Below are 72,089 nucleotides of genomic sequence, written 5' to 3'. Positions count from 1 at the left end.
AGACGAGGGTTTCACACAGTGTCCCAATGCCCGATAACTGGCTCAAGCAGGGTAGTTATCCCTCTATCCGTGGTATTTCTACAACTGCTGTCCTCACCCCCCCCAGTCCCTGTCTCCTCCAGCCAACAGACGGTTTCACTCAGCCCATCAAATCTCTCCAGTGGTTGCTAAATCCTCCCTTTTTTGCTTTCTCTACTTCTCAGACTATGTTACTGTGGGTGGAAAATAATCTTTTACCTCCCCTTCTGCCCTCCCCAGTTGGATTTCTTTCCATTTACTCCTTTTGGTGGCCAAGTTGTGAGCCAGGGCTTATTAGCTCTCTCTCCTCTCCTCTCCTCTCCTCTCCTCTCCTCGCACCTGTCTGTTGAAGTACTTCATCTGGTTTAAACCATTCTTGAAGGTACTGATTTTGCCTGCAAAGAAGATGCCAAGTGAGACTTCTGCACAGCTTATGTCAGAATGTGATTTAAATAATGACTGCCTTTCCTTGGCACCAGGTAATGCTTCATGGGGCTGAGCTTTCAAATGCAGAGCTTGGAAGGATGAAATATAGCACTAACCTTTAAGGCTTCTCCAGAAACTCAAAACGTGGCACTGATCAAATGTCAAGAATGCTCATATATGAACTGAAAACCCAAGCACTTTGCTACATCTGTTAATTGACAATGTATCACTGAATCAAATCATTATGTAATGATTATTACTTATGCATTTTTCTTCTGATTCTCCATATGCATACTTTTAGGTGTTATCATTTTAAAATGAATGACATTGGTTTGAAAATATGATGAGGGATATGTGCATGCCTGTAGTATATGGCTTTGGACTCAGCCATTTGAGTGTGCATAAACAGAAAAATGGCAAAGCTTGATTTAAAAGTACTTTGAAATATTTCTTTTCTGACAAACCCTGAATCAGTCAAAGCAATCAAAGGGAACAGGAGGGACATTCAGCACCTGCTTCAAGAACTCCTCAAGACCTGGGTCAAAAGCCAGAACTCCTTTGGCACTGAGCTATACTGAGCTTGATAAGGTCAGGGAAGAGTTCATATGACACGCTGCTACTCTAGGAAAAATGAACTTGATGATCAGAAGGTGTCTGTGTTCCTGCATGTTTGTATCAAGTGTAGGGGAATAGACAGGGATCGGCGACCGGAAGATCACGGGATGTGACGGAAAGATAGACTCCTCCCCATAGGAGTGGCAGGAACAGGAAGCGCAAGAGCTATATAAGCGTGTGACGCAGCTAAATAAACGGACATTTTGTATCCATCATATTGATGTCTGTGCATCACTGTCCCCAGGGTGGGTAGAGCCCTGTGTCCCGGAGACATGCGGCCCAAGATAAGTTCTCCCGTAGAAGCGTACAGCTACAATCAGGTATGAGTGCATAATCAGATTATCAGCCCTTGTATGGTCCTAAACTAGCAGATCATATGTGTATGTGCTGATCTTAAGCCTGGGCAATTCTTTTGGTTTCAAGGGGCTACTTAGGTGCATGAAGTTAAGGAAACGTCTTCACAGGAGTTTTGGAAAGCCTTTGTCCAGTTGGGTTAATGCAAGTGGGTCCTTAAACCCCCATTAAAATGGAATCTTCAGCTGCTTCTTCATGTTCACACCTTTGTTGCACGAATTCTGCTGCTGCAATAAGTAAGAGCACTTTTCAGATGAGCAAAGTTAGGGACACATTTCACCTGGGAGAGTGTCAGGAATTGAAAAATATGTTTACCTTGATAACTCTACCTTCAAATCAACAGCAGTTGAGAATGAAACATTTTCTAAAAGGGTTCACTGTTGAATTTCTATGATATTTGCAAAACTGTGTTTTGATCCGCTACTGGATCCAATGGTCAACCTGGACTGCTGTGTAGGAGTCTGCTGTAATTTCTACCCTCCTCTTTTGGTCTCATTCTTGGACTTTGTAGATTAATTGCATCCAACAGCTCAAACTACAATTAGCACTGACTGTACCTTTTCTTGGTGTAGCACTGAGGCTTTTGGTGATCTCCTTAGGACCAAAGGGATGGCAAGGCTTTATCAGAAGTGAGCTGGGTTTATAGTAAGCATAAAGGATTTTCCAAGAGAGCTAAAAATTACCTGCATTTCAGTGAGTGTGCTTTATAGACACCCCAATAGTCCTTTAAAGCTCATCTCTTCAATACCAATGATGGGGTTGTAAGCAACTTTTATGAAGGAATTGATGGTAAAACTGCTACAGCACAGCTTTGAAGGAAGGCATCCAGCTGACAGGTCAACAGAGGAAAGGTAATTGAAAAAAGTTCACTACTGCCTTGTCATGTATTCAGCCTGTAACAACACCGATGCCTCTCGGATTGGCTGCTTCTCCCAAGAGTGCAGAGGCAGCAGAAGTAAATAGCCATATTAGAAGAAACACAGCAGGCAGCAGGGTGTGTGTATCATATCTATATGTGTGTGTGTCTGTGAATGCATTGTATATATAACAAAAATATACAATGCATACATAAACATAACAGATTCGGAAACACTGGAATGCAGCAAGCATTCTACTAGAGCCTTACTGCATGTCATTCATGCATGTGCTAAGCTTTATATACACACCTAGGTTTACCAAATCGATGCTAAGATAAATCGCCCAGCCTGTTTGCTCAGCTCCTCAGACTAGGATTGAAATCCTGCCCTACTCCTTTAGAGTAAGAGATGCTTATGACTCTGCAGTTCTTGAAGCAGAATTGGAATTGGCAGTAGTAAAAAGCAGTGCTCCTAACATATTCAAGTAAACATTTTACTTAAAACATTTGGAGGTCCGTCAGGCTTCTAAAAATAAAAGCAAAACAAAATCCCAAAAGAAACTAGTGTGGTTTCCTGTTGCCCTTTATGGCTGTGGCCTTTTCCCCTTTCTAACTACTGGGAAGAAAATATCGGGAAATGTTTCTAAGTAAACCCAAGAAAACCTCTCTGGTAGTCCCCAAGATTTCTGCTTCCATGTGGATGAATCGATCTGATCACAGCATGTTGTTTGAAAAGACATTCTTGAGATTTGTCTTCAACAGTTATGGCTGCTTCTGTGTTTCACATTCATCAAATTCTGCTCTGAATGCCATGTAAACACCCTTTTCAAATGGTTTTTAAAATAAGTTTGGGGAAAGTTTTCCTAAGACAATCTTCTCCCTCACCTTTCTCTTCTCCATAAGAGTGGAGCACATTTTTTGTGATGGTTAAACTGATTTGCGGAGATGACAGGCTCATCTCCGCATAACATGTAAGCTGTAATAGCCAACATTTAATTTCCTGGTGGAACCATTTCTCATGAAAAGCTGGCAATGCTTTGGCAGATTTTTGGGAAGAGGATGGAGCAGGGATGGAAGTGAACAGAAGGTAAAAAGGGAGGGATTTTATTTAATAGTGCTGGCAGTAAATGTGTGCATCCAGTTTCACTTAATCATGTTATTTTTTATTGTCCTCCACTGGGCTTTCTCTCAGCCAGATTATGGAGATCCAAAATATACCTGGTGGTCTACAGTGACTGTACAGGATAGCTACTACCCCAGCAGTCTCAGACCAGATATTAATGAAGCATTCTCCTCTGCAGAACACATGCCAACTTGTATTTGCTCACTTTGTCTTTACCTCTCTTAAATGCAGGTGTTGAATGAAGGTCCTTGATTACCAAACACTGGTGGTAGTATTCTGGCAGTTCTGTGTCCTCTCAGAGAAAAACTGCTGACAACATGCAGTAAGCACAGCCAGCATCATTGAGATGATGGGCAGGAGAAGCTTTAAAAACTTTGTTAAGGAACAGAAACCATATGAAATAAAGGTGATTTTCCACATATACCCAACGCAATAGCTCAGAAGAGGTCAGGAATGAACCTAACTGGCCATTTTTTAATTGCCAGGACTAGTACTGATTGCCACAATACCTTAATGCTTCACCTTCCCAAGGACACCAAGCCTGAAGGCTCTCAAAATTTACTGTTTTATTGTTGAGTATGAACATAAGCAGCAACCCAAAAGCAGCTGACACACTACAAAGGCCCTCCATGTTCATGTAACAATAAGCTATCCTGTACATCCAAGACATTCCCATGAAATGCTGGTTTCATAACGTACCCTGCCATTCATGAGATGTCCATCAGCAAATCCCTGGAGGTGACCCACTGACTTGGGAAGCCACAGGAGGAGAAATTTAACAGAAAGATCACTTTTCCTGTAGATGGAAATCAGGAGAAAACCATTAAGAAAGTGGCAGTGTGTAGACCCCATCATTGTGCTCCTACGTGTCCATTCAGTTACCCCCCCTGCAATGGCCTCCGGATACAGCTCTCAGACTGGTCCATGGGAAAACAAGACCAAGAAAACCCAGCCCCCTTTATGCAAAATCAGCTTTTCCCAGAGAAACCCATGAGTTACATTTTATCCTATTTTCTCCAAAGCTTTTACAAGGAGATGTCCTGAAGGAAGAGCTATCCCTTACATCAGCTCTCAAACGTCTGCTCCCTGTCTTATCAGCTATAAAGCTATTCTAAAACACAATTCAGCAATTATTTTATAATGGAAACAATACAGGGTTTTTTCATCCTTCTTTACATCTTGCTAGGAAACACTTTTTTTTTCTCACTTAAGCTGACTTCTAGGCAGAGTTTGAGTACCGCTGTCGAAACTTATACCTCCTCAGCTGCCTGAGGTTTTATTTGCTGCACCCTAACAACCATAACAGGTTTTTTTAATCTCAGACTCTCATCCCACGGTGCTCCTCATTATTGTTTCAGTAAATACTTTTTCACAACCGTTATGGAGGGCCAGGATCTTGGCTTTCACTGTTCTTCCAAAAGAGATTTATCTGTCATGACCAGGAAGCCAACAGCAGCAGCAATGAAACAATCCAGGTCCTCCATGTTCTACCTACCAAGCCATAGGAGCAGTCTTGGTTTCCAGCAGGCCCATCCCCCATTCTGTACCTGTCACAAATGTTTGGTACTGAGAGTTTCAGGTACCCAACACCCCTCTACTAGTTTGCCAAATCCTTCTTCCAAGCAATGCGTGGAGTGAGGTAGGCAACCCAACAGCAGCAATCAGATACGATCACATTACAAAAGTTTATTAGAGTGAGTCCACACATAGTCTGAAATAACTCTGGGCTTTTGCAGACATGGTCTGCAGGAGAGCAGTCCCCAGCAGGAGACGGTACTGGGACGTGACTTGTGGGTTATGCCGCAGCCTCGTTCCACACAAGTCTCTGTGATTAGGGAATTTGGAGTTTAATCTCTAGCCTCAGGAAATTCAGTTTGTGTTTAGAGGCTTATACTCCAGCTCACAGTCTGCAGCACGTAACCTGCAGTGAATATAGTGTAATACAAATGCATGCAAAGAAGTAAGGGAGCACTGAGAGGACAGTATTACAGGGGAAGCTCTCATACCTTTTCTGGGAAACTAGCAGGACCAAGTGCCTGTCTGAGGTGCCCGTATACTGACATATGTGGCATGGGGAACACGCAGGAGGAATTACGAGGTCTGTGATCCAGCTGGGATCGTGGAGACATGATGTGCCAGCTCACCAACTGAAGTGCTGCCATGGATGGATAGATGGATACTGGCTCTCCAGGAAGGACAAGAGAGCAAGTCATATGGGGAGAGGTTGAGGGAACTGGGGTTGTTTAGCCTGGAGAAGAGGAGGCTGAGGGGAGACCTTATCGCTCTCTACAACTACCTGAAAGGAGGTTGTAGCGAGGTGGGTGTTGGTCTCTTCTGCCAGGTCACTAGCGATAGAACAAGAGGAAATATCTTCAAGCTGCATCAGGGGAGGTTTAGATTTGATATTAGGAAAAATTTCTTTACTGAAAGAGTGGTCAGGCATTGGAACAGGCTGCCCAGAGAGGTGGTAGAGTCACCATCCCTGGAGGTATTTGAAAGAAGGGTAGATGTGGCACTTCAGAGCATGGTTTATGAGACATGTTAGTGTTGGGTTGACAGTTGGACTTGATCCTAGTGGTCTTTTCCAACCTTAACGATTCTATGGTTCTATGACAGGCTGGGAAAGTGAGGAGGGGCTTTATGTGCCAGAGCAGGAGAATGTATGGAACTCTGCCTGGGGTGGACAATGAGCCAGCTGAGACCTTATGGATTAGGGTTACAGCACCGACAAATGTGGGCAATGTTGTGGTGGGTGTCTGCTACAGCCCACCTGGTCAAGAAGAGCATTTCCCAGTGGTCTCAGGGGCCTGTGATTCTTAAAGGCAAATCTCACCAGTAAGACCAAGGTGAAGTGGACATCATTTATCTTGATGTTATTATGGTTTTAGATGCTGTCTCCTAAAACATTCTTATAGACAAACCAATGAAGTACAGACTAGATAAATCCACAGTGAGGTGTGGATCAGTGGCACAAAGTCCAGACAGAGGCCATTCACTAGTGGAGTACCCTGGGGTTGATACTGTGGCTAATACTGTTTAACATCTTCATTAATGACCTGGATGATGGGAGAGAGTGCCCTTTTAGCATTCTGGTTGACAGTATAAAACTGGGAGAAGTGGCTGATGCCCCAGAGAGTTTTGCTGCCGTTCAGAGAGATCTGCACAGGCTGGAGAAACAGGTGGACAGGAACCTCATGAAGCTCAACACAGGGAAACACCAAGTCCGTCACCTGGGCGGGAATAACTTCAGGCACCAGAGCAGGATGGAATTGGCAGGTCAATTGGTTGGAAAACAGCTTTGCAGAAAAGGACTGGGGGTCCTGCTGGACAAGCTGGCCATGAGCCAGCAGTATGCTCTTGCAGCAAAGGAAGTCACCAACCTCCTGGCTACATTAGGCAGAGCATCACCTGCAGGTCGAGGGAGGTGATCCTTCCCCTCTGCTCAGCAGCGGTGTCTTACATCTCATTCTGGGCTCTCTGGTACAAGACAGGCATGGATGTACTGGAGTGAGTCCAAAAAAGGGCCATGAAAATGGTTAAGGGACTGGAGGATCTGACACACAAGAAGAGACTGAGAGAGTTGGTACTGTTCAGCCTGGGAAGAGAAGGCTCAGGGAGATCTTATCAGTGTGTATAAAAAAATACTTGATGGGGGGAGTAAACAAGACAGAGACTGGCTTCTCTGTGGTGCCCAGTGACAGAAGAGGAAATGGGTACAAACTGCAACACAGAAAATTACACTTGAACATAAAAAAAATCCAACACTTTTTCACTGTGAAGATGGTCTGACAACAGTGCAGGTTGCCCAAAGAGCGCATGGGTTTTCCATTGTTATAGATTTTCAGAAGTGCACTGGACACAGCCCTGAGCAGCCTGCTGTAGCTGACCCTGCTCTGAGCAGGGGGTCTGGACTAGATAATCTCCAGAGGTCCCTTCAAAACTCATCCTTGCCATGACCTTGCATTCCTACAGTATCTCTTGTAGTGGCCTGCTCTGATCCTCAGCTCCTGGCCCATGGCACAGGTAATCAAAGAGCAGCCTGTCCCCTCTTTAATTAACCTGAGCTTCCATCAGTGCCAGTGGCACCACTCACACTGATACACAGATAGGGTGGCTGAGGATCTCAATGCACAGCTTCTTCTGCTGCCCTTACTCAGGGACAGGGCTCTCCACAGGGCTAGAGCAGTAACCCTCTGAATTGCTCCAGCCCAAACGCTCAAGAGTATGTCAGAGCATTTGTCTGTTTTGGACTGATGCAAAAAGAATGGTTTTGCATAATACACCGATAGAAAGAAAAATAGTTCTTTATCCTTTTAGCCAAGCTCTCGTTCAGCCATTGAGATAAGATGGACCAAATCCAGAGGAACTGTGAGTTTTCTTTCATTAGTGATAAAATCTAGGCTGTTGTTAGAAACATCAGGGGGATTTAATAGGCTTAACAGAGACTCCTAAATTTCTCAGGAGGCCTGTGAATTTGGAGTCCAAATCTGTGAGAGCTAGGAAGCACTTGGCACCTTATCAGCAGTCAGCTCAGCAGCCTTTTGAGAATGAAAATCACCTTTTTGTTCAACTTCCCTTGGTAGCTTGCCAACCTTCTTGTTACTCACTAAGACAACTGTCTCTAGAAAATATGCTTTCTGGTCTAAGCCACAGGGTTCAAAACACAGCTTAATAAGTACTCAGCAAGTTGATGGGAATTATATCATAACACCTCCTCAACAGGCAGAGGCAGTTCAGCTCCTTGACTGCACAATATCCTAGCTAGTCAATGGGTATTGCTCAGTGGTGCCATTACATTGCAAGCACAGAAGCCTCCCCATGAAGCTGTCTGGCCTCTTTCCTTCTGGAAAGAAGTGGGCAGGCAGGCACGCAGAGAGGTAGTATGGAGGAAAGGACCGAGGAGAGAAAAGCCAAATAAAAGCAGTAGGTGGATGAGCAGCTGGTAAACAACCCCAGAGCCGTGAAACTTCCTTAGCAGTCTTCTCAGAGGGTTTGAAGCATCCCCCCCAAATTAGCATCATTGTGACCCTTGGTGTTTCTGTTCACATAGCTGAAGTTTGATAAAGTTTTCTTCTGATAAGGTAATTTTAATAAACACAAATATTCTGTGTGTACAGCTACAACTAGTACGATCTAAAGAGACATAGGATAAAAAGCTCTTTCACCATTAACTAGGAATACTGAATTATAAACACAGCCATCATTAGTGTCCCTCCTTCTCCTTCAGAAAATCCCAAATCTACATTTATTCTATTGGCATCCATGCCCATCACTGGAGAAGATGTTCCATAATCAGAGGTGCTAAAGCCCAGGGCCAGCCAATGATGCCTATGGCACACACCACAAGGGATGGGATTAAAAAGAAATACAAGGGCAAAGGAAGGGATGTTCCCAAATACATTGCTTCCTCTGAAATGTTAAATATTTTGCAGTTGCCTTGACCATTTGTGGAGTGCTCTCCATTAAATATTCATCATTTACTAGCCCATTATTCATGGCAAGTGAATCAGTAAATAGTCATGATGAATGTAAGATATGTGTCAGCAAACACTGATAATTTTTTTCTAAACAAAACTCTGTCTAGCTCTAGAGGAAACACTCCAAAAAAAAGTCTGCTTGCTCACAGATCTAAGTAAAATATGCGCGAGAATTCAGGACTTGGCTGGTTCTCCCATGTCTGGGAATTTGGGTGATTTGCGATGCTTCTCTCTTTTAATTTCAAGTAGCAATGCGAGTTTGCTTGTTCTGCAGCAAAGAATGTATTGGTGGTGTCATTTCCCTTGAATAGCCCTTTCCTCTGAAATGCAGCCTGCCCGTGTTCCCTTCAGCATGATAGATAACACCCTTCATCTCCCCCCGGAGCCTGGAAAATCTGAGATTGGCACTGCAATATAAGGAGAGATACCCTCAAAAGAGAGGCAATGGAGGCAAAACCATTTGGTCTGAGTGGAAATAATCACTGGCACTTCCAGCCACAAACAGTCCTCTGATTTCAAGCTGTATTTCAATGTAAAATAGCTTTCTCTCATCATGTTTGTACAGCACCTAGCACAATTGCATCCTAATCTTGCCTATGGGTTTCTGTCACTGCAGTAAAACTGACACTGAGCTTACAAAAAAATACACAATCACATGTGTTCTTGCTTGAGCCACCCATGCCCTCAGCATAAACTAAATCCAGGTGTGGATCTTTGTACCACTTCAACTTTGGGCATTAAAAAAATAACTTTGTGTCCAGAGGAAAACTTTTCTCATCTAACCCTGCATTTTGGAGCTAGCCAAGTTGGGATAAAACACACAGGTGGTCTGCCATTTGCTGTGGGTACATAAAAAGAGTATTAAACAGATAGCAAAGGAGAAATGGATGGATCTGGCAGGCGGTATCATGTTCAGGGTTAGCCAAATCCCCTCTCAGGCACAGAAGCCCAGATGGCCAAGCAGAAACACTTTCTACCACAAGCCCTTTGCATGCCTTTGTGGCATCTCTGTGCTGGGAGGGGAAGTGTGTCAATTCACAGTCTTGCTGCAATAAGATATAACTGGATGTATCTTGGCAAATATGTTCATTCTCAGGCCCTCCTTGGCCCCCAGATCTTCCTCCCCTCATCTGAGCCTCTACCTGGTTGGAGTGCTAATCATGGCTCCTGCATGCTGTAAAAGATGGTTATCACTGATTTTGAAAGCTGGGCTTGCAAAAAGGGACAAAAAATCCCTCCTGGCAGGTTTCTGCCCATGCATCTCTCAAATCAGTAAGGTCTCTCTGAGAAGCTGAGACAGTGGGGACTGGGTGGATGCAGCTGCTAAAGGAACCCAGAAAGGGTGACTGGCACTGATGGAAATGTTTTGCAAAATGCTCAATGTTTCCCATTTGTCTTGACATTGCTTTTCAGCTTGTGAGATTTCAAAAAATCTGCTTTGCTCTAACCCACTGGAGGTCGGAAGCACATGGTTATCCAATAAATTCTCACTGCTTATCTCATAAATGACATCACAGGACATTCAAGGTGTCAAAACCTTGCAACCAACTCCTACCTGCTGCTTTACATGCTCAGCCCAAGTTGCCACACACTTGTCTCCACAAACTTGAAGGCACCCCAGGAAGTCCCAACTGGGGGCCATTGCACAGGCATGGTGACCTTCCAGTCCTGTGTGTCCTCTTCCAGAGCATTGTGATGTCATGTCCAGTGCTGGCACATACACTGGCCATGATTAGCCCAACAGTGAAATAAGGCTTGGGAAGATTTTAGTGAGGGTTACAGACCCCACACTTGCCAACATATCCCCAAGCTGCTCCTGCCTGATGCATTTGGTAAATGCTCAATGTATGCAGAAAGAGTGCACAGGGACTGGATGAGGGGGGATGGAAGAGGAGGAAGAAAAGTAAAAAATGGGAGAAAGAAGTGGGGCAAGACAGGGAGGGGAGAAGCAGGGCTTGGCTCAGAGATGAGGGGAGGAAGCATCATATGAGTTAGTAATTCATATTTGATGAATCAGTAATTATAGTCAATCTCCCCTTCTCTTTTGCCTTTCCTGAAACCTGACATTGCCTCCATACCATCCCATCCTGCTCAGACACCCTCAACAACTTGCACAAGCCTGCTCCCTCACACAGGCTTTCCTTTTCTCCTCCTCTTGTCTCCAGTCCTTCCTCCTGACCGCCAGAGCCTGTGGCTGCTCCCTTGGTGCCTGCTGTGGCCCCAGCTGAGGGAGCCTGGCTGTGAAGTCACTTGAGCCAGGATATTGCCATCATCATGCCCTCCTCTATGCATGCATCCTCATGTGATTCCCTAAATGCCTGTAAAAATCCAACAGTTCCTATTCAGGACAATTCCTCCTTTATCGTGACAGCCCTCAGCTCCAGCAAATCCTTCCTCTTCCTCCCTGGAAAACTGTAAATCATTTGCCTTGTGCACACATTTATTCCAGGAAACAGCTCCTCTACTGTTCCTGCTGTGGTTTATGGGCAGCAGTGATGCTAAGCCAGTTTTCCCCTGGCTGTCAGGCCAGCTGGGCCAGCAGGTGCCATGCTACAGCCTGCACAGCTGAGCACGGGGGGAGCACCCCATCACGCACACCACTTCCTTTTAAGCCAGAGCAGGCTTCTCCATGTGAGACCTGAGGCTTAATCTACAACAAAGAGCAAATTGGAGCCAGAACTGAGGCCTGAGCATCAGCTCGTGATCATCAATTAGATAGTCAGAAAGGTCTTTGGCGCAGGTGAGGTCTTGGCAAGGTGCAGGCTGGCATGAGCCTGTGTCCTTGCAGGCTGTTTGGATGCAGCCATCTGTTTTGGTGATCAGAGAGTTTGGCTGTATGGACACAAACTGAACCATACCAGGGAGCCTCCAGGCCAGAGAATAGGGTTTCATTTTCTAGCACGAACACTTTCGTCAGCATCAGGAAAGCCTTCAGTGTAGCCTACAAACTCTGCGAAGCAAGAAACACACAACAGCCTCTTCAGCAAAGTGCAATGGATATAATATAAGTTTACTTTTTGCAGATTACAAGCAACTTTATTCCATGATTGAGTCAAGGTAGTCTAAATGCTCTCCTAAAAACTCAGTAAGTGATTGTTGCATGCCCAGATTTCATATTCAGGATTCTGTTACTTTGGGACAAGCAGTTTCCATGCCACGGAAGGGAATTCTGCACCTCCATAATGCCAAGCAATGACTTTGCTCACATCATGTCAAACTACTGTTGCTGCTCCTTGTTCTGCCACCTCCATTTCTGCACCTCTTCCCATATTGTACACAGTCCCAGGTCAGACTGTCAAGACTCTGGCAGATCCTAATAGATCCTGACTGCCAGGTATGTCAGGTTTAAGTCTGACTTTATGGTTTAGGTTGCTGAGACAGTAAAATGCTGAATGGAAAGTTCATTTTGTCTCTGAGAGGGTGGACTTTGAAAGGGCATCTCTCAAGACGTGGAGTGAAAGTCAGCTGGATTCCTGCTGATGTGCTGAGCTCGGCTTGGGGGGATTTCTTGAATAACAGGAGGCACTCAGAAACTCAGTGTGGCTAAACCCGGTGCCTGTGCTTGAAATGGAACCCTGACAAGGAAACGGGATTACATTAAATCAACATTTTTTTTTTTCACATATCACCTGGAGGCAAATATTCATTCTCACTTAAAAGTTGTCTGCCAGTATGTAGATAGTGCAGAAAAAACCTAGTATTTGACTACAGGTGGGAAAATCCCTCTCTGCACGATATTTATTCTGCAACAAGCTTGTCTTTCCCTCTCTGAGCACAGCACAGCCCACTGTGTCTGAGCGGGGCTGCAAAGCAGGCAGCACCCTTTTACTCCCCAAAGTCCCTCTCCCTTCCTGGTAGGAACATGCAGCAGCTGCACCACTTCAGCTTGGTTTGGTGGAGGATATTATGAACGGCAAAGTGGCAAAGGCTGCTCGTGGTCAGGGGCTCCATGACTGCATGGTTCAGACAGCCTGGGCAGGCTCTAGACAGCCAGAAGCACATATGGGGAAGGAGGATGGCAGCTCGCACCCCTCTGTTTCCTAGATGATGGCAGGAGCAGTATTAGCTTGAAGACTACGTATCTGGGAGAGCCAGGGAGCAAGCCTGGAGCCTGGTCTCATGCAAGGACATGTATTAAAAAGAGAAGCCCCTATTTTACTCTTGAAGTACCTAACTGAACCAGGTGGCACATGAACCTCAATGGGATGTTGATAAACGGCAGGTTATTGTAAAGGAGAGGCAGTAAGTGTTTTCTAGGTTGATGGGATGAATAAAAACAATTCCTAATTTACTCCCATCTTTGAGACTCAAGGGCCTGTGTGTAACCTTTATGAGGTCTTAAAACGGACTGTGATTTCCCAGGGCTTCACAAGAGGACACAGTATCCCTCACTGGCAGTCCAACAAGCAGCCACGGAATACCACCAAGCCAGCATGGTGCCTGGCTGCTCCCCCCAAGCCCTTTCATGATCCTGCCTCCTGTCAGGGCAGGTCAGCCGATGCTGAGCTCCACGCTGCCCATATCCGTTGACCGAAAGCCCATGCCTCAGCACAACACTGCCACCATCATTCCTGTGCTGCTGCAGCATGGGTTGGCCCTGATTCCTGTTTACTTGTAAGGATGAGAAAGGGAGAGGGTACTGCTGTATTTTACAAAAAAAAAAAAAAAAAGAAATTGGTTTCTTCCATGCCATTTCATTGTTCCAGCTCCTGATTCAGTTCCAGGAGCTTGTCATCCCTCAGCATGGATGGCCCTGTGACAGAAACAGTGTCTCTTTGTTTTCTGTGGGTCCCTGGGACCTCCTGGGACCCATCTCCCACTGAACTGCTTCAAATGCTTTTTCCTGCAGTAAGCTTTGAGGTGGTTCCATTTCATCCCACTTCCTCAGGGAGTTATCCTGCATAAAAATGCTGTAGCTCTTTCCCTGACAGGTCCTTAAGATATATTATAACTATATTTCATACAGATGCAAAGAGGCTGGCAGCATTAAATTCAGATGGAGCCATTCGTCACCGGAGGTTAGCAAGGATGAACATAATTTAATAGCATGACAAAATTCCTGTTCTGTTTTTGCTGGAACCCCAAAGCTGTGGGCAAGAACATTGCAGGCCTGCAATCCAGGCGTTGTCATTCCTGAGTAATAGTGGGCACAGCCCTGGGGGCATTGCTGGAAAGAAAGACTGACATATGATGCTAGTCTGACAATTCTGGGGGTAGCCGTTATTTTCTGAAATTTTTGCATCTATTTTATATTATGTGGATCAGGAAAGCTCTGAGCTGAGACCAGATGGTATTGATTTGCTCAGGGTTATTGCTGGTTGAAACTAAACAGTGCTGTGCTCCATTCCCACAGACAGCTACTAAACTGGAGGTGATTATTATTTATTCATCGGTATTTCAGCAGTGTTCAGTTGGGAGTGACACCACACTCAGCTGGGCACTATTCACTGACACACATAGGGTGTTACAGTTCTTTCACAACATAAACCTGAAGTGAAAGCCCCAGATGCAGAGTGCCCTGACCTCAGGCTGTTATCAGATACTTCTCTCTACTATTTCAAAACCCGTTTCTCAGAAATATGGTTTCCTCTTTTTTTGTCCCCAACTTGATGACACTAGATGTTGTATTACAGCAAGAGCTGACTGGACTGGCTGAGAAAACACCTTTCAAGGAAATGCTGAGACTGCTGCAGCTCTACTACTGGGATTGCTGGGAGTGGCTGCTTCTCTTTTCTGCATCAAAACATCCTCTGCCACGTTAACATCCAATCTAGGCCTCCTGCACCCATTTGAGAGCTACTTGATTTGGTAAAACAAAGGCTAAACTGCCTGTGGACATTGTCTTGGAGGTGTGATCCTTGGGCAGCTTCTTTCAACTTGTTGAGGGAAAGGGAGACTGCATGAGGTACTGTTGGTAACTGAAATATTTCTCTGAAGCAATTCTTGACAAATCCACTACCCTTCTCAAAGTATGTATTAAAACTGCTGATTCTGAACACTATGGTCTAGCAGAGCTCAAAGGACCTCAGCAGCTCAGTGTCCCACATGGTAGGTTTGGGGCAGGCCTGGACAGTTCTTAGGGATGGGGGAAAATGGTAGTTCAGAAAGACAAAGTGTCTCTGAGGACCTAGAGACCAGAAGAAACAGAGCCACAATGCAACCCCCATTTACCTTTGCAAAATAAATCAGCAGAGTGTAATCTCAAGTTTTGTGAGGCCACCTTGCTTTCTCTGTTAGCCTTGACTGCTTAATGAATGTACCTGTTGTGCTCCAGTGCATGACAACATGCAAATAGTGAAATCAACTAATGGCAAATATCAAGATGAAGAAAAGCTTAAAGTTAATGTAACAGTTGCCATAATAATTTACACCCAATTACAACTCATTATAAGGTTGTCTTGCTACAAATGTGACAGAGGTCAATGATTCCCTTAAAATGGCAGAGCTAAGTCATAAGTTTGGTTAAATAAAAGCTTATCTGCAACAGTGATTGATTGCTTTGGACAATATTACTATTTTTCCTGGGAAGTTTTATGATCCAGAATGAATCGGAAGTGTGTTCAATTTGAATAAATTATTTCGATCAATAACCCAAGAACAAAGATTTCCAAATTCTGAAGGCCAAGAAAGTATCTTGGAGTGGCAGGAGCTGTCAGGTTTAAGTTCTAAGTATGAAACTCAAGTCTGTCCCATATTTATAACTGTGGTGAAGCTGGGTATCAGGGCTATGCCTCTCTCTGTACCTTGTGCACTTAAGTCATTAATTTCTTCAGTGGTCCAGGAACACTCCAGCTTGTCAGCAGCACAGAAGAGATAGTAGGGCTGAATTGAAAAAACACACTGCCTTGAAAGCAGGTATGAACTCGTCACCACCTCCATAATTAAGTAATTGACACGCAGGAGCTCTCCAAATAGGGATTTTGGACAGTTCTACATATTCCCCCAGGTAGCTCCTGCTGTAGCTCATCTCCTTGTATGCCTAAAGGTGTATGTGTCAATTAACATCCTGAGTGGAGCGTCCCTGGGATTCTCACACAGTTCTGTTGCTTCAGCAGTTGCAGAAGGGATGAATTTGTACATAGATAAGACATTTGCAAACAGTCAGTACAAACTGTTCCCGCAGATGCAAAAATACTAATGGAGGACAGTCTTTTGTACACAGTTAAGATATTTAAACCAGTTTTGTATGTAGCTTTCATGAACAAAACAGTCCAAAGTTGGGAAATTTTACTTGAGTTAATTTATTGCCGGGCCACGCAAGCTTCTGATCTCTGATTTGGATATCGAGGGAAAGAAGCACACCAACATCTAGACAAACACAAAACTCCATCCTCCCTCCTTCCCAGCCTCAACTTCCCTTATTTTTGATGCAGTTACAACCAGTGCATCAAAACTCCTGTGGTAATGGGATGGGTGGCATAGGAAGTGGAAGTAGTGCATGTGATGGGTCCTTGTGGCCCTGCAAGTAACTGTTTCTGCCGGGCTGCACTTCGTGACTCCTGTCACGTGACTCCTATGTGTAATGGTTTCTGCCATGCTGCACGTCATAGCTTCTGCTGCTCTCTTCCTCAGTCTCCCCACTCTGGCATGGGTCACCCATGGGTGTTGTCATGGTTTAGCGGCAGCTCAGCCCCACACAGTCGCTCGCTCACTCCCCACCGGTAGATGGGGGAGAGAATCAGAAGGGTAACGCTCGTGGGTTGGGATAAGAACAGTTTAATAATTAAAATTAAAAGAAACAACAACAGAAATGCAATGCAAAGGAGAACAACGAGAGGCGCAAAGCCCCGGGGGGGGGGGGGGGGAAGGGAGGGGAGAGGGGGAACGAACCGCCGGAACAAACTGCCCGCGCCGCAGCCGCTCGCCGCCCGCCGACTCGACGCCGCGCCGCCTCTGCGCTGCCACCGCCCCCCCTCAATATATTGGTCATGGTGTCACATGGTATGGAATGAACCTGCCATTGGCCAGTCGGGGTCAGCCGCCCCCACCATGGCCCTGCCCCTCCCAGCCCCCCCTCGCCACACGGCAGAGCGCGGGAAGCTGGAGAGGTAGCTGACCCCCACAGTGAGGAGAATGAACCCCTTCTCAGCCAAAACCAGCACAGGTGTGTTTTTCCACTGTATGGTTTTCAGTAACTTCAGGGCAGGCTGGAACCATTTTCGGCAAATGGCAGGTCATAGGCTCACCCCGGGCAGGTCACCACTGCAAAGCGATGCTACCTACAGCCTGCAACATCTGCCCATTGCAGCAGGTATGGTAACAGAGATGGATTCTGTGCGGTCATGCAGGACAGCAGGATGGCTTGCAACCAAGAACTTCTATGACCATTGCAGTGGGGACTCCTGTTGGCATGGGACAGTGTGCAACCATTCTGAGAGATTTGATTCTTCATGTGAGAGTTACCTTATGATAAGATTAAAAAAAATAGTTTTTATTTTAAACAAACACTGTCATTGAGTGTCTATGCAACACTAGTGTGCATGAGAAATGGTTATTAAAATATCTTTATAGCACTCTCTTTGGAAGATGCACAGCTCAGTTATCTCCAAAAGCATGAACATAAGGGTTAACTCTGTCTATCAGCAGTTGGCTCACTTCAGTTAGAATCTGTAGTAATCATCTTAGAAGTAGAGCCAAAGATTATCAGAGCTGAGTTTTTTGTTTATGCTGCCAAATGAAGGGAGTCTGAAAAGTAGCTGCCTGTCCATGTCTCAGGAAGCATTGCAAAGAAAGAAACCTGACAGCCTGATGTCTGCTGAGACTCTGCCGAGTAGTGTTCCTCCTTTAGAATGGGTTTCAGTCCTATAATTGCCATGTGCATGTGTGTGTACATTTGTGTAACAGGGAATCTGCTGAGATTGCAGAATGGAAGTCAAAGCCCTACCCACAGTCACACTGCATCTTGCTACCACTCTGTACATTTTAAATAGAGAATTGGGACCACTGAGGCTTACATAAAGTGTCTCAGACAATTCCTCTGTGTACTTATACTCTGAGCTGGGAAAACAGTCTCCTCATATCATGTAAGAACTGCACAGGCCTGCTCCAGCTGTGCCCATTTTGGGAAAGGATTAAGAGAGGTTTAAGTGTTGTGGAGACAGGCTGCAGAGTTGGTGCATTTAGACGGACTCCATCCTTCTCGCTTCTGCTGGCTGGCTTGGAGTTTTCAGGCTTGATTGTTTTTCACACCAATGCTGAAGGTACAATGATTGCTATAATTCAATCACTTCATTGATCTAAATAATTTCTGACAGCTTTATTTGTGCTTAGCTAAATTTATAAAGAACAATGTCAACTCTCATAGCAATTATAAAGTCCTCAAATACCCTCGGATATTGCTGTCCGTAATGAGTGCACTGTGAAATCTAAAGACTCTTTTCAGAATATACTTTTAAATGAAGAAAGCCATGGAGGCTTCTCGGGGAATGCTGTTTGCAGTGGCCAGGGAATTCATTTTAATGCTGATCCTACTTCGACTAAGTCAAAAGTGGAAATAAAGTTGTCGTATTACACAATTGCCAAGGCAGTCAATTCTGCTGTCAGCAGATGAGGTGGCTAAAGATCCCCTTAAATACAGACACAGGATGTGTGAGTGATACACCCCTGGATAAAAGAACAAATACCAATGTGAAAGTGAAACATGGCAAATATTTTGCGTAAAACCCAAGTCATGCAGAGTCCAAGAGGGTCTGAGTCATAGATACATTATACTGTAATATTAGATGTTGCAGACTGTTAAAACATAATCATTAGTACAAGTTCTGCCCCCTCATCAGGCAGAAATAATATATATAGGTCAGTTAACCTGCCACATACTTCATTTTTTTACTATTATGGCAACAGTATCTCCACTGAATTCCTATGTGTAATTTTTCTAAGGAATAGGTAGATGAATAAAAATGTATTTATTGAAAAAAAATTAAAATCTGTATTTAAAAATATATTTATATATATATATATGTATATGGATCCTGTTACTCTGGACAGTTGCAAACTTTTATACTCACAATTTACTGATGTTTATCCCAGGGTAATTACTGTCTTTCCAGGTATATCTTCCATCTGTCCGATATAGTAAATTGTGATACAGTCTGCCAAATGATGAATTCCTGTTTTCTCAAATTCCGTTAAAGATGCTCAGCCTTTAACTGTTCTTAGACATCAGATGAGAGCGGCATTCAGCCATTCAACAACTGAGTTTTGCTACATATATTCTCCCAAGGCCAAGAGAAATTCCTTGAGGATATATGAAGGTGATCTCTGACAATGCCTTCTCAGCTGTCAGGTACTTCAGCACATAATAAATAGCTGGAATCAATCCAACTATTTTGGGGGGGCTTGTAAAAAGACGAATCTAATTCAGAATTCCTGTGCAAATGTTGATAGGTAAAATGGCATAAGATAATTTAAAATACAGGCTGCCTTCCTCATTCCTTCTGCACTGCCTTTATTTTATTTTTTTTCCTTAAATTTTCTTTTGGCTTTGAAGTCCCCAATCACATTTTCATTGCACTTGATTATATATGTAAAAACCTGGAAACTGAAGGGTTGTTTAATTTCTGCGTATGCATATGGGCTATGCTAAAGTCCATGTGAGTTACTGTATTCCTCCTGAAAGCCTTGGAAACAGCAAAGGGCAACACGTTACTGCAACTTGTGAAAGGCTGCAGCTGTCTATTTAATTAGTCTGAGATTGCATTTTTCCAGAGTCAGTTGAGTTAAGAAGCTGTGAGCTGTGGACTGCTAGCTGATGTGGCTGTCATACCATGGGTCCAAGGGATTTGAACCTCTGCATTCACAGAGGAAGAGAAGCATTTTCAAGGCTGCATATGAGCAAAGCCCTGGTATAAAAGAACATTTAACAGTAGTGTAGGTGGAGCCCTTATCTCTACCATCCCCAACAAAACCTGGTTTTCTTTAAGAGATTGAGTGTCTAACCTTATTTAGATACTTCTCTGCTTATTACATGATGAATACAAGTACTATGTATAGATTGATTGCACTCCTGTTATTGCATGTGCTGCAAAAGATTTGACTAATTTCCCCATTACAGAGTTATCTGTAGTTCAAAGTAGGTTTCAGGCAATGTCAGGTCTCTCAGTGTTATGGAAAACAAATGTTCAACTAAGCATACATCTCTCTCCGGGGATGTCTGCAGTATGCATTTACTACATGTTCTGGAGTGAACTACTGGGCCCAAACTTCTGCTGTCAAATTGCTATGTCCCACTAGCAGTTAGTGGGAGATTGAGGATTGTTATTTTGGTCTATCCAGATCACGCATGTCTCCACTGCAGTGGTTCAGGAGCCCTTCCATGCGCATTGCACACAAATGGTGTGGACACCTCTAATACACCCCACAAACATCATCTATCTGCTGCACAAGGGTCTTATCAATGTCTTTAGTGGCATAGGGTCTAGAAGTTGCGGTGGGGTCCCTATGGAATAAATGACTTCTCCAGGACAAAAAGTGACACTGGGGTCTGTGGAGCAGAAGTCTGAGGAAAGTGTTCTTCTAATGGCAGAAAACTCATTAGCTCTGATGTTTCCTCCACAGAAAAAGGAAACAGGGGCTGAAGGGTCACAAAGCATGCTCTTGAATTGTCTTAAAGGATTTATCAATCCTGTTCCCTGTCTTTGGACTGCTGGTGCTACCAGCATGGCATGGATGCTTCGCTACCCAGTTCATATACAGTCAACAGGCACACTCTTAGTGGAAGTGGTGCTCCCACGGCAGACCAGGTGCAAGTCAACAGACCAGTTCTGATTCAGGGTCCCTGACAGGATAGGGTCACCTGTCTCCATCTATCTCTAGGCCATGGGCAGAAGGACCAGTCAAGGCAGCATGACAGCACCCAGTGCCCCTCCATCTGAGAACCTTGTGGAGAGAACATGTGTATCGAAACCCACAATACCGCTCTTATCTGCTCCCTACAGTGCCCTCAACGCTGGGGTCTACATTTTCAGCAGTGAAGTAAGAAGCCTCAGAGAGACTTTTTTATTTGCCACCTGTGTTGTAAGAGGATTAGGCCACTGAGTGGCAAGGCTCTTTGCAACACTTTCAGCTCAGCAGCAGCCTACGCATCAGATCAGAGAGAGGAGTTGAGCAAGTACAGGCAAGGCGAGAGAAAAGAAGAGTCAGTATATGAAGGACACCATGGTAAAGGCCCTTCTCTGCTGGGACTTTATAACTAGCTCTAATTACTGAGTCAACTGAGCACCTCTTTCTGATTCACGTAGTCTTCTAGGAGAGTGGACGATGCCTTTGAGTACAGAGACCAAGCCCTTCCTACACTTGCTGTTCACCTGCTGTATGCTATGCTGTGGCCCATCCACACCGAGAAGCGGTCTTATCCAGTATGCTTCCGAACACTGTAACCAACCCTTTTTGGCAGTCAATTGGGGATTTGGCTTTTACCAAGATGGGATGTTATCTGAGGATTGAAGACTGTGGGGGAATGACAGGACACACCCCATGAAGTAGGGCAAGAGCATCTTTGTCAAAAGGCTAGCCATCCCAATAAGAAGGGTTATAAACCAGAAAGATTGGGAAATGGAGGTTATGACCCACAATTAGATGAGAAAACAGAGGTTGGTAGTGGAAAGCAAAAGATGTAAGTGGGTCGGGACAAGAGAGATGTCATGAATGACAAGATAGGGCAAAAGGACACCCATCTCATATCTATGTCCACAGTTTGCAAAACAAACACGAAGACCTGGAACACTACAGGTAGGACTGCAACATCACTTGAACAACCGAGATATGGTGGGACAGCTTATATGACAGCAGTAATGTGAGGAATGGATAGAAGCTCTTCAGGAATGAGAGGAGGGAAGAGGACAAGAGAGTTGTCCTCTATATGAAGAGGCAGCTTGGACATATGGAGCTCTCCTATGGGTTAGATGACATGCTGATTGAGAACTTGTGGGTCAGGATCAGAAGACATGCCAATAAAGATCATACTTTGGATGGGACTTTGTAACAGACCACCCAATCAAGGTGAGAAAGTGGATGAAGTCTTCCTCTACCATGGAAGTCTCTGGATCACAGACTTCTCAGTACTTTTGGGGGGATTCAACCTCTCTGACTTCTGCTGTAAGGGCCACACAGTGGGATGTAAGCAATACAGGAGAATTTTGGAGGATGTCAAGGATAAATTCTTTACACAGCAGCTGAATGGGCCAAACAAGTGTAACATACAGCTGGATCTGACGTTCACAAAGAAGGAAGAATTAATTGGGGATGTGGTTATCAGTGGCAGCTTTGGCTGTAGTGACCATGAATTAGTGGAGTTTGAGGTTCTGAGGGGAGTAAGGGAGGTAAGTAGGACAGTACAGACCCTGGATGTTAAGAGAGTTTTTTCAGGCAACTCACTGGTAGAATCCCATGGGAAGCGGCGCTGAAGTGTAAAGTAGCTCAGGAAAGCTGCCAAGGCCTTAAGTACAGCATCCTCCAAGCACAAGTGCAACATGCAGGATGTCAAGTAGACTTATCAGGAGGCAGGATAGTGTAAATAGGGAACTCACGACTGAGTCCTAGCTCAGTAAACGGCATGCAGGAGGTGGGAGCAGGGGTAGGCAACAAATGAGGAATTTAGAGAGATTGTGCAGGCACACAGGGATGGGGTTAGGAAAGACAAGTTCAAGCAGAGTTGAAACTTGCAGAATATGTGAAGGGTAATAAGGAGAGCTTCTATCACTACATTAGTAGTAGAGGGCTGAACAAAAAAAAAAAGGGACCATTGCTGAGTGCGGCAGGCTATTTAGTGACAGTAGACCAAGAAAAAGCTGAGGTACACACTGCCTTTTTTGCCTCAGCCTTTGATTACAAGGTCTTTTGGGCATCTGGGTTGAAAAGCAGGGTTCAAGGAGGAGAACTACCAGCAATCAAGTCAGGGATGACTTGCTAGAGTTCAATTCATCCAAGTCCATGGGACCTGACAGGCTGCACCCTTATAGTGCTGAGAGAACTGGCCAATATTGTAGTCTGGGCACTGTAATTTTTGAAAGGTTGGGGAAAATCCCCAATGAGTAAAGAAAGGCAAATGTTACACCCATCTTCAAAAACGGCATGGTCAGCCTCACCACAATCCCTTGAGAAGTCATGGAGCGAGGCGTCTTGGAGCACATATCTGGGCACATGAAGGAGAAGATGGTGACTGGGAAGAGTCAGCATGGTTTTTACAAAGGGAAAATCGTGTCTAATGAATCTGATTGTCTTGTATGATAAAATGACTAGATGTGTGGTGGGGGGAGAGAAGTGGATGCCCTTCACTTTGAGTTTAGAAATGTTTTTGACATGCTGTCTCACAATAATCTTGTATACAAGTTGGGATGTTACAATCTGGATAGCCAGACAACTAGATGGAAAAGGCTGGTTGGACGGTTCGGTTAAATGGTTAATGGGTAATACTATACCTGGAGGCAAGTAACAAGTGGAGTACTGCAGGGGTCTATCATTGGGTCTACCCCGTTCATTAACTTTCCCAGTCACCTGAAGGAGGCACTGTCATAGAGTTTGCAGATGACTCCAAATTGACAGGGCAGGAAGGAGAACCAGACAGTATGCTCAAGGGTACAGCAGCCATTCGGAGGGACCTAAGCAGCTTAGAGGAATGGAACAGCAAAAACCTTCTGAAATTCCACAAGGACACATGCAAAGTCTTGCACCTGCAACAGTAGAACCCCCTGCAACTATACAGATTGTCCAGAGAAGCTGCAGAGTCTCCATCCCCTGAGGATTTCAAGACCCAGCTGGATAAAGCCCTGAGTGACACAGTCTGATCCCACTGATGAGTCTATCTCCTGAGGCCCTTTCTAACCTGAATTATTCTATGATTCTATAAACTTCATGGAGTTCTCATTGTTGTTAGAGTTTGCCTATATGCCCCCTTCTCAGTGGGTTTGGTGACACACCATGGATTCTGTGTTCAGGTAGCGACTGGAAGGGTAAGTTCTAATGCTTTTAGAGGAAGATGTCTCCAACATGCACTGTCTCATGTTGACTTATAATTGTCTGTGCATCTTCAGGCCCATCTATGTGAAGAATTAAGAGGTTCCTATCTTGCTTTGTTTTACCAGAAAGTACCTATTTCTTCCAGCCTTTCTCCTTTCACCCACCATATCGCTGGAATAGTTCAGCTCATGACTGCTTGGACTCTTGGGAATGTCAGTGTGGCCTGACAACAGGTAGACATCTTCCAAGGCTAATGAAAGGTGGAGAAGGGGACACTATAACCAAGGAAGTTCTGGAAAAGGAAAAAGGGGGTGGGGGAATAGAGTGCTGCACTTATTTTTCCCATGTAAGGTGAATAAATGTAACTGCAATAGCACTTTGACAGTAACACCATGACACCAGGCCAATGGCAGGAAATTAAAGCAGATGCTGTTCAAAGCAATTTTTCCTCACAGAACTGCAATCACGATGTACACAACTGACACAATAGTTGCAGCATGATCTTAACAGAGTGACTAATAGGATGTAGCTGGCTTCTGCACAGAAATCCTCTCTAGCTGATGCCAAACAAGGGAAACTCCTGTTTACAAACCCAGTACACTATACTGTCTGTAGGTGGCCTACAGCAGGGAGAATGGCTGGGACAGCTTTGGAAAATGTTTGCATTCACAGTCCATTGCCCTCATGATTCCATTGGATGGACTTCACCTAGATCACTGTTCTTGACCTTGGATGGGAACGACAAGCCAGTGTCCCAGGTTTCCTCTACCATGACAGGCCTTCCATGGAGGCCAAACTACATGCAGCACCATGATGAACTCTTAGTCAAAGCTTTCAACCTGATCATCTTAAGTGAATTAACTTTTGACAAGCCCTTGACCATACACTTACTGCCCTAATTCTTGGATCAATATGCTGCTACAACCACCCCCTTCTAGCACTACTGCTAGGAAATCCTCCTGGCAGCAAAACCTGACCCTGGTCTTCCAGCATAGACTCACATGAACAAAATAATCTCTAGACCCCACGTCTTTCTTCTGTAGGAGGATGAAGTCTGGGATATCTACCTTTGTTTAAGGAGGAAGAAGCAAAAAGCAAAAAGTAAAACCCTAAATATAAACTGGATAAAGAAAAGAAATAGCCAAGGAAGGAGGATAGCAGAAAGAACAGCACAAAAAACCCTAACAGGAATAACAGCAAAAAACAGCAAAATGCAGTGCCCATGCCAGTGGGCCCTGGCAGCAAGCTGCTGAGTGAAGGGCTTCTTTGAGTTACAATACAGGTCATGGATGAACATAAAGTGATCAGAGAATGAGGTACACACAATGACCAAAGCACCACAAAAAATGCTAACCCTTCCACATGACTACATGGAATTGAAAATTCAAGGGCTAAACGTAATGAATGCTGTTCTGTAAACTGTTCTGAACCCAGAGCCTGTCACAAAATCTTTGTCCAAGAACACCCCAGTGGACATATAAAAAAATGGTTACAAATTTGTATGCCTTAATTTCCCCATTTATTAAATGAAAATAATGTTACCTACCTGATGTATTTTATAGCCTTCATTCCTTTGATGTTCTAAGGGCTCTAAGATCTTAGGAGGGTAGACTGATATAGAAGTACAAAACATATTCTTTTTGATTACCATCTGATTGATCAAAATCTCTCATATATTTCTCTCCCTGAAATGAAGTGACTTTTCAAAACCACACAGCAGTGTTTGACTACCTGTGAAAAATAACCTGAAGACCCTTGTCCCAATTAAGCTGAAGACATGGGAAATTTATTCAGAATGCTGGTTAATATTCTTACTTAAAAAAAAAATCGGTAAGGTTCTGTAAGATGATAAGCCCACAAAAAAACACAGAGTATAAATTCTTCAAATCTTTTTGGGCTTCTGCAGCAGGAGACAGAAAAATGTAAATTTCAGTTCTTGGGGAAATAACCTAATAAAAAAATCAGTGTGATGTCCATAAAAAGTAATTTACTACAGAACGTGTATGTAATCAACCTTCCACTAAAGAAAGATATGTTTTCAAAATCTAGCTGCATTGATGGCATTAGCAAAACCTTCCAACAATTTAGCGATAGGGACACTTTTCATTTCGTTCTATAATGCAAGACTTCAGCTAATGGCATAACAGTAACTGATACTTGTAAAGCAAAAATGCAGTCCACTTTAGTAAGAGAATATACCTTTCACCTTGTTCACTGGCTAGTCCATAGAAGGTAAGAATCAACTACTGCTCATAACGGTGCTTTTAATACTGAGAAACCCAGCCCTTGTGAACTTGATCAGATTAAATTTAACAGGCTTGATACTGATACGATATAGAGTCACACTAATGTGACATACAGCAGTTTTATTCATTATTTGAAAATCTGTTATATCCGATATGTTAAAAAAATATGCTAATGGTACAGGTCTTTATTGATCTTGATTTAATTGTTACAATTTAACCAAACTGGACATGGATCAGAAAAAAAGACATTTTGAAGTGCTGCCCTAATGAAGACTTTTGCCTTTGTTGAATCAGAGCTCACATCTGATAATCCATTTTACTTAAACCAGAAGAGGGGAAAAATTCAGCTTAAATTTGCCTAATTCTGTAATCATTACATCTGTTTTATATAGCAATAACTACTACTTGTTTCAATATGTTTATGCCTATTTTATATCAATGTAACAGAGAATTAAACAAGGCCGATGTATTTTAGTTTGACTCTTCTTAACCTTCCCTATTCACACAGCTAAGTTGTATGTAATTAGTATGTATGAAAGGAATAAAAGTTTATGCTGCAGCAGTGCCCTCCAAAACTGGAGTATCTGTAACTTGTATGATTGCCACTAAGTGCCAGGTAGACTCGCACAGACCTGAGCTGTAGAAGACCAAAGCATTTCAATCTCACCGCTTCTGTTAAGTTCTAGCTGTTGCTCAGAAAACGTTACATGAAGTCCAGGTTTTCCCTAGGCACATATAATCAAGAGCATTAAATCTATGCAGGAATTCACTATGATCTTCTAGATAACTCAACTGAAGATCAGAAATTTCATAGAAGATAAAATACAACATAGTCTTTTATACATTAATAAATTAGTAGTATTCACAGAAGTATTCGCAGGAGTATTGGAAGGTATTGGCTCCTTATGACGAATTTACAGACTGTAAAATCTTTCTCAAAAGATATACAGAAATATCTATATGGAGAAAGATTTCAGTGTGTATTACTTACACAGACTTGTCCCACCATCATGAGCTCCCCTTCTGAACCATAACCATTCTGAATCACTTCCACCTTAAGTCAACAATCAGAGGAAACAGTGACTACAGCAATTGCTCAAAGGTATTTACATTGTTTGTAGTGTCCTTCAAGGGGCACTTCTGTTGCATGCTGCATTCTCTAGTCTGATGGGTCTTCCAGTCAGCTCACTTGAAGAAAAGTGTCATCAAAAAAAGTAAGCTATCTTCATTAAGAGGTTACTGCCTGTGCACAGTAAAAGGGGTACAGCTTATTCATGTACCACACTGTAGCCACCTTCCTTCACTGTTGGCATAACATTCAGGGTCTTCCGTAATCTCTGGTTATGATGATGGACCAACGTTTCTTGCGTTCTCAATAGCCTGCATTACCAGAGCACCAGTGCTGCATTATCTGAGCAAGCAGGTGGGGAAGCTTCTAACTTAACAGGTAGGAAATACTGAGTAGCTAGAACTAACACATCTCATGAATACATATAGGCTTTAAAGAGTTTCTTATTAAAAAAGAGAAGTTCAAATAAAATCTTATCTTGGTTGTTTCCAACCCTTTTATTAGGTTAGAGCATGCTCGGGCTTCCAGGAAACCCCAAAGGTATGGCTGACCCTGCTTTATTTAGCACTTGACAGAGTGAGGAGAGAAACCCTGCAACCATTGGGTCCAAAGCTTCCAGGTTCCTTCACTCTTCCCATGGCTTCCAGTCTCCCAGTTCCCTTCATCCTGCTGGGGCCCCAAGCAGAGAATCCAAGTTGTGCACAGCAGCAGGTGTCTTGAAGCTGAGCTCCCTGCCTCAATTTCACCATTTTCCAAGATTGTTTTTAACAAAACATTTGTATTTATCTTAAAACAATTATTAATAAATCCTTCCACATCAAATATTTACATTTCTACCTTTGTTTCTAACATAAAGAATTTTCCTCACACACACAAGTTTAGCACAAGGCAGATATTTCTGCTTTCAACCAGCTCTGTTTGTGATTTTGTAATATATTTATCGTTATAATATGCTGGTGAGACAGAAAAGTACAACCATCCTCATGTTACAAGGAAGGAATAGGCTTGCCAACTGGTAAAGAGGACTTCAAACAAGACACATTAAGGAACCGTGATAATAGCTTGCAGGTATGCAAGGGAGGTCAGGGTGGTTAAGTAAGTGAGACAAGGTGACAGGAGCGAGACCCCTTAGAAAGGATAAAATAAGTGTAAAGGGGCCTCCTCAAACGCCCATACATAGCCAGAGAAACAGGAGCAGCTAGAGCTCTGCATCTGGAAACAGAGCTATGACATCACTGGAGTCACTGAGACATTATGAGATCAGTCATACCAGCTGAGATCTGGGATGCTTGGATGGATGGACAAACAGATCGGACAGAAAAAGGCTCTCAAAGGAAATATTAAAACACTGCCCAGGCACTCAGGTAATGTCAGGAAAGCCAAAGCTCAGCTAGCTTGAAACTTGCAAAGGGCATCGGGGACAATAAGAGCTTCTACTGCTCCATTAGCATTAAAAGAATAAACAAAAATGGGCCTGCTGCTGAATGGGATGGGTGATTAGTGACAGTGGACAAAGATAAGGCTGAGGTACTCTATGCTTCCTTCAGCCTCAGACCTGACCAGCAAGGTCTCCTGAGCTGTTGTGCCCGCAGAGGGGGGTAAAGGAGAACTATCTTCTCCTTGGAAGAGGACTCAGGCAAGTATCTCTTGAGAAATCTTGACTCATCCAATGTGATCAGATCACACATGCCCTATGAGGTGAGGCTGAGCTGATCATAATTAAGCATTGGAACAAATTGTCCAGAGATCCTGAAGAACCTCTGTCCTTGGAAATTTTCAAGATTTAACACAAAGCCCTGAGCAAAATGGTCTGAATTTCCTTATTGACCTTTGAGCAGCAGGCCAGACTAGAGATCTTACAAAGTCTCTTCCAACCTAGACGGTTCTATGAATTATCAGAGAGAGTTTAAGTGACTTGCCTAAGATCCAACAAGAAATGGTGGGAAAAGAAATGGGCTCAGGACTTGCCAAGACTTCAGCTCACCTATTTCCCTCCTGACGCATCTCCTTTCTCACCAGCTCAAAATAACATAATGTTTTTAGAGACTACACATACACCGTTGCTTCCAGGAATGTCCTCTAATTGCCAGGTCTGAATTTGGAACCATACCACATCCTGACTGCATCTGGAGTTCTCACATCACCTTTGTGAGACTGGAACTTCATCGCCATCCTCCTTGCTCTGACCCTGCCTTGTGCACCATATGAAATAATCTCGGGTACATCTCTTGGAAAGCTGATATGCTAGAAAAGATGCTTAACTGTATAACCAGCAGCCAGAACACCAGAGTACCACAGTGTGACTCAACACATAAATCAGGACACAACTCCTCTGTTGATTTCCTGATCTAGTGGAACTCCTGAGAACCTCCCCATAGCCATGACTCATAGGGAGGGTGAGGAAGATTACTCCAGCACCGTTTGCATAAACAAGGATGATTGACCATTTCTTCTACATATATATTTTCACTGTTGTCTTCTGGACCATTTATTTTCAATTTTTAGTTTCACTCCCACTCTTTTCCATTGCTCCATGCTAGTTAATTGACCCACCTTGTCCTCGGAATATTTCCCTTTGGGAGGAAAAGTTTGGACTTGTTGGTATTTCAGCATTAACTAGAACACTGTTTCTTGAGAGTCACAGAATCACAGGTTGGAAGGGACCTCAGGGATCATCTAGTCCAACCTTTCTAGGTTGAGCTACACACACAGACATTCTCCCCTCAAATTTCCAGTGCTGCATTTGCATTCTCTCTGTAAAAGAAACCTTTGGGATTAACAAATATTGCACATTTATCAGTTAATTGTTATTTAAATCTTAAAAGTCTTCTAAATTTAAAACTTTTAATTAGAATCAAGTTGTCATCAAATGGCAGACCTTTGTGACAGTGTAAGTTAGGTGACCGGATAATACATAAACAGTAACAAATATAAAGTGACAAATAAACACTCTTAACAGGAATATGGATTAATTTCCACTACTATCATCAGTTTATAAAAGAGAGAAAACATTACTATGTGAACCATAGGAGGAGGTATCTCCAGAAACAAATATATCATATATCTGCTGCTTCCCCAGCAAGAAGAAACTGCTGCCAGAAGCAGCAAAATGGGTGCTTTAGATAGAAAGACAAAATGAATGAGAAAATGAAAACATAACAAAGATATTGGTTCAATATCATAAAATTAACAGAGGCTATGGAAAGGTTCACATTTCATTTAACACCAAGGATTGTCACAAGCCAGCTATTCACCTCACTGGGTTCATTGGACAACAAATTTCCCAAAACAGTTGTGGAATGTTTATTATTTGCTACCTGATCAGCTAAATGCTGGATTTCTTCCCCTTCCCCCCCCAAAGATTATCTCATTTCCATATTTAAAAAGTAATATTGCCAGAAAGTTGACTATTGTTAAATCCTAAGCAATAACTTCAGTGCTGTTTTGACACATAAATCCTACCTATAAAAATGAGCAATCTAAAATCTCACTCCAGTTTCCACTGATTTTGAGATCTCAGGATCAGATTTACGGAGAGAGAAAAACGTCACCTTGCTAATGATCCCAGAGGAAGGACTAGCTATAAACAAGTGTGGATTTCAGGGGTGTGTTTTAATTATTTGGTTCATTTCTTGAGACCACTGAGGAAGAAATGACACCATAGGCAGGAACTGAATTCAGGGAGCTTGGCAAACCAGGGGCAGAAGAGAAACAGGCAAGAAAACACCATGTGCAGGGTGCTAAGCTATAATTCGGTTCGCTGCAATTCATCAGATTGACAAACTCTCCAAATGTCACCAGAGTGAAAGAGGAAAGCCAGACCCGATAGGTATCTTTTGGGTAGGCACAATCCAAATCAAATAGCTCAAACTGGGATCCCACACTGATTCCTGATGCAGCACAAGCTGTTACATAGTATGCCTGCCATCTCTCTTCCTACTAGGCTCAGGCAGCTCTTCCTTCTACTTCTCAGCACCTCTTGTAGCACCTCATAATTTGAGGTGTTTTTTTAATTTATGCATCAGTCTGATCTGTATTGAAATTGATGCATAAAGTTCATCTCTGTCTCCTCTTCTGCCACAATAGGCTCCAATCTCCAGTTTTCATTTATGTTTAATTACAAAGCACTAAATTAAAATTAGGACAAAGGTGAGTAAAGTGTAATTTAATAGAAAAAAAAGACCTAAATCCAAAAATACCATTAATAGAAAACTCTGTATAATGGAGCAGGTGCCTATTTGTATGGCCCAAAGACTTTCTTGGTGCCTTTCCCTTTGCTTCTGTGCATGCCCACAGCCTGACTGCTTCGGTGCCTGCCTCTCTTCAGCCCATCAGCATCCACAGACAACATCCCTCTGCTTACATCCAGCAGGCATTTTTAGGCCATGCTTTGTGCACACTAATGGGATTAAGCTCTTTGCAAAATGCAGCTGCAATCTTTTTCCATGTGGAGACTGAGAGCAGAAAACTGCCCACTCATTTAAACAGCGGCACCGCAGAAAGGGGCCGCGTGGATTCTCCCAGCCTGTGCCCTCCAGCAGAGCTCCCTGACCAGCTGGCCATGGGCAAGCCTAGGCTACATGCCAGCCTACTCAGGGTTGTCTATCATGGAGAGAACTGAAGACGGATTGGGTCTGAAAGAAAGTAGAAGAAACCTACACCTCAGCTGTAACCATAGGAATTGTGGGGCACTGCTCTAGGAGGGTGTCTGCTCCTCCAATGACTCTGCATTTCACATAAATCAGTCCACAGAGGTCTTGGGAAACAAAATGCCCTATGCACAGTGCAAATCTTGTGTAAGACCACTGTTAAAAACAAAACAAAACAAAACTTTTTTTCAGAGATCATTTCTGTTTGAGACATCCAAAAGAACGATCTCCAGCTCCACAAGTGAGTGCGTGCACACTTACTACTTCATCCCTTGCACAAGTATTCACCAAATATGCTGACTTTAATCCTGTTCAAGTCAATAAACTGCTAATATCCTGAATTTAAGGACCTGAGGTAGTTTTTGCTGGCTATGGGCTTAGGCTAATATTCTAAATCCATCTTTTTTTTCCCTTCATTATTACATTTAGAAGCAACAAAATACAACCCCACACATAAATTTCCATGAGGATTTTCCCAGTTTCAAAGGTGTTGTCCTAGACAATTCTGCTTTACACCTCTGCGCAGGAGAAGCACAAGCCATGGTACAGTCCAGCAGCAGTTTGCATGCACCAGCACTGAGCGAGCAGAAATGATTCTGCATCTGTATGCAGGGTTTTCTCACCTACAGCTAGGATGACTTAGCAGAACAGCCCTGCATTCTTATGCAGTATCACAGCTTTGGCCACAGTTACAAATACCCTTGCTGACTTACTGAAACAGTCTTAATTTGTCCCCTGGTCAAACTATAATCTGTGATGAACCGTTATGAAAATGGACAATGCTTGGGGCTCTGTCCTAATCCCTTTATAATCTAAATATTCACACTCCTCAGGAACAGCAGGAGCAAGGTCTTTGTCTGATAAACCTTGCAGTTCTCTTTTAGAAAGGGTGCAAGTGAAAAACCACACATTTCTTTAAATGTGTAGTGTGATAAATTTTGTAGCCTTGTGATTGTTTTTTTTTGCCAGAAAACTGTCTGTTCAGTACAGTTTGCCCTTCATACCATTCTTTCAGAAAGCATAAATAAATTATTCCTTTTTTTCTCTCTTTAAAGAAACAGTATACAAGATCTTGTGCAAACTGAAGTCAGTGGCAGCTCAGAGTGCTCACTGGAGAAGCACTGCACGTTACAGGATCACACCTAAGTAAAAAGTGTCTGAGCGTGTTAACACAACCCCAGAGAAAAGACAGTTCAAGGCTGAAGTTCATGTGAGGAGACTGGCTGATGTCATAAACTGTGAAATTGCAACTTCTCTAACTGATGGGTTGTAGCAAAATGCTTACTGTCGGGCCCTCTACTGCTTTTTACGAATGTGTCGATTTACCTTGTTTTGCTTCAGGTATTCTGCAAAACCAGCATGAATTTACAAAAACTGAACAATCACTAAATACCCGTAATCTTTTATGTTGTCTACATAGTGTAAACAGAAATTCTGGGCAATCAGTGTTTCTAGTAGGTTCCATGTTTTTTCTTTTCTTCCCAGGTAGGTAGAAATCAAATGAAGATAAATATCACCTTCAGCTTGCCAGAATGAACATGGAGACCTGGATCATGAGAAAGTAATTTTCTGTCTTTCCGAACTGGACAACTGTCATTTTGTCCTCAGACATAACTGTGGCAGCATGGTTGAACTTTGCATGTTCTGCTAACTCAGTGGTGTAAAGGGTGTTGTCAACCTTGTATTTTCACCTGGACACATAACTGTACATCTCTTGTATTCAGATACATACTGTGTATTGTGAAATACAAAACAAAAATCGATCAGTTCAGCTTCAGGCCTCTCACGCCTTCACCATACAAAGCTCACTCATGCCCCACAGACACTGTGGTTGCTGTTGTTACTGTGTTAGTGCAGAGGCTCTGGTTTGAATCAGTCCTCACCACGCCAGGTGATAAACACAGAACTAGAAATGATCTCAGCTCCAGAGGACTCACTATTTACTGTTTCACTCCAGAGCAGTAAAAACTGATTAAATACAAATGTTATTCTAGACAAACAGCAGTAAAATCTTTATACCATGTCATAACATCGCAAATCCTCCATTGGCCAAACACTGCTGCAGAAACTATTTAGAAGTACTCCTGAATCCTGAAATATATTTATTGGAAATATTTCACTCTTCCTGTAAAAGCCAGATGCACTCATTATAGTAATCTCTACTTTATTTGCCCAAGCTGAGCCTCAGGGCACTGTAATGAAGTGGAGGAAATTTGGTTTGGGAGGCAAAGATAATACCTCACGTTTACTTGATTTAAAAGAAGAAACCCAGCTGTTTGGATGTCTGCAAACCTTGATGTGTGGGCAAAGAACAGGTGATCGAGTCCAATATTCATGTCAACTCCCTTCTTGCTCTGCATCCCAAACTCCACAACCATCACTTAATCGGCTGTACAGGGTTCTTCCAGTTTCACATGAATTGTGCCCTGGACACACTCTGTATAGCTCAGACGTTATTAATACAAAGTTTATCGGCTCAGGTGCAGCGTTGCACAAACAAGGTTAAACAGCTTTCAGTGTCACTTCAGATCTGGAAGCATTTTAGCCATTTTTATATGATCTGGAACATGAAGAATAAGCTCTGCTGACCCAAGCCAGCTCCATTCACTGTATATCTGGACCATAGTACAAAACCAGGAAAACGCAGAAGTGGAACACCAGCACCTTTAACTTCATGGAGCCATGTTAGACTGAGCAAGCTCCTGCTCTGGAAAGTCTTTCTTGATCCAGGCTGGTGCTAGACAGATGCACTCAAATATCCATGCACAACACTTAGTTGCCATCCAGCTTATAAGGAATCTTAAGCATTGAAAAAATGCAGAGCAGATCCACCTGGATCCCTCTTTGCAGAGGGAGCCTCAGGACTCAGCCAAAGCAAGTGAACTGTGCTGGATCCACAGTGACCATGCAGAACCAGTCAGGCATCTCCGTAACGCAGGAAACTTCAGGGTGTCCTGTGGCATTCATCCACCTGTGTAACAGCATTTTCAGGTTATTTCAGCTTCACATTACTCTGAACAATGAAGTGATTGAACTTTTGTTACTTTTTAAAGAACCTCAATACTGGTTATGCAATGCACGTGAAGAAATAAAAATTTACCTGCTGTGAAACAAAGCCACAATCATAATCTGAAATTCACCTCTTCCAAAAAATCAAGGCAAGAAGTCTCATAGCATGTCTAAAAAGCTAGTAATCCACCTCCCAGCAGATATGCATGCATTGATTTCCAAAGATAAGACCTCATGGCGAGACACAGCTCTTAAGAAGGTATAAAGAAAAACTGACTTGCTGTGACTCACGCTCAGAAGTACAGAGCCTGGCAAACATTTGAAGGTTAGCTGTGCTGAGCTGTGAATCTTCTGACCCAGGTCCTGCAGTCATATAGACACCTCTTGGTAGCTGGCGTTCAGAAAAGAGATGCTATGCCATGGACTGAACATGAACTTCTGTTGGCAGACCTTCGCGCCTTATTTCTACAGAATATTAGGGGTTTTTACATATATAAACACCCACAGACAAAAGATCTAAGTATCAAATTACACATAATCTAGCGTAACTGCTCACCAGAAGAATCTGCCATCTCCTATAAACAGAATCTTGCAGTGGATTTAACCTTGCCCTGTATACTGCATAAATAAAGCAATTCCTCTTATTTTTCATACATATTAATTTCAGTTATTTATAGAGTCTGCATAACACATATTTTTAAAGAGTATTTTGAGTTATGATTTAATCAGGCTTCTATACAAGCCTTTGGATAAACTACAGGGGAGAAATCCTAGGTTCACTTCATTTACTGTATATGATTTAAAATGATGTGTCAGGGTTTTTTTGTTCACTTCTATACAAAATAATCTACCTCTCCATGATTCCTTGTGATTAAGATACTATTTAACAAGACTATTGATGGAAACTGTTTAGCAATGAGAATTAAATTATTGAGCCCACTAAAATCTACTTATATGATCTTAACCAATTACGCACTGATTAACTCTGGAGTCCCTGCCAGGTATCCAAGGTGAAAGAACAGTACAAGAACACAGAGGAAACACCGATGCTGCAGAATCGTGTAGGATGGGAAGCTTTAGGAAGGATAAAAGGAGATTTAGGAGACTTAGCCTTGAAAAAAAGTCTACAGGCTCCTCTCTGTTTTCCTCAAAGCCCCACAGCGAAGAATTTTATGCACCAAGGTGGAAAGTGACAGATGTCTGATAAACTCAAGCAATACCAGCCTGGCTGTCAGGCACCAGGGGACTTGTTGCCAATCATTATAAGCTTAAACACCACCATAAGCACCAGCTGTACCAAACCTAAAGCACAAAGGAATACAGCTAAAATTCTGGGGTTTTGGCAGCATATTTGAACAGAAAAACAGTATTCAGAGGTAATGCTGACATTTAATCTGTCAGTATGCCTTGGAATTATCACCAAGATAAAGGGAGCATGGGGGATTGGTTTGGGTTCAGAATTACTGACCAAAAGAATCGGAAACTCTTTAGGAGGAAAAATTCACCCTCTGTGCATAACCATGGCATGTGCAGAAATTTCAGTCACATAGATCATCTATGCAACTGTGATGGGACACTCATGGCTAGATGAAATAAATACCAAGTTTTGCAATAGCAATTGAAGAAGGGATGTAATGTAATATCCATCTTAACTTGGCTGTCCTTGCATACTTCCTAAGAGATCAACGTGAGGACAGCTTTGCAGAATAGCTTTCCTCCAAATACAGCAGAAGACTACATTATACATTTTATATACGTAAAAAGCTGACTGGACACTTCCGTTACGCAGAGTATCATTTATTCTCAGAAATCCCTGGGGAACAAAACATGCCCCCAGATTAATGTGACTTTATCAAAGCTACCATTAAAGCTTCGTTTATTAAACATATATAAAATAAATACCTCTAGAAATCCCTCATACACCGAAGGAAAACATTAGAAGGTAATTATTGAAGAACTCTGACTATATCAGTAGGCTAAATTGTTTCAGATATCATTTAGCTGAACTCACATTTAAACTTATTAACATTTCTTGGTGTGGTTCCATCTGAAGAGAGAAGTTAAGCCCCACGTATATTACAAATCCCGATCTCAATAAGGCAGATGAACAGTCTAAAGTCTCTTTCACAGACAACAGATGACACATACAGCACAGGAATCAAGTGTTCAAGGTTCCTAGGATTATTTATCTTTTGCCATTTTAACTATACTCCCACCATCTACCGCTGCAAGAATTGTATTTAAATTTTTCCAAACTTAAAATATGTTATTTTCACCAGCAAACTGTGATTTAATATAGTTCTGTTTAGCATAATACCATTTTCTATTAATATTCTGAAGTGTCCTAACTTTACAATATTTCATTACAGATACAGCTTTAGATATGTTCATATGAGCTAAATTAAACCATTATTCAAGTTCTGGCACATCATAAGATACAAGAAAGAGCCAGCAGGAGGCAGAGAAAGATGCTGACAAAAATTCTGTTTGAGCAAATCATCATTAATTATTCTATTGAAGACCTGAAGATATATCAGCAGAGTTCTGTAGCGAAAATGTCTTTTTTAAAAAAAAAAAAAAAAAAGCCAGCAAAAGCCCTGTAGTATTTCTCCAACTTTTCTAATTTCTTGCAACAGTTAAGATAAAAGACTGATCTGATTGAATTATTTTATTTCTACTAATCTGCCTTATATTACAATAGACTTTCCAAATAAAAATTGGCATTTGTCCTTTGCGGCAGAGAAATTTCACCATGAAAAATATACAGATAAAGGATGTGGTAAGGGGGAAAATTCTGATGTAAATGACAAAAGTTTTGGGACAAAACAAGGGAGATTCATATATGAAGAGAATTACAAATTATCACATAATCATGTTGTTGCATTGAATGGGACACTCCTTGAAATGAATCCTCAGAGGGAATTAAGGAAGAGTCAAGTTCAGACAACTTCAGAATAATAATTTTATATTTAAGGAGGATGTGGAAAAAAGTAGAGCAGCTTTCTAGACTAGCAGGTAAATAGCACTTTAAGATAAGTTTTGCTAATGGAAGAGAGCAGACTGAGTTGGCTATGCAGCAACAAACAGGACAAAGAGATAAGAAGGCAAAGAGCTACAGAGAGCCTGGAAAAAGAAAATGGAAATTTCAACTCTTTCTGCTGTGATGGGGAAGTAACGGCAAGAAGATAACTTCGTGTCCATGGGACTGAACAAGAGCAAGCGGAAAAATCTAAGACAAGGAGGAGAGTTAGTTGCAATAACAGCAATTACCATTGCTACTCCCAGATTTTGTTGCAAAACGGCACAAAATCAGAGCTGGCAGAGGGAAGCATACAGGGAACTCCTGATAGACACATTCTCTTAATGTTTCCAACCACTTCACTGACTTCTTCCTGCTCCATGGGAGCCCTTTCCCTCCTGAGAAAAACTGATGGGAGTAGTTTCATATAGCTTGGTTAGCAGCTGTCACTGGAATCCTAGGGGTTTTTAGCACTAAGGAAATGGTTTAAGAGTAAGTAGTCACAATTAAACAAAAGACCTCGTGCTTCTCTCACATGAAATGGCATAAAGCAAGAAGCATGCTGAAATCAACAGGGGCATGAAAGGGTAACTGAAAGAATGTGGCTCACCACGCAACTATGGATCAACCAGGACTGATATAGAATCAGGTCCAAAATATCTGGATCCTCATATTCTTTGCAATTTTCTTAGATATTCATATTTCTATGAAAATCTGGCTGGTGAAGACTATCTTTTCTGAATCATCTTAATAGAGAATTATGAGTTCTACAATTTTGGGTTTAGATTTGTATATTATCAAATGTCAACCTAAGTGTTGATTCACCAATGGTTTTACAGAAAAGGCTAATTAAGCAGCTTTTTTAATGCAGTACCAATTGGTAGTATGGTCAATATTGTTATTAATAATGTTATATATACATGTTATTTAAAATATTATTTTCCGTACATCTAATTAGTAGGGAGCAAGAAAACCACCTTCCCCTCATGAAAGAGCCACGATTGTGCCAGAAACCGTTATTTGCCACTTGCTCCAGAAGAAGTAGCGTTTCCTATCGTCATGGAACAATTCAAATAATAGCTAAATATGATTCAAAAACACCAAGTATTCCGACAGATTAGAAGGCCAATTACAATGAATACAAGAGAAAGCCTTCGGACGGCATACGTCTCTTCACATGTCATTTCAGATGGACGCCTAATTAAAAGAGGGCTAGAAGTACTGTCCTGTAGGAAAGCATCTCATTCCCCCATCGGGCCGGCTGGCTCCGAGCGGCGGCGGCGGCTGCGGCGCCCCGGAAGGCCGGGCCCGGTGACGGGACGCCCGACCGCCGCTCTCCGTGCGGCAGCTGTAGCTCCTTTCCACGCGCCCACCGGCGCTTTCTACTTTCCCCGAGCTCTCCGCCTCCTTCCCCTGCACGGGTGCCCGTCTCCTTCCTCCTCCTCACCGGGCAGCCCGAGCGCCCTGGCCCAAGCTCGGTACCGCGCGCTCAGCAGCGGCCGGCGCCGTCCTCTCCCGCACGGTGCGGCGGCGGGAGCGCTGCCGGCAGTACCCGCGTCCCCTGGGGGCTGGTCCCCTCAGCCGGCCCCTTCTCACGGCTGGGCCCTCCCCGAGAGGCCCCTTCGCCCCGCGGGGCACGCAAGGCCACGGGCTGCGCGCCCGCCGGCCACCCGTCCCCCGCAGCCGTCCGCCATGAGCGCGGGCTCCTTCATCGCCTGAGGGCGCAAGGGCCTCCCCCCGCAGCCACCCTGCTCCCGGCAGCAGGCTGGGAGCGCTGGGCCGGCCCCCGCCGGGACTGAATCCGCCGCCCACCCTTTCCCGCAACCGCCTCCGACGGCCGCTGAGAATCGAAACCGGACGCTCCCCCCTCCCCAACCCCCGCATGCGCACACCACCCCGGCCACTCCCTCTCCGCGCGCCGTAACGCGCCACCGGCCAGTAGCGAGAGCGCGCGCACCGGCCGCGCGGTGACGTCACCGAGCCGGCCCCGCCCGGAATCCAATGAAAGAGAACGTGCAGAACGGGTCTCTTCACCGCCCCCCGTGATGTTACAGCCACCTCCTCCCTTCTCCTGCACCGACCAGGCGACAGGTCCAATCAGAGCCTGCGTGGCGCCTCGGCCCCGCCCACTGACCTCGGGGCGCCTCCTTCGGCGGCGGGGAGGTGCGGTCTATCAGCGCTGCAGGGAGCCGCGCGACGTCCCCGCCCGCCCGCCCGCCGGCCGTAATCCCCTTCGCCCCGCCCCCGCCCCCCCATTCTCCTCTCTCCCCCCCGCACGGAGCGCCTGGCGGCGGCGGCGCAGCCCAGACCTGTCCCTGCCGGTACGGCGGCGCCTCGGGCTCGGCGGCGACATGGAGTGCGCTGCGGCGGGGGCCGAGTTCAACATCCTCCTCGCCACCGACTCCTACAAGGTGGGCGCGGGTGCGGCGGGGGGGAGGGGGGGGGTTCACCTCTGCGGGCGCCCTGGCGCCGCCGTCGCACCGGACCCGGCGGGCCGGGCCGTCCCCGCCGCCACCGGCTCCCTCTGCCCGCCCGCCCGGGGCTGGGAGCTCCCCCCCGTCGTCCCCCCCATCCCCCGAGGCGTGAGGCGAGGTGCCCGGCCTCGGGGCGGCGCGAGCGGGGCCGGCGGAGGCCTGGCCGGGAGCTGCCCCCCTCAGCCACGGTGCGGTGGAAGGGCCGAGGGGCCGAACCCGCTCCCCCCGCGGCGTGCCCAGGGCCGCGCTGCCGGGGGAGGCGCCGCCGCCGCCGGCGGCTGGGCGAGAAAAGAAAGTGAAAGCGGGTGGGGTGGGCGCCGGCGCCGTCCCGCCGGCCTGCGGGCGCGGATCGGGGCGGGCAGGGCGCGGGGGGCGGCCATGGCGGGCTCGTTGCGGCGGGGGCCGCCTGCCGCCGCCGAGCATCCTCCGGCCCGCGGCCCCCGCCGGGCTGCCCGCCCTCCCGGCAGCCCTCCTGCCCTCGGCGGGGACGGGAGCGGGCGCACATGTTGCCTCGGTAGGAGGGTGGAAAGCGAGCACAGCAGTTCCTCTGTTTTTTTTCCCCGTGTCTCGTTTCTCCCGCTTCGCTCAACTCGGGCGGCGAAAGTGTGCCGGTTGCTGGCTGCCTGCAGTTTTGCATCTGGCTGTGGTGCAGAGCGCTCTGGGGAACCGGCTGACTCAAAACACGTATTTTCCAGTCTTCAGCTTAGTTTCTGGTCATCACGGTGTCAATGTGCTATAGGCAACGTGTTCATTCAGAGTGGGGACCACACTTCACAATCCTCCCTCCATTCCCTGAAATTACTTGAAAATAGTGTTGCTCGATAGCAATGGCTACGTACAGGCGCACAGTCCACGCTCTGATCCGGTGATTTCTGACCCAGAAGCTCTTGACGTGCCTCACGATGTGAATATGCCCAGGCCCGAGTCCTACTTCTTGCAGTGTTGCATTAATGTAAGCACGCCGTTTCTAGGCGCTGGGCAGACCCAGCGTGTGACTCCCCAAGTTTGGTTGTACAGATGTGCCCTGTGTCTCCTAGACTGCAAAACTAACTTCTTTCCTTCAGGAGCTGCTTTGCAATGTCAGAGAGGTTGTTGGTGCCCTAAACAAAATTACAGTAACAGTCCTGATTGTCATTATAAAGCATTTGTTATGTTACAGCTCTTTAAAAATTTTACTGCTGGGACGGGTTTGGGGGGGAGGGGAGGGTACTTCTAGACAGAAGAGTTGGAAAAGCAAATACAGTGTTATGGCCAGGTCTTGTTACTGGCTAACCACCGAAGTACAAGCCTCAGTATGTGCTCCGATTGTGACTTGTGCTGTTGTACCTTTCCCAACTCCTCTGTAATATTATTATTATGTGATGATACACAAAGATGCTGCTCTTGTAAAGGAATTCTCAACATTTATTGTTGCTTTTTGTGGGAGGGTATGTTGGAAGACTGGAAGATGCTGACAAGCCTGAGAGCAGCTCAGTCAGAGCATCCTACCACTGCTGTTGAGGGCTCGCAAAACTGCTTTCATTAAGGGCTTAATCTAGCTGCAGCACTCTTTAACAGCTATGTGTGTTTGTTATCAAACTTACTCAGCTATGGAAGATTCAGTTTTCTTCCATGTCTGAAACTAATCACATTAAGTATTGTAGGCCTGGGTTTAAATGGTATTTATTTTAAATCTAAGTTGCACTCTACTTTTCCTAAATTTGCTGAATCTGCTCTAAGATCAGTGGTAGTGAGGAGTACTGGGATGGCAGATGACCAGTTTGCTTCTCTTTTGTTTGCTGTTTAATAGGAAGGATGATTCGGTAGCATTCCAGGAGTGGTAGAAATCTTAAAGAGGTCAAGTAAAGGCCTGAGGGTTTTTTTTCCAGTTTAAAACTGAATTTGGATGAAGTTTTCTGTGGCAGCATCTTGTATTATATTAAAAACAGTTGAAATTGTCGTATTTGCTTTATTAGGCCTACTGAATTTGTCTCTCTTACTGTATGCTTTTTTCCACATCTTGGGAATTCCCAGTGTCTTTGAACAATCCTTAAACAAGTAGCTTCTTTATCTTGTTAGGTAATATGAGCAAACATCACTTATCTGTTCCCTGGATGATACTGTCCTTTCCTAATCAATGAAACACACTTAGTGAGAGCACTTTCGGTAACAATTACACTAAAATATCTGGTAGGTTGCAACATCAAGCTTTTTACAGGAGTTACCAAACACTCTTACTAGCAATTAAAACAAAAATGAGAATTGATCTTGTATGTTTTCCTGCTTTGTGGTTTGTTATGTTGTGGGTTTGGGATTTTTTTTAGATATTTCTGCTGTACCCACAATTGTAGCACCTGTTTGTGTGCAGTACTGTATGTAACATTCAGACTCTGAGGGAAAACATCTATCAGTTCAGAAGCTTACTTGATGATCCTATTGCAGTAGGTGCTGGTCCATGCAAACTAATGTTGGTGATGAAAGTTGTGTGGAAATAAACAGCTCAGGGAAAAAAAAAATGTGCAGACCGTCCTAAACAGTACAACCCTAGCTTAGGCAGCTGTCCATGAGTAAAAAGTTCCGGTATCTCAGGGTCATATCTGTCACAACTCATTAGTTTGAGTGTTCCCTCCAGTGTCCCAGTTATGTGTTGCTACAGTTGCAATTTTGGGGTGGAGAGAAAACTGATTACTAGTTTAGTGCCTATAAAAATTCAGAAACAAAGTAATTTGGTAGGCAGACTTGTCTGTTGACAGTTAATCTAGCCTCCCCTCCCTCTAAACTATTTTCATGTCTCTCCGTGCATCATAGTACATTTCTTCTTAACTCATAGAAGCTTATCAAATACTCAGTTTCAAAATCTTAAAAGCACTTTTTGAAAAAAAAAAAACACCAAAACCAAACAACTCAGTATCATGCTAATTTCCAGTACACTCAATATTTCTAAATAGGAGTAGATCCCGATGGGTGAATTTCAGAGACTTGCCACACACTGGACCCAGTACTGAGCTTCAATTATGAACTGGGACTTACTGAGTTGTACAAGTGCTCCAGGATTTTGAGGCTGATCTTCAATTGTCCAGTTTATCTCTAACCCCTATAATAAGATAAATGTTCTTATATCAGTTAGGTTTTTTTCTTCCTGTGTGCTTTGCATATTCTTAAGCTTCTCTAAATCCCGCAGCAGTAGAATTCCCCGCATGCTGGGTATTATATGCCATCACCTCAGAGTCTGGGTGTGGGCATACAGTATGGCGTGCGTGCATCTTGCTAATAAATAACAGCAGTATTTTTAATTCTTTGGATCGTAAGACTTTCAAGAAATTCATCAATGTGGTGTTATCTGTGGAACCTCTTTGTGTGAATGTCCAGTAAGGAAATGATGCTTTCAATAGTAAAGTTTTCTGCCAGTTACTCACTATTACTGAAAAAAGGGAAGCATTTGAAGTCAAAATCCTTCTTGCTAGAAAGCTGCAAGTGAGGGGATATCAGCAGGCTCCTTAAAGCTCACTCTTCATGCTGCATGATGTCTTACTCTTATGTCTATACCAAGGAGTTCTGGCAATGTTGCCCCAGTGCAACAGTGAGGGTTCTGTTCACTCATTGCACTTCCCAAGCGGAAGGGTCCATGCCCTTCAGCTCCTCCTTTGGCTGACATTGTTGGCACACCATGTTTCCATTTTCTTTCCCTTTGATTCCCAATGCTCTGTTTATCCCATGTTTGTTTGTTTCTGCACAGGCAGGAAACTTTCTGTGGTATATGTAGTCTGAAACTGTTGGGATAATCAGCTTGGCAGAGCTGTGCTGTTCATTTGGAAGAGACCAGTGACTGGCATATACCAGGCCAGGGTTGGATGGACCCTGAGCGGCAAGTGGTGAAAGGCTATCAAAACAAGGACTGAACCTTGTTCACTGAAGTAATAATATCTTATTTTGCTTTTACCAATGAAATGTATTACTGTTGCTTGGAATGTTTCATAATTAAGCTGATAGCTATAATAAGCTGCCATGCAATTACCCCATAGGAGGAGCTGACTTGCTGTCTAGACTGTAAATGAGGTCTGTTTCAGAATTCGGTTCCTTCTGGACGCTTCAAGGAAGCGTAAAAGATATGTTTCAACTTTGCTTGCCTTACATATTGAATTTTAAGTATTTGTCACTTTGAATGACATCCGAGTTTGAATGACTCTGCATGGATGTAGGAGAGCACTTACTTCTGAAGCACTGCATATGACCGTGTGTTCATTCCAGGCTCTGACAGCCTTTATTTAGAAGGCTAGAGGTATGCAAGGAAGAGACATGAGTACTCTTTAGCTTATTGGTTTTGACTAGTACTTAATGACGACAAAATATTCTTTTCAGCAGCCCATGTATCTATATATATTTATTTAATTAAAATCTTGTGGTGGGAGTATGAATGTGTTCCCTTACCTCTTGTAATTCTGTCAGTGGAAAAGCGTTGGAAACTCCTGGCTCGGCACTCCTTGTAAGAAGCAATCTTCACTCTGTCCAGTTTCGTTATCTTCCAAGTTCTGATTTGCAGTCAAATGGTCCTGTTACAAACCCAAAGTCATCATTGCTCTAAAGGAGCACTGCAACTGTACAGAATTCATCCAATTTTTAAATTAAAGTAACCCCTTCCAGAATAATTGCAACTTTCATTGTTGAAAAGGTAAATGTTTTTCTTTGTTCATTAAGGAACAGGAAACTTGTAGTAGTACAGTTGACTATTCACAAACATCTAAACAGTAAACATAAGGCATTTTGTCATGTTTTTTTATTATAATCTTGGATGCAAACACATGCATGTTTTTAGTGGTAAAGAAATTTGCTTACCTTTTTTTAAACATTGTATTTTCTCCGAGCAATTTAGAATACATTTGGTTCTAGTGCTTATGCTTGACCTTGTTTTTAAAAAGAATGTGGATGTGATCACTTACAGCACCTCTGCTGATAACGTGCAGCTTCTGTAGGAGAGCACATGCAAGAAGCTGAATTCCTTAGTTTTCTTAGTACTGCCTGATCTCTTAAATTTTTTTGCTCACCTCTGGTCCTCTTATTTTTCCATACACGTATAAGAGATGATGGATGAACGCGAATACAGAGACATGGAAAGCGGTACAAGATCAGTTTTCAGTCATAACCTGCAATAGCTTATCCCTCTTACCTCATAAAAGCAGGTATCTTCCAGTAGTCTCACTTTACTTCTAAAACACTATCTTAATCTGTATTTGTTTCAGTTATGCATTTTTAGTACAGGGTCTGGAGTCTCTCTAAGGCTACTTTCCTGTGGTATTTTGAAGTGCATGTAGACCCTAAATAGTAAGCTTATAGTTTACTCTTAAATTGATTTTATTTTTTTTTAAACTCACTTCAAGTGTATTGCACTTTACCTGCTATTGTTGGATACCCTTTTTGTTGAATTCTTAAAGATTGATTCTTCAGAGGTTTTCTCTTTTGTTCAAATAAACTTATCATTTAACCACGCTGACTTTTGATTTGGTTTATAGTTCCACTTTTGTTTGTGTTGTGTATTCTTTTTGTGATTGCTTTGAAAGCTATAAAAGCATCCTTGTTGAATATAACTGCTAGTCACAGTTGTGGTTCTTTGTAGGTTGTTTTTTTCCTGAAGGGGGTCAGCACTACTGCATAACTGCTGTTAATTATGCCTCATCCCAGTGAGGTATATCTGATAAAGCATTCCCTTTGTTCCAAAGTACCGGTTCATTGTTCGTAACAGTGTTGTTTTCCATATAGGTTATTGGCAACCGTTGCTTTTAACTGCTCCATTGGCTAAACCTCATGAAGGTTTAGGTAAAGCAGTCTTTCAAATCATGGCCTCTTTCACAATGTTTTCAAGTACTATGTAATACTGTACCTAATGGGGAGCTTTGCAGAAGTCTCCCCAGTGTAAATGCAAGAAGCACCACTGCAGTAGAATCGTCTAACTCGGAAGTTGTGTATGGAGGTGAGGATTCCCCAAATAAATCTCTTCCAGTGTCAAGAAGTCATTCTGACGCCGCACCCCACAACCATAGCTCTCATTTGAACTCATCACATAAACCAGGCTATGGTCAATTTTTCCCTACAATGGAAACGGTACAGCTGACTTCAGTGTACGAACAAGGCTTGCAGAGCAGTGACCAACCCATACCTTGGGCCCTCATTACTTGCTGCAGACCTGAGGTGCCCTAGCTGAGTGGCCCAGCTACTAGCTTCCAGGGCCATGTTTCTTCTGGCTTATCTTCCACCGACCCTCTGATTCTTCACATTTGTGGCTGTACAGTGCCATGGGTTCAGTAGCTGGGTTGTTCTGTACCCATTTGCACTAAAGATTTTTCAGAATAACCCCAGGAAATTCACATACCATCTTAGTTGAACTGGTATCATCACTTGTAGAGTTAGGGTACAAGCAAGATCCTGCTGGCTAGATATTTGGGGTTTTGTTTTCCTCGCTGTAGGCAGGGCTTAGAAGTGTCTTTCTGATGGCTTATGTTAGCACCCATCCAACCTTAGGTGAGCACGAGGAGAATTTGGCCACACTGACTTCTCTATTCATGTCAGACCTGGTTTTCTCATGTTTTCAAATGGTTGAGTTACATAGACTTAAAAAAACCTTTTAAAATAATTTTATTGCAATCCCTTGTCCAACAAAGCTTGTAGATTATAAGATTATTTGGCTTTTATGCCAAAGGTTTTGTTATTTAGCCTATAAAAATGCAGCCTTTACCTCAGTCATCCCTGTCTTGTGATGAATACCTGTTAATTCCTTTTTCTTAAATTTTAACTCTTAATGTTTGGCATGTCTTTTTGGATGGCTAATCTAAATGCATTTTCTGCTTCATGGTTTTTCTCAAGGGGTTGATTTGATTTAGTTAAGTAGATGTAGTCCTTGTGGAGGTATTCTTTGTTCAAAATATAGCTTGCTTTGGATTAAATTGAAAAAGGAGCTACTACAACTGGAATAAGTATGTTCTATTTCAGTCATAGTGCATAACCTTGTAGGTGGTTGTTCCAAGGCTACTTGTTATACTTTTTGTAGACAAAACCTACACTACAGCCTTTGAACTAGATATCAAAAGGCCTTTGAAGATATTTTGGGGGTTTGCTTTCTTGTAAGATCTGGGACTCTTAATCCCAGTAGGGGCGTTTCTTTGGGTTTTGGTGGGGTTTCTTTCTGTAGAGAAGGGATTTCCGATTGACTTTGTAGTCACTCCTACTTATCAAGAGCCCCTCTGTACAAGTCCTGCTTCTGCCATCCCTTGACTGAAAGCATAGATTTATCAATAGTGTCTTGATCTGTAAGTCGTATAAAATACATTTCAAATATTGTACATTGCCACCGGTTGTTCTTTCTACTCTTCTTTAGATTACAGAAAGGTGCAAAACTTCATCTGACAGCAAGGAAAGTTGAGGCATTTTTTGAAGCATAGTTGTCATTGTCCAGGTGCCTTGCAGTGTTGTGGGGTGTGGGGTTTTTTTTTTTGTTTGATTGGTAGGTTTGTTTGTTTTCAGTGGCATTCTTTGTCTCCTCTGCGAACTGTTCCTGTTCCCTAGAGTTTGATCCTTTTTCAGACTGCTTTTTATCACCAGGCATTTCACTACATGCCAAACCTTCTGACCATCACTATGGCAGATGGGTATTATTTCCCCATGTCCTAGTAGTCCAGAAATGCCAGCTGATGGTCAGAGCTGTCGTGCTGTTTTGTGGGCAAGTGCTCCTGCTAGGTGTGGTGCCCTGCCTGAGACCTGGGAAACAAAACAGACAGCCAGATGAGGATGTAGGTCTTGTGCTTAACTTCTCATGTACGAATACACCATGCCTGGAGTAAGCAGTCCTTGGAAAGTGTGGTTCTTTAAGATTGCGATTGTGTCTTTAAATACTGAGTAGTCTGTGGGATGCCTTGCAGTCACCCAAAGGGTGTTTCAGCTTTATAGATAAAGCTAACAGCATTGTGGAATGTCAAAAGAAGCACGAGTTATTTAAAATTACAGATGTAAAGTTTATTTAGATGTAAATATCTTAATTGCAAGGGATGTGTATTTTTCACTGTTTAAATAGATTCTAATGTGTGAAGAATATAATTGACTTTTAAGCATATAATTCTTGTAAAATTAGTTCATTACCTCTTTGAAGTACTTGAAGCAATTTAATTGATAAAATGACATTTCTAGCGTACACAATTTTTTTTATTTAGGTTTGAATCCCTAGAAATAACTATTTTCTGGACACTAGTCAGTATATATTTTCAGGTTAAGATCTAATCTAGTGTCAGAAAAATTAGCTAAAATGTTGATTTAATGTTTGAGGAACTTGAGTGGATTGTTTTTTTAAAGTTGAAACTGCCAGCAAGGTAGTCTGGAGGAGATGTTTCCCTAGGTATGCTACATAAAGGATAATTCTGGCTGTTAACATTCCAGCTAATTTCAGCCCTCGAGTTCTGATTTGCAGCCAGAGCACCATGTTTTGTGATCATGTTTCAAAGCAGAGCTAGAATGGGAGGTCCCTAAAAAACGCCTGTATTTAAATGCAGTAGGAAAAGGTGGCACCAACTCAACGTGTGCACTGTACAGCTTAAGCTGCTTTGGGCCTGTATCCCATTTGATAGAGAGAAACATTTAGCTGGAGGAGATGTCTTTGAACTGCAAAAGTCAAATATTCTTTCAAAGGTGTTAGCCGAAGATCACACAAATTTTCCTTACAATATAGGTGTTGGTTTCAGCAACCTGCCTATAGTTAGTAAGTTGGAGAATTAAACTTTTTAAAGAAACCCGAGTAGGCAGTCTCACGCAGATGTAGTTTTCTTTGTTTTGCTTGAACTGTTGTGGTGAAAACAGCAGCTTAGGTTGGTTTGCTCTAGAGCTTGTCACAAGAAATTCAGATACTGGTTTGGGGAATTGTTCCTGGGATGTCTGCTAAGTACACTTGAAGCTGGTGGGCCCTGTGTTGAGTGTTTACCCTGAAATGATGAAGCTGTAGCATGCCAGTAGGATGAAGAATGGAAACAAAGTTAAACAGAGTTCCCAGGTAATACAATCAAATCATAAAGAAGCACCAACTTAAAGTCCAGTCCTAGTCATAAAAAAAGGCAATTTTTTTTTTGTACAGTTGTAACTTACATAAGTGGCAACAGGGTGAAGCAAATAGTTTCTCCCCTCTGTGCCCTACAGTGAACAACCATTTTAATTTGTTACGTGCTCATTTTCTTGGAGTCTGTTTAATACAATTTTTTGTAAGGGGGTGGTGTGTGTATGTGTTCATATTCCCATTAGTTAGAAAGACATGTCAGAGCATATTTACTGCTCCACAGTAAAGTGGGGGAGGTTTAGGGGATTGTGTTGGGGTGTTTTTAATTTTTGTTTGTGGGGTGGGTTTTTTTGGTGGGTTGTTTTTTGTTTTTTTTTTTCTTTAAACATGATGATACCCTGAAGAGAGTTTTCTGTGAGCTGGCAGTGTGATTTACTTTTTTGGAAGTTCTGCATAGAACTGGGAAAGGACATGTTATAACTCGTGGAGGGAGACATTTATTAATAGCTAGAACTAAATCCAAAATCCAGGTTTTGTCTTTGGGTGTAATGTTGCTACTCTTAAGCATTCTGCTTCTGAGTGGCTGTGGAACTGGAACAGAATAGGTTTGTGCTCCATTAAATGCATGCATTGTAGTGCTTGAAGTAAAGGCAGAAAACTTGCAATGACAAGCTTGGGTTTTATTTGATTGGTCTTGAAAACTTCATACAAATAAAGATAACGGAAAGATTTGAAAAGTGACCTTTTTGTTATTTGAATGTTTCTTTGAAGCATTGGAATAACAACCATAACAGTGTTGTGCTGGTACAGGAGAACCAAACATTACAGTTGAGCAGTCCAGTTCATTGTCCAAACTGAGTGAAATACTGAATATAAATGGCATTTGAGAGGAAAAAGAAAATTGTATTTTAAAAATCCTTTAATATACAGTTTTAGCATTACAGGTAAGGGAAACCTTCAAATGTTTTATTTTGAAAGTGTCAGAGGTACATTTAAAGAACAAGACAATGAGGAAGAAGTGGTAAAACTATCCGTTTTCCAATTCCTTGTGATATTAGAAACAAAATTTTTAAGGTGACTTGGAGTAAGAAGTAACGGCAAGAAACTTATAATGAACTTGTGCTGTAACCTATAAATCTGGGGTTTTGAGAAAAATTGAGACATGATTTTCACACCTTTTTGAGTCTTCTGATATATGATCAGAACATACTTTACGTAGGAATAGTTTTTCCCTATGGAATGTATAGACTTGTTCACAGACTCTTCATCATCATAAGAAAACTTTTGATAGCTTCACCTTTGGGAATGCCTTAAAATGATTTACGTATTCTGTAATTTAAACACTGACAGTATGAAAATTATGTCATTGTGTATTCTTTTTTGTCTAATATGGAATTCCAGATTTTGCATGGTGTTTGCTTTTTACACATTAGGAGATAAAATTTTGCAGGTTTAAGTGTTAATGTTTAGTGTGTTTTAAATGATACATACTCAAAGTGAATTTCTGGGTAGATTTACCATCAGTAGCTAAAAAAAGCTGTTATGGTTGAATCCAGCATCACATTGTATATTCGTATGACCAGTTTCCATGCAATACACACAGGGTGCAACTTTTCATGCTTCCTTTATGCTGAATGTGAACTTTTTCAAAGATCAGAAGAAAGTCCACCTAGCAAACTTTGTGGGGAGGTACAAACCTCAGGTAGATTTTTAACAGCATTACTGACAGTAACAGGTTTGTAATCTGACGAGACACTTGGGTAAAGGCCATTGTCAGTACCTTTTTGAGTCTGGATGGTTTTTATTTCAGCTATGAGATTACAGCCTTCAAAACTTCAAATACGAGCAGGTACCTCCACTTGTTAGTGGTAGGCAACTTTGTGCTTCCTGTAGTTATTAGGCTTGGCCAGAGTGCAGGAGAGTGAAAACTCACCCAGCATGCTGCTGCATGCTGCTCCTAAAATCCTAGCCAGTCTCTCTCCAAGTTAAGGCAAAGTCAGGGGAGTGCAAGACCTGACCATGAAGATTACTCTAGGGGGAAAAGGCTTGACACAGAAGCAAAGAATAAGATAGGGAAAACAGTCTTTTGAACTAAAAATTGAAGGTGGTTAAAAAGGGGAAATCCCCATAATACTTTGTAGAATGTGAATGGATAAATAATAATAGTCCAGAAGAGTTTGAAGTTATTCTAAGCTTTAACGTACAAATATGATTTCTCTTGTGCTTTGTAGTGATGTTTTGAGCTCTTACTGAAGTTTTTCTTAATGTAGGTTACACACTACAAGCAATATCCACCTAATACAAGCAAAGTATATTCCTACTTTGAATGTCGTGAAAAGAAGACCGAAAATTCCAAATTAAGGAAAGTGAAATATGAAGAAACTGTTTTTTATGGTTTGCAGTACATTCTGAATAAATACTTAAAAGGTAACTGTCTCAAGTTCCAGTAAAACTTTACCTGTAAATAAATGTCTTAATTTTTCTCAAGACTGGAGTCTTATAGTTGAAACAATTCCAGGTTATCTTGGTACAGTGTAGGCAGTGACATGCATAAGATCTTATTTATGTGATTCTGAAAATGAGATGTCCACCCTCGTAAAATGCTATTGACTTCTTAATTCAGACACATGTTTATTTATGCCAGTGTCTTATTAAAAATGAAGAGGTGTTCGTATCGCAACTTCAGTGGGCAAAATTTAAATTAATGGAAATAGAGCAAGGCTGTGCATAGAATCACAAGAAGACAGAAGATTCGAGGGAAAATACATTTTGCATTTTGAACATAAAGTTTAGTCTGTGTTTACTGGTTTATTTACTGTGTAAACTGATAGAGGTTTTAATTTCCCTAAAATTTTGGTTGCCACTCAGCTTAGATCATTGAATATGGCAGCTATGTATGAAAGTGTTTTCAATATTGACAATTTTAAGAGTAACATCTGAAAATTCCTTGGCGCTGTTTAAGATTTTGTTCGCTTTTTGCATTATGTGCAAATATCACCTGTTCTGACCTGAATGCAAATTGCCTCTGCCAAGCTTTAGAAGGAAAACTTTAGTCATATGGCTTTGTCTTTGTCTTGATCCAGAATCCATAAATACCTCTGCCAAAGATTGGAATTTCACTATAATAAAAATACTTAATAATCTTGTTTGTTTCCTCTTTAGCAATCCGAGGATTGTTATCTAATGTTTCCAGTAGACACGTGGTTCTACAGCAGTAGCAATGCTTATACAAATAATGTGGTTGGTCTGTCAGTTCCTATCGCAAGGTGGTCAATCAAAGACTGGTTGTAAGGCCTATCCACAGAGATTTTCCTTGGAGCAGTGTATCTTAACCCTTGTCTTGTTGCACATGCCAGTTTGCACAATCATCACCTTCCTCTGGGAAAAGCACTGCTACTAAAACTCTTGATGGGTTTTTGACCATCATAAGAGTAATAATCTCAAATTGTTCCTGAGTCACCTGCAAACCACAAGTGTATTTTATCTTGTTGGTTTCTGGAGCATCCTAATCTATATAATAAATGAAAGTAAAATTTGGTTTTAACATAGCTAGTATATTGCATTTGACACACTCTCCATGTCTTTGTTGGAGGCAAAGTGACTTTTCTCTGTCTGAACCTTTTTGTTATTTATTTTATAAACTGATGAACGTCATAAGTTTCTAAGCTTTCATCTGTTTCTGAAACCACAGGTAAAGTGGTGACCAAAGAGAAAATCAAGGAAGCCAAAGAAGTATATAGGGAGCATTTTCAAGATGATGTCTTCAACGAAAAGGGATGGAACTATATTCTGGAGGTAAAAAATTTATGAAAATAGTATGAGATCATCATGAAGGATTTATGAATCAACTGTAGAATAAATACAGCAGTCTCTCCTTTTAACCATGGTAGTAAAGACTGGATAAATTTAGCTTTTTATGTTTAGTGTACAGAAAGTAGCAGCTGTCAAAGAATAATCGTATAATTGTAATTCCTTAGAGAAAAGTAATTTTCATTCTTTCAGATGCCAAATACAGCTTTGAAGGTAATAGGGATTTATGGTTGCTGTCAGCCAGCTAAATAAGTGGGGCTTGTTGGGAAGTCTTCATATGTAATATAATGTTTAGTGGTTGCTTGCATCATTTACATTGCTTTCTGTAACTAATCATAGCCATTTTTATTCTAATGCAGAAAGCATTGTACTTCTTGCATGTGTAAATAGTTCCAGAAAATACATGTTTTGTTCAATTGTTTCCTAAATTTTTCAGAGAGACAAGTTGAACTTTAGTATGAAATACAAAGCTTGAGCACTTCTGACCAACAAACCCTTCCAAATCAAGTCTTTCCACAATTATCCTCTTTCCCTTTTGTTTAAAAAGGTGTCAGTCTTCAAGTAATTGCAAACATCTCTTAACTGTAAAAGCAGCAGATTCAGACTAATAGCATTCATCAGAGCTGTTCCAATCTCTGCAGATTAATTAAATGCTAAGTTTCATTGTGGGTTTAATGAGTGGATATTTTTGACATTTGAAAACACAGTTTTTAGTTCTTTGCATTTATTTTTTCCCTGGATACCCTGACTGTATATATTTTACGGTGGCATCTATATGTGACTATATCTGGATGTCATCTTGCAACCAGGGTGGACCATAAGGTGTGCAAGAGAAAAGAAAATTTCAACTAAATGCTGCAAATAGCAGCAAGGTAAATAAAACCACTGTTCTGTAAGAGGGAGTTATGGAGAGGTTTGTAGAGGGCTTGCATACATTTCAAATAACTACAGATGTGAATTCAATCCATATTTGTGTTTAAGCTACATTATACATTGTGAACTGCTCTCATCTGTATTTAAAGTAATCTTGATCCCTCTTTGGCTAAACTGAATTAATACCCTTTTAATGCTGCATGTCTGCCTACACTGAGTTTCAGTGTTGTTTAACTAATTCCGTTCAACTTTTGGTTTAGTCAAAAGAAGCCTTCCTGTATACACTGTTTATTCCTTTGACAGATTTTATTTTTAGATTAGTGCATATGTATAAACAAATATGATTGCCACTTCTTGATCTTGGATGCGGATGGCGCTCAAACTGGAAGTGTATGTACCCTCTGGGTCTTTGTATGCCATTATGTGCGCACAGAGACCCTGCTTCTGCTCACTGAATTCCTGCGTATATTCGCATACCTACCACTGTTTGCTCTCTGGCTCTGTTACCTAATGTTTAGTGTTAGGTAAAGTGGAGGGAGCAATGGCTGTATGAGCGAAGTGCCAAAATGAATTGGAAATGTCCACACATGAATTTGTATCAAGAGTAAATGAATGACTAAATACTGCTAGGGCAAAGGGGTGGAAGAGAGGAATAGGCTGCCTGAAGAATGAGGGGGTGGTATAAAGGCTGGAAGTTGGTAGGAATTGATGAGCGATAGAGATGTAAGCCCTGGATTGTACAAGCTGCTTTTACCTACAAATTTTGAAAAAGGTTATAATATAGTGCTACAGCATGACCATATTGCGTTTCTCTGTGGACAAAATTGACGCCTAGGGTAACTTTGAGGTCTGTTTTGTTTTTCAATTAACTATACTTTTGTCTTCATTGAATCATTAATAAATTATTTTGAGCCTTTTTTGAAGGCTTCGTTGTCCTTTGGTAATATAGAACGGGTATCTCCAAGTCTGACAACTAAACCCTGTGCGGTATATAAACAGAGTTTCTTCAGCATATTACAGTTTCGAAGAAACTTTTAAACTGTAGTGTAGAAGAGAATTCTGGTGTGTTAGGTGTTTTGATGCTACTTATGAATCTGTGTAATTTCTCTTAATTGATGCATTTTTTTGTTGCCTTGAAAGAATATGTCATGAGAAGCTTTCTGTCAAAAAATATTAATATACAAAACATTTTAAGTATTATCAGTTTAGCTCGCAGAGCTCTTTTAGAAAGTTACAATTACTCTTTTAGAGTTGCTGTTTGCAACTTACGCTTTTTCAAAAGGCATATTTCAGACAGTGTTTAGTCCTTCAGGGATGAAAGACTGAATTTGGCAAGAGAATGACACTTCAATATTAGATTTCATGTTTGCTGAATTATTGAGATGATAAAATATTCTTTAAAATAGAAATTAGAACAGGATCCATTTAATAAATTAACAAAGCGTACACCTATACTAAGCAAAACTAGAGGGTTTTTTTGAAGGCCTAGATAATAGCTAAACTCTTTAGCTTACTTCCTATGAAAGCACTGAAGAAAATGGAGTAGCAAATATTTCTTGTTTTGTGGGTAGAACTGAGGTATTTTTATAGAATATTTAAGCCTTCCTGACTCAATTTGTGCAAGGAGTACAACTGATAACCATAATTTGGTTTGATAAAGAGGCTATTTTTTTAGGTTACAGGACTTTCCTTCTTTTTTGATAAATGTGGATTTTGGCGGGTGGGGTTGGGGGGTGGTGCTGGTGGGTGTGCAAACAAACCAAATTATTTTTAGGGTTGAAAGAAATGAAGAAGACAACAGCTTTATCAATAAGCTCATAGCCAGACTTTTATCCATAGTAGACAAATAAAAGAGAGGTAGGTCCTAATCTTTTCTGTTGTCTAACAGTATTACTGTTTCTTGCACAGAAATACGATGGCCATCTTCCTATAGAAATAAAGGCTGTTCCTGAGGGCTCTGTAATTCCCAGAGGAAACGTTCTTTTCACAGTAGAAAACACAGATCCAGAGTGCTACTGGCTCACAAATTGGATAGAGGTCAGTTTTGGAAAGTTAACATGTTTTTGCTAAGTAAATATTAATGCCCTTAAAGGCGGCATCCCTTATTGGTTTATGGGGAATCTCTGGGAGCTTTCGTCTTCCACTTTAAGTAAGCCTGAATATTTATTTTTTTGTAGCGCTTTTACGCAGACCTTTACTCCCTACCTGGCAAAAGATTGTAATAATTTTACAGGAAATTCACACAGTACTTTTATCCACAAGGAAAGGAGGATGGGGGATGGGGGGAATTATTTGTCTGTAGCTTGGAAGTGATAACTCCTGAGATGGTCAATAGCTGGCCTACCTTATAAAGGTATTATAAAGGCTAATTATTTTAGACCTAAAGCAAACTGATGGAGGCATCAGCACTTTCTGAATGGGCAATGAAAATAAATACTCTTTTGTGCCTGATTAAATGCAAAGTGGGGATTTTTTAAATCCTAAGCAAACAGAGACCTAATAATGTGATTTGTTTTGTTTTAGACTATTCTTGTGCAGTCATGGTATCCAATCACAGTGGCTACGAACTCTAGAGAGCAGAAAAAGATTTTGGCCAAATATTTGCTAGAGACTTCTGGCAGCTTAGAAGGACTGGAGTATAAACTGCATGACTTTGGCTACAGAGGAGTTTCTTCACAAGAGGTAATACTATTTGTCTAATAATTTGAGAAGTTTAATTGTTCTTAACTATAAAGGATTGAAGCACGTATCTGTTAACAATTGTGTCCCTGTTCAGCAGTGAAATTGTGAATGCATAGAGCACTGTGTTTGGACTTATTGTGGAGGGGGGAGCTCTGGGGTGAGGGGGGGTATGTGTCTGAACTGTGAGCATTAGACTGGGAAAGCTTTTTTCTGTATGGAAGCTGGCTTTCCTGTGTAAATACATGAAGGGACTATTGGTGAAACGGAAACTGAGTCAGAGTTTTGCTGTTACAAAGAAGTGCTAGGCGGTGACTGGATTTAGGCTTCTGTACTTGGCGTGGCAACTGAAAGCTGCATTTTTGTCAGACTGCAGGAATAGGAGCTTCAGCCCATTTAGTGAACTTCAAAGGAACAGACACTGTAGCAGGAATTGCGTTAATTAAAAAGTACTACGGTACAAAGGATCCGGTTCCAGGATATTCTGTTCCAGCTGCTGAACACAGGTAAGATACTGGGCTGTTAAAGCCTTTTTAAAAATAGCTTAACAAAACGTAGTTTGTTCTTATCTATCTTTGTATCCAGAAATATTAAGCTATTTCACTTATATAGTATTAGCCATGACTGATCCAGCTGTTGAGGCTGAAGTTCAATACTGATGCCTCTGTATGTTCTAGGTGCACAACAGTGGCATGGTTGTTCTTAGCTATAAATATGTTTTAAATGTCTTTAACTGTAACCTTATCAGTGTCTAAGTAAATTTGGATGATTGTTTTTAGAATGGACTTAAAGGCTTACAGGTTAAAGTAGATATTGAGGATTCACATTATTAAGTTTAAATTTAGTTTTAAACATAAAATTGAAAATGAAAAACCATGTAAGTTGCAATTCTGGACTCTCCCAGATCATGTTCTCCCTCCAGAAGACGCAGTTGCTCTAAAGTTTCCCATCAGCATGACTAATTCAGCCAACGGTAAATCCTTGAACTATCACTAAGAGTTGCAAATGCATTATTGAGAATAAGGAACTGATCTCAAACAGACATTTGAGATGAAGAACTCTCACTTTTTATGTCCAAATCCCGTACAAGGTCACGAGTGAATGCAAATCCTTGGATTTCACTTGCATGTCTGCATACTGAAACAAGCAGAATATAAGGAAGGGATGACTATTTTTTTTTTCTTATTGAGTATAAAATCTAGTGCTCTTAAGTAGTGAGTATTTTCACTTAGGATTGCAAGACAGATAATGGAAAGGTTTATGCGAATAGCCCTCAGAGGGTAGTGATCATCTTTAAAGGAACACTGCTTCATATACCTTTCTGGACCATTGCTGTAGTGCTGTTCTAGAACTCCTGCTTGAACAGTAGAAGTGACAAATTTTGTCTGTGTCATGGTTTTAACCCAGCTGGTAACTCAGCCCCACACAGCTGCTCACTCATTTTCCCCCAGGGTGGGATGGGGAAGAGAACCAGAATGGTAAAAGTGAGAAAACTTGTGAGTTGAGATAAAGACAGTTTAATAGGTAAAGCAAAAGCTGCACACACAAGCAAAGCAAAACAAGGAATTAATGCACTGCTTCCCGTGGGCAGGCAGGTGTTCAGCCATCTCCAGGAAAGCAGGGCTCCATCACACATAATGGTTACTTGGGAAGACAAATGCCATCACTCCAAACGTCCCCTCCTTCCTTCATCCTCCAGCTCTATATTGCTGAGCATGATGTCATATGGCATGGGATATCCCTTGGGTCAGTTGGGGTCAGCTGTCCCAGCTGTGTCCCCTCCCAGCTCCTTGTGTACCTTGTGCTCCTTGTGCTGGTGGGGTGGGGTGAAAAGCAGAAAAGGCCTTGACTCTGTGTAAGCCCTGCTCAGCAGTAACTAACACATCCCTTTGCTGAAAACTGTGTTGATAACACAAATCCAAAACATAGCCCCATGCTAGCTACTGTGAGGAAAATTAACTCTACCTCAGCCAAAACCAGCACAGTCTGAAACAACTTCTCTTAGCTTAGCTTAATACTACAGTTAAACCCAAAAATGACGGCCCAAGCAACTATAAAATTCTTTGTAATGAAAACAAACACATAGAATCAGAGATCAAGCATCTTTTGCACAGCATGTTGAAGTGGTGGTATGAGAGCAGACAGCTTAAACTGTCCTAGTTAAAGTTTGCATCACCAAATGCAGACTGCAGTCACCCTTTCCAAGTTCATACACAAAAAGAGTTTCGTGCAAGAGACACAAATTTTTCCAGAATTGTTCTACAGTTCCCCAATCTCCAACATGAGGTTGTGTTGTGAGTGTAGTGCTTGCCTCTGGCATGCCACCAGGGTTGTTCCTCAGGCTGCCCCAACTTCTTTGAAACAAATTTTGTTTTATCTCTTCACTAATATGATCTGGAGCTTGTCCACACAGTAGTTAATGCTAGCACTTTATGTAAAAATTCAGTTCCCCCTAGCTCTTACTGCACACCTACGCTTTGCCTGAGAGCATTTTCAGGTGTTCACACACAAGTTACTGAAGTCATTTATGTCAGCTGGTCAGTGTCAGCCACATAGAGGACAGCTACTGCAGACCAGCTGGCATTCAATAACTTATTACCTCTCTTAACACCTCTGTTTTATGTTCTTGCCTGTACCCTTCTACCAAGGGTAATGCCCTGTGGTTCCTCTAGAAGAATGTTTGTATGAGTGAGCATAATGGTTTTAAATCACTATTAAAAAAATATAAATTGTGTTTTCTTCTAAGATTTTTCTAATACATGCTGCGAGTTCTCTACTTCCTGCTTTGTAATCTGAAGTTGCCAGAGCAGATGTTCTGTTCTTGCATCTGTAGTTCCCTAACTGTCTGAATTTCAGATTTAACAGAAACAAATGTAAAAAAAAAAAAGTCACACTTACTTATGAAAGAAGTTTCATATGTCAAGTGTTTGAGTTGCCAAAGATAAATCCAGGGTGCTGTTTATTTAGTATATAGTATATTTACTATCCATGCAACAAAGAGCTGATAAGCATGTAGTTTATGCTGTCTTGTAATTATATTGCCTATTGTTATCTTGAACTGTTTCTGGTAGGAAATACAGAATGTGTGATTTAACATATAAATGCTGCTCTAATATGGATTTTTCCATTGACTTTACAGTACCATAACAGCTTGGGGGAAAGATCATGAAAAAGATGCTTTTGAACACATAGTGACACAGTTTTCTTCAGTGCCTGTATCTGTGGTTAGTGACAGCTACGACATTTACAATGCTTGTGAAAAAATATGGGGTGATGACTTAAGGCATATAATTGAAGCCCGAAGTCCAGAGGCACCACTTATTATTAGACCAGATTCTGGGAATCCCCTTGACACTGTTTTAAAGGTAATCCTTTCTTGAAGTCATTTGTACACAAGATTGGGAAGGGCAATTGTTTGTTTTGCAATGACTGGCTAACAAACATAGGAAACATAATGCTCTAACTTGGTATGCCTAATATATAGTTGACGCTGGATAATTTGGGCCTATGAAAAATGTTTACATTTACCTCATCTGAATATAGATAGGGAAGCTTTTTCAGTCTGAATAGTTTCATCTTTTTCATCAAACCCATTCTTGCAGCTTTTACAACTGTTACCAGTTTTGCTCATCTAATGATGCTGGAATGATTCTATAAAGATAAACTTTCATCACTTAATAACAAATAAAATGGGAAACAACTTGAGTATTAATAAATACCAGGCCAATAAGACTTCTTTACACCAAGTTTAGGCATCTTGATATCCTGTATTAATGTAATTCGCTCTCTTATACTACAAATACAAGTTTAGCACTCTCTCCCTTTTCTAAGATGTGCATTTAAGTCAGTGGCACATGACCTTCAAGCTGAAAAATGCTTCTTCCCTCGTAGCGCTGCAGAGAGCATAATGATCATTGCAGTTGTATAACAAAAGCTGTTGATACCTCTCAATTTGAGTAATTGGCAGCACTGTTATAATAAGAAATTAGGGGAGATTTTAGTTATGTTCGTACTTGATCACATTAGATCCGTACAGCTTTAACCCTTTTCTTTGGGACAAGTGACATATCACAAATGGGAACTTCAAAAAGACTTTATTAGAGCTGATAAGAAACAACTCCTAATTGCAGTGTTTCATTTTAAGTATTGGTGGCTAACAAAACCGCAGAAAACCTCTTAAGGGAGGTCAAAAGAACGACAGAATCTTCACTTGACACATATAATAGCAAAAACTCACAGCGACCAAAGAGAAAGGAGGGAAGCATGGTTCTGATCAGTTCTCAGGTACAAGTTCATAAAGGCCATATGGTCTGTGACTGCTTTAATCTAATGGCTTCCACCACAATGGCTGGCATGCTTTTTGTTTGTGTGCTTATGTGGATAGACTTAGAGCATGATATGTGGGTATATTTATGGATTTTTTTCTTTTTTTTTTTTTTTTTTTGAGAGCAAAAGAGCAAGACTCAGATGTGGAAATTGTGTTTCTGTATTGGAACAGCACGTTTTTATTTTTATTTTGAACTGTCTCTCTTCTCTTTTCAATAGGTCTTGGAGATCTTAGGGAAGAAGTTTCCCATTACAGAGAACTCAAAAGGCTACAAGTTGCTGCCACCATATCTCAGAGTTATTCAAGGGGATGGTGTGGATATCAACACACTGCAAGAGGTAGGAGATCCTGTTCATGTGTCAGGGTGACACTGGCAATGTTGATATTTAATCTGGACTCTGTTATGACTAGTCAGATATTGCAGCAGAGGCTGCTGACCCCACCCTGCCCTTCATTCCAGACACTGGCAGCAATATCCTAATGCATAAAACAAATTCATTAAAACTCCACAGGGAATTATTAAGATGCATAAAAAAACCTAAAAGGCATTTCCTAATTCCCCTGTTGTAACCGATCTCCTCCCACTGTCTCTCCTTTTGTTTGCTTTCATCCTGCTTGTCAAGTCTAATTCAAATCAAAATCTGGCAGTGTTTGGTCCTTCCGTTGATATCTGAGGGACACTGCATGATTGCTGTGCTATAGCAATAGTAGTAATTAACTGGTTTGGCTCATTAGTTATGTACCATCTGAAGTGTGCTTGCGCTCAAATATTGGAGGTGTAGTTTTGAAGGAGGCTTTTTAAAACCAAGGATAAGGGAGGCTAGTTCATTGATTTGGCAACTAGAGGAATAAGGATTGTTGAAAGGTTAGAAAATATGTATAACAGACTAGATTGTAGTCTGAGTCAAAAGTGCAGTTTCATTGAGACAAAAATTAGTTATTTAGTAAATGTTGCATGCTTGAAACTAGTTACAAATTCACCACTATTGACCAGATGGAGATACTAGGTGATATAATGTGGTTACAAAGGTACAGACTGCAGTAATTACAGATGATGAGGGGCATGTAGAAGGAGGAGGACTTGCCTTCATCAGGTTTTGTCCTTGATCATTCATCTTCAGCTCTATTAGTTCAAAAACAAAGTAAGTTGGATAAATTTAAGATAAATTTTACTTGATTTTATTGATGCTTGTCTTAGCTTTCTAGATTGACACATCCTTCAATTCTCTTAACAAAGTTGACTTTTGTTCCTCAAAATTAAGAGTGAGAGACACATCACGCTTGTTTTTTAGTCTGAAACTGTCTGCATATCTAACGTGGTCGCATAATGTGAACTTCAATGGCAGAACTCAAATTTGTGACTCAGTCCACAGAGAGCAGTTAATATTGAGATTGTTACCTGATATGCCAACTTAGTTTATCACGCACTACAGTTTTGTTCCTCCTCCAGTAGCCTTTAAAGGAAATCTTATTTTACTTTATTTTTTTGTCCCATGTGGCTTTTTGAGAATATACAACTGTGCTAATGTGCTTAACACAGGTGTGAGAGGTTCATAGCTGGAAGGAAAGCCTAATCACTAGATACTAGGGGAAGATAACTTTTTTTTATTATTTAAATAAACTTCTGCTTGTTCTCAATAACTGTTTAACAGGACTGATGCCTGTGTTAGGCAAAGTATGTTGTGGTCGAGATTTTCATGGGTAATGACAAGGAAAACTGGACTATTCTTTCTTGTAAGGAATTCAAAGGTTGCTTTCTGTAAGTTATACTGCACAAAATTCAAGGATGCTCATACAGCATCGATTGTAATCAAAATATTAAAACTAGTATTTAAAAACTTTACACTACAGGAAAAAATGCACTGCTTTCCAAGTTCTAAATAGAACAGGAAAATAATCCCAGCAGCTAATGGGAGATAAGAGGCAGAAAAAGCAATTCTTTGTTCAGATGATCTGCCTGTTTACATGTTTTCCTCATCAAATTGTAACTGATTATGAGGAAAAGCCTACCTGTAACATGTAGTAGAAGAGAGTTGAAGATCCAGTTCCACAAGACGTACAGAGCAGACATAACTCACTGCTTCCTAGGGGCCACCTTCTCATCCCTTCCTGGCTCTAATCCTGCTGTGCACCTCATGTCAGCTTTGGTCATTGAATCGCTGGACATTAAACTAATTTAGCCTATACATGTAGCAGCAAACTAACTCGGCCAAAAGTGATCGATTTTGTGGTTTAGTGAATTAAATTGGCCCAGAGAAGGAGCCAGTACTCACCAGCGCAATATGGGAGAGAAAATAGACTGTTGTTTTGAGCTGGGAGAAGCAGGCAGGAAGGAAAGAGACACTTCTCATTTGACATTAGCAAGTTATGCTGGAGCAAAAAGACCATGATCTTGCAGCCTAATTTTAGTCATCTTTAAATTTCATGGATCTCTTTAACCTCTTATGTTGGCAAAACCAAGGTTACTATGCTGACTTTTGGAACACTGGGTAATAGCTTGCCACTTAAAAAACAAAACAAAAACAAACCCTCAACTAAACAAACAAACAAAAAATGCCCCAAAAACAACCCAACCCTGAAGTATAACTCATCCTTTTCAAAAAGGAGGTTACATGAACAAATATGAATGTATTGTTGCGGCCGTCTTTTTTTCCCCCTCTTATAGCCTATGCAAGTGATTATTCTAATTACTCCATATCAGTCTTATAATCTAGGTATGATTTAATGTTGTGGATCAGATGAAAGGTAATGGGTACAATAGGAAAATCTAGAATGAGTAATGACCAATCAGTCTCATTTAACTGTCCGAACTAGCTGAAACAACAATATAGAAAAAAAAAACCTCAGAGTATAAACTGGATTTTAAAATTCTTTGTTTTAATAGGGGATGCTGGTAGAACAGGTAAGGAACCTTTTCTGACTTTCTTCTAGCATTTTCACTTAAAATCATTCCAATCTGCTAACTCCACAATATATTACACTTTCAAAGGATTTTCTTTGAACATTCAATTTCCAGATGTCTTTAAATTTTTATACAAAGTAAATCCTCTAATCTGTAGTCAGAGTTGAAATATTAATCATGCTCATAGTGGTCAGAGGAAGTTGGTCAAAACCTTGACACCTGGACTGTTCTCCCCGTATAGGTTTGAAAGTGTGAGGCAAGAAATTCTTCGGTATTGTTTTCCTTTGGGGGAGGCTTCAGTTGTTCCAGATCTCTCCTTTATTCTTCCCTATTACTGCTACTGTTTGCCATCTCTTCCCCATAGCTAACAAAGCTGTTATTTGGGCCCCTGCTGAGGGTCACTGATAGTCAGAGCTGCCTTTCAACTTAGTCTTGATTTCCCTTCCCTTCCACCCCTCACCAGCCAAGGATCAGTCTGGGTAAAGAAATATTTTGGGAGAGAGTGGAAAGGTGGAAGTCAGTTCTTCACCCAGGGGAACTGAAGTTTCTGGCACACCCAGGGTAAGTGAGAGTGAACAAACCATCTGTAAATGAGAGCAGGAACACTAGCTGAAAGGGGGTTCACATTTCTTCTCACCCAGGCGAGAAGGTTAAGTGGCCATGGCTCAGCTATGCTATACTTGTAGCATCTGTTAACCTACAAGTATCAGTAAACATGAAGTCTAAGTATTGTGTGCCTAGGTAGGATGTTGTTTATGCAGGGAAGTTTGTGCCACATCTTCCAGGCATGTTCAAGCAAGTTCAGTGTCAGACCTGATCTACATAAAACTGGGTGAGGAAAGGAGGAGAATACATTGGCTCAGGCTTGGCCAACAGTTTGCCTGGCTTCAGGCTTGGTCAGCATCTTGACAACTTGACCAGAGTCCTGGTGGAGTTTACCTGCATTTGCCTTTTCAAAAGACAGTGTAGATAAGCCTTATCCATGCCCAGTCAGGTCTGGTTTTTTACAGTACTATTGGACTTTATGCTTAGGGAGAGGGTATACAAAATCCCTTTTCTTACCCTTCCTTTGTCATCTTTAGTTACTTCTGAGATGCTTAAGGGAGGATTTCATTCATTTCAATCCTTTCTTCTCCCTGGGTATCCCTTTTAAATGCTTCCAGGAGAACCTAATCACCTGAAAACATGGGTTCCTTTTGTGCGTGGTCACTGTCTGAAAGGATATGACGGTTACTGCTGAAATCCACAGGATTGTCACATATCAAGGGGGTATTTTTTCAGAATGCAGAGCTTCCAAAGCATTCCCTTATGGGAAAGTCATGGTGGTAGGACCTGAGATTCATTTAGCTTGGCCTCTTGGATGAGGCTGAATAAGCTGGTACCATTAGCATGATGGAAACTCACTGATGAGATCTCTGCTGGGGAAATCTCTGCTAAAAATGGAGTGGGAAGGTGTTCAGAGCCTAGCCTCAGAATGTTACGGCTCTGCAGTCTGCCTCTCTTGTTGGCTGGCCTCTGTCAGCCGTTCAGACTTTGAGAGTATCTATGAAGAGACAGTCTGCATGTGACTAAATGGATAAACGAAATACTATTATACTCTTTTGTTTACATTAGTTAGCCATTTGCCACTGTCTGAAATTGAAATTGTCTCTTTATTTTGTTTGTTTTATTCGTATGAAACTTTAATTTTGCCTTAGCTGTCCCTTAAAAAAGTGGCTTGACATCGGTAGCTCCTGAAACGGTCCTGTTCAGTGTTACTCTGGCATTGCCTTTTGATGCAGGAGGCTGAGAGTGCACAAAAGACTACCAGATATCTGACAATGTTGATTTTTTAAAGTCTGCGCTGTTCCCCATAGATTATTTCCTTCCACTCTGCTGCTAACATTCCTTTTTTTCTGAATGGATGCGATTTTGCTATTTTACCCACCGTGAGGTTTTCTCACCTACTTTTGCTAGTAAAATGGTTGGGAGATCAGAATTCAAGCACTCTCTTTTTGGGGCTGTAACCATCATTTCGGGCTGTCATAAATGTTTCAGGTAAGGGAAACAAATCTTGGCCATTTATGAGCATGACTAAACTAGCACCCATTACTTCAGGCTAGAGGATGTCATGTTTGTCTGGACAGAATGAGGGAAGAGGGTGGAAATGATATAGTAAGTTTTAACTTGTCTGTTGATAGCAGTGCAGTCCACATTGATCTGTATCTGCCTGAGAAGGTGGCAAAGCAAACTTTTTGAGCAGCTTTATGGATTTCCATTTCCTGTCTTTGAAATTGTTAATCTAATTTTAGTCAATGTGATTTTTCAGGAGAACTGCTCTGTTGAAGTCATTGGTCAAAGTGGGTAATAACTTTCTGGAGTTGATGAGCAAGATGACTGCTTTGTTTCAGGATACATGCTATGCTCTGAGGTCTTCCATAATTCTGACAGATTGAAAAGCGCCGAAATACTCCCGTGAAGTCTATTGTCTTCAGAGCTCTGATGGTCTGGGCATTGCATTACTGTGCTACCCTAGTTTGGAATATATATATGCTGGCATGATAATAGTTTTACAGCAAAAACTTTCTATAATTATGCCATGCTGGAATCACAAATAAAAATGCAAACAGCATGCCAAGTATTGGCAGAATTGTTATGTACATCTCCTGGAAACTGAATGTTAGTTGGTTTAATTGTCTGTAAAAGCATCTTGTTGAAGTAGTGTAATATTTTTATGGAAAAATGGCATGGCCTAAAAGTATGCTCCATCATAATTTTCCTTTTCTTATTAGATTGTGGAGGGAATGAAGAAGAATAAATGGAGTATTGAGAATATTGCCTTTGGATCTGGTGGAGCTTTGTTGCAGAAACTAACCAGAGATCTCTTAAACTGTTCCTTCAAATGTAGTTACGTGGTGACCAACGGTCTCGGGGTATGTCTTTGTACAGCTTCTACCATTGTGTTTTCAACAGAGGCCTACCCACTTGAAAACATGTTTGATATCTCCCGTTACATTGCCACCATTTGCATTAGTACACAAGCCCCACAAAGCCCTTTCCTTTTAAAAAAACACTCTTCATTTTAGGTAAATGTCTTCAAGGATCCGGTTGCCGATCCGAACAAAAGGTCAAAGAAAGGCAGACTGTCGTTGCATAGGACACCTACTGGAGATTATGTGACACTTGAAGAAGGCAAAGGAGATCTTGAAGAGTATGGACAGGTATGAATTTTCAAAATGTTTTACATCATTCTTCACGCAAAAATAGACTGAGAAAAAGCAGGTTATAACTTAATTTCAGAATTTATTTTTTATTGTTTTCAGCTCCTGTCTTATTACCTGAGAAGTGTCCCCAGTGCCAAATTTGGTGACACCAGAATGTTAGGATGCCAGTAGAATGTCTGGGCTTTACAATTAGAGATCTGTGGCTTTTTTTATCTTCAGAAACAAGAGAACATTGCTGCTTTTTGCCAAAACTGATGTCTCAGTGTTGCAGAATATATGCTACCCAGGTAGTATGGGCTGTATTGCCCAATTTGAGTAGTGACCTGAGTTGGAGTCAGGAGAGGGACAGATGTAACTGAAACTTGTTGCTATTTCCCCACTGAGATTTTTCAATAGTTCCTTCAGGTGTTAGTGCTCTTTACATGGAGTAGATGCCCAGTTTTTGAAGATGTAAATTTAAAGCAGGAATTCACTTTCCCTGTTAATTATTTACAATTGCAAAATGAAATGCTATTTCAGTAAAATAAGCATAAATTTTATGCTAATTTCAGGCTTTCGGTTGGATATCTCTTATGTTTTCAGTGTGCAATGCAATGTTGAGTCTCTTCCTGAATTAAAAGGATTGAAAATAAGTTATCAACTTGCACTTCAGCCTTTAGAGGCTAGAAGGTTCTTGGGCTTTCTGGTGTACAGAAGCACGTTTCTGTGCTGGTAGGCAGAGGGGTTCTACTGGGCGTACCGTTCTGTGCGACAACATAAAACTGAATCTCTCCGAGAAATTTCAAGACAGAAAACAGAGTTATATACACTGTAGATAATGTGCTCTGGATGCAAACAAAAAAGGCTTGTAATATATAGTTCCTTCATTTTTGACAGGTGAAATAATTCATTAAGAAATTTTCTGTCCTGGGATATTAGAGAAGGTTATTTGTGTGGTATAGGTTCTGGGGCTCCCTGGGAAATGTACTCTTTTGTGGGCCCATTTCCCTAAAGCCACAGGTCCTTGCAATAGGTCATCGGGCACAGTGACTGCTCAACATTGCTTTTGTGCTAACTGTACTGTACAAAGCGGTGCTTATTGCTCTTTCAGTGTGCCATATCACAAAGTGCTTGCAAACACCGTTTTACAAAATGTATGTGCAAAGTTACTGCGAAGATAGATTTTATTTATTAATTTATTTTCATGGTTCCTCTACAGGAAATAGACTTCATTTGAACCTCTGTAATTGAATTGTATTTAATTGGTCGAGCTTCTCCTTCTTACTAGCTGCTCTAGCAGCTTATATTTGGCATTTGTGTTTCTGGTTTAGGCCAGATGCAGATAACTCACTTTAGGGACTGCTCAGCACAAAGCATTTGTCTGTACACAGGATGGCCTAAATCCATTAGAGAAAGGTGTCAAAAGAAGCTGTAAAGATTTAGTGCGTTGACAGTCTAAAGCTCTAGTCCTACCAGGCTTGATTTGGGTGCTCGATTTTTGAGTTTGTGTAACCTATGTTGTTTCTTCATTTGCCAAATCACTCTTGCTAAAACAGTGGTGTCTCTTGCAGGATCTCCTTCATACTGTATTTAAGAATGGAAAGGTAACGAAGTCATATTCATTTGATGAAGTCAGACAAAATGCCAGGCTGAAGAACAGTGAACTAGAAGTGGCATCTCATTAAGTTTCATTCCATGTCTGTGTATGTGTGTGTAACAAGTATGTACTGCATAGCTACTGGGTTTATTGTACAGATTTGTGTGTTTGTGTTTTATGACATTATAGCCAAATTATTTGTTGGTTTATGGACATACTGCCCTATCTTTTGCCAGTCTTTAGAAAAGATGAAATCAGGAAATGGTACTCTACATTGTAAAACATATTTAATGCTAAAGTGTGCTTTTTAGGGCCCTTTGCCAATAGTGATTCAATCTGGTATTGATCTTTTCACAAATGAGACAGAGCTGAGAAACTTTTTTATATATAACAGAATATCACAAAATGGATTTACATAAAATTATCATGATTGCTTTATGTTTATATTTAACTTGTATTTTTGTACAAACAAGATTGTGTAAAATATATTTAAAGTTTCAATAATTAAGTCTTTCCAACTTTTCATGATTTTTATGAGCACAGACTTTCAAGAAAATATTTGGTGGGGGGGAAATCCATTGCCTTTTGTCCATTAATCAGCAAATAAAACATGGCCTTAAAGTTTGTTGTGACATTGTACCATTTGACAACTAAATCAGGACTCGTATCTCCCTAAGATCCCATAGAATTGCTGACCTCACCGTTTCTTGTAGTTGTCTGTATTAGTAAATCTGCATTAAAGAAAATTACTGTTCTTACTAGAAGGTTTAGGTACTACAGACCTTGCTGGCACTGTAAGGTATGTAAATGAAATGCCAAATTCGAAAGGATTCTCTACTGCAACTTAACTTGCCAAGTCTATCCAACTTGGCATATGCACCTCAATATTTTAAGAGTAAAGTTTTTAAGAGATCTCCTCTTCCACTATAGAATATATGTGTAAAATACTGAAATATGGAAGCGGTGTATTTTAAAGTAATTACACTTCTGGGTTTATTTTTCATATACTGTAAGTGACATGACTTTAAAGCAAAATACTGGACTGGGTAGTGCACTTTTTTACTTTTTTGTATTTTTTTCATTGATTTGCCTTTTGTCAGACTGGATGTTAAATTGTAAAAATGTTTAACTATTTTTGTTAACAACTTCAATAAAACTTTATGCTAGCCAAACTCGTACATGAATGGCAGGCCTGTTTCCCCTTCTCGCCCCGTCTCACTGGGGTGAGGAGGGGCTTTTATTTTGCAGAGGGTAACTGTAAAACAATATGTTTGAGAGAGACTTTTGAACTGTCTGCACTTGACTGTATTTGCTCTCTGCATATGCTTGGTTTGAATATCTGCTGGAATACAAAACTGTTGTGGATTTTATTTGAGAAGCTATGTGGTAACCTCTGAAATGTTTGGTAGTACTGTAGGATGGCTCTCGCTAGAAAAGTACCTCCCTTACTTAAAAACAAAAAACAACAGCAAAAGCAAATGGCTCCTGTATTATGCTGGTGATCGACTATCAGCCAATGGCTTACTATACTGATGTAATTAATGCTTCTGATTAGTAAATGATGTTGCAGGAAAATGTTAGGGGTCCTCTAAAATAATTTAAGCCTACAAAATTTTATAAAACATGCTTTTAAAGGAAGACTGAAAAGCCATACTTCATTTTTCTTGCTCTCTCGCCAAAAAGGCCCACATCAAAGCACCCATAATATTTCCAGGGTTTGTGGTTAAGACATTTATGCCCAGTCTCAATAGTTCTTGTTAATAAAAATTTGTTTTCCACTTGTAGTGTATGTAAGTATACATTTAAGTGATGTATTGTTTCAAAAATAGTGCTTTAGTAATATTCCAAATGCTGACCTTTCACACTGAGGAACTGCCTTCCCTTTGCTATTAATGATATTGTTTGTATTTGGCCAGGAAAGATTTTAAATCTGGACCTAGGATCAGTAGCAGGTAAATAGTGCAGAGCCTATTTCACTCCTCCACATGTGTACTAGGGAATTTTATGATGTATGGTTTAAAAACAATAAAGTAAATGCTGCTTTCATTCTGTACCAATAAAAATTTTGATAACTATTGACTACCCATAACTGATATTTTTGTACTTGAGAACTGAGGATATACTGTGGAAGCACTGTTTTCTTGTGTACCATGAGAATAACATTAGTAATTGTTCAATATTGTCTAAAACTTTTAGCTTATTAGTTGGAGACTTGAAGCAAATTGTCTACTTGTGCGTGTCACTTTCAGAAAGCTGTCACGTCACTCATTTTATTAAATGTTAATATCTTTAAAAGGGGAAAAAAAAAAGAATAACAAGAAAAACACCTGGTGCTATTCAGATCTGAATACATGTGTCTCTGTGTTTGGCGGTTTGACATTCTGGCCATCAAGGAGTTGACAGAAATTACTGCAGTGCTTGAACCATACAATATCCTAATTCTTCCACTTGAAAGCAAACAGCATGTTTACGTTTGCTTTAAATTACTAGATTTGTAGTCATCGATATATTTTAATTATCCCCATTTCATAATATAATACAGTATTTGTATTTAAAAATAGGAGTTGGGAGTTTTGTGTTAATACTCTTATTTGTAACCATATTTAGCATAAGAAATGGATTTTATAAGACACTTTTTTTTTTTCCTTGAGCTGCATGACTATGAAAAGATGCTTTTTTCGGTACTTTGAAAGATCTGAGGAGAGAACAGAAGAGAACTGTTTGGTTTGCCAAAATCAAAACAAAGCTTAAACAGTTTTTTCTTATAGGTTTTTACATTCCTTCTTAACCTGTTTAGTGAAGAATAACTATTCCTCACTTAAATCCTCTGTTGAAGCAATTTTAATGTACTTGGCATCAAATACCAGTATGTAATACACATGGAAATAAAGTTTAGTTCTGGCAGTGAAAATAATAGCCATTTGACTGTGTCTTAAGTTGTGACGTTGGGCATCAGATTTCATTCCTGTGCTCTTTGTTGCCAAGCACAGACTGGAGCATAGCTGCGCTGTCATTACAGTCCGCTGTAGGAGAGCTGCTCAGTTGGCTTGCACGCTGCTTGTGGTTAAATGAGTGAATTTACAGTCAGTTCAGTTCTAGAGAAGAGGATGTTTTTTAGGGTGTGAGCACGTCTGTGCTTCAGCACTTGCATGTTTGTGTATTAAAATTAAGCACTTGTAATTGAATTTGGTATAAGGAATCATCCTCTATTTATATTTCACATAATCCTTTCTCAAATAAAGATTCGCTATTTAAATTTTATCTCTAAAGCTACTAAAAAGGCTTGTTTAGAAGCAAATTTACCAAAGATGTTGCAGCCTTCAGTTCACTTCAGTATCTCAAAAAATGTCAGCTCTTCAACAGAGAGAATGTCTTGTGTCCCTTTGGACAGGATTTTCATAACTTGAAGAAATTACATTTTTAAC

General features: G+C 41.5%; 1 protein-coding gene across 2 annotated transcripts; it reads left to right on the top strand.

Moving 5' to 3' along the window:
• Positions 1–40,003: 40,003 nt before the first annotated feature.
• NAMPT (nicotinamide phosphoribosyltransferase) lies at positions 40,004–70,739 on the top strand. 2 transcript variants are annotated; one of them, XM_064444844.1, is made up of 12 exons: positions 40,004–40,227; positions 51,565–51,721; positions 52,986–53,089; positions 55,886–56,014; positions 56,501–56,659; positions 57,026–57,162; positions 59,796–60,021; positions 61,202–61,321; positions 63,868–63,885; positions 66,657–66,797; positions 66,951–67,085; positions 68,639–70,739. In XM_064444844.1, the coding sequence occupies exons 1-12, from the start codon at positions 40,168–40,170 to the stop codon at positions 68,750–68,752; spliced, it is 1,500 nt and encodes a 499-aa protein (XP_064300914.1). In that variant the 5' UTR covers positions 40,004–40,167; the 3' UTR covers positions 68,753–70,739. The 2 variants fall into 2 exon arrangements, with proteins under 2 accessions (XP_064300914.1, XP_064300923.1); XM_064444853.1 differs by lacking the exon at positions 63,868–63,885 and having other exon boundaries at positions 40,006–40,227.
• The last annotated feature ends 1,350 nt before the right edge of the window (positions 70,740–72,089 follow it).

The sequence above is a fragment of the Phalacrocorax carbo genome, chromosome 1 (genome assembly GCF_963921805.1).
Source record: "Phalacrocorax carbo chromosome 1, bPhaCar2.1, whole genome shotgun sequence".
In the NCBI taxonomy this organism is placed as follows: Eukaryota; Metazoa; Chordata; class Aves; order Suliformes; family Phalacrocoracidae; genus Phalacrocorax; species Phalacrocorax carbo.
Note: the sequence above shows the minus strand (reverse complement) of the source record. Positions and strands in the feature narration are given on the sequence as shown.

Coding starts and splice junctions, on each gene's coding strand:
- NAMPT (XM_064444844.1), top strand. CDS start 40,168: ATGGAGTGCGCTGCGGCGGGGGCCGAGTTCAACATCCTCCTCGCCACC. Junction 53,090..55,885: donor GATGGAACTATATTCTGGAG/GTAAAAAATTTA, acceptor TTTCTTGCACAG/AAATACGATGGCCATCTTCC. Junction 56,015..56,500: donor GGCTCACAAATTGGATAGAG/GTCAGTTTTGGA, acceptor GTTTTGTTTTAG/ACTATTCTTGTGCAGTCATG.